Here is a 66742-nt window from a genome sequence, read left to right on the forward strand (position 1 = left end):
GGGGGCATTATGCCCAAAACTTTATTTTGTAAAAGTTACATAATTGACAGCAATCTTGAAAATCTGAGAAAACGAGCTGAAAATATGATGACCAAAATTATATTCTCTCATGGGTTTCAGATCAGTAAACTTGAAAGAAAAGTCCAGTGTCGGCGCGCCTGGGTGGCCCAAGCGTCTGTCTTCGGCTCAGGCTGTGATCTCGGGGTCCTAGGATTGAGCCCTGCAACGGGCTCCCTGCTCCTCGAGGAGCCTGCTTCTCCCTCTCCTTTCTGCTCACACTCTCTTGCTCTCTCTTGTCTCTCCCTCTCAAATAAATAAGTAAACTCAAAAAAAGAAAGAAACGGATTTTGCCTATTTTATTTGCTTTCTTTTGGTAAGTGGTTTACTTCATTCATCTTACGAATGTCAAGCTATCACATGTTCACCTGGATCCCGGAGTCGGCGGCAGGGAGCCCCAGGAGGGGGCATCTTTGGGGTTGGGCCCCCATTGCTGGTCCAAGCCTACACTGGCACCAGGTGAGGCTGGTGGGCACCAGGGGTCTGCGATCCTCTGGGCTCCACCAGAGACCAGGGAACGCCCCCAGAGAAGGCGACTGGACCCCTCTCTGCAGGCCTCGAAGGATTGCGTGTGCCTGTCTGCCGCTCTCCCCTGAGGTCATACTGGTGGTTTCACTCCTTCCGTGTGAATCCATGTGCATGAAAATGTGTGAGTCCCATTTGAACTGTACAGATGTGATTGTGCATCCCCAAAAACGCAACAGATGCATGTTTGCTGTGCCCCAGCCGCACAGAAAGGCCTCAGCGTCTCAGGAGCGGCACAGCATTGCCAGAGCCCAAGGTTAAACGTCTCCCTTGGACTTTGGTTCTTAAGGATAAAACCCCCAGTGGGTGCAATAAGACGTGCCCACCATAAGGGGCGGCTGTGGCCAGACCCGTGGGCTGTGCGGGGGATGCCTGCTTCACTGTCCCAACTCCATAGAAATGCACCTTTCACTGGAACAGGAGACTGCACCTCCGTCTCCTAGTTACGCTGAAATACGCCTGTGCCTACACAGTAAGTCACCTGCAGGACGCACTGTTCACTCCCTCCATCGAAGACCAAAGGTAGGGGGCGCCTGGCTGGCTCAGTAGGGAGAGCCTGCAACTCCAAACCTTAGGGCCATGAGTTCAAGCCCCACGTTGGGCCTGGAGCCTACTTAAAAGAAAAAGACCATCGGTTACATTTTGTACCTTCTTATTTACATGGCAGTGAGATGCTTTCCCAGGTCCTGAGGAGAGGGACAGGTCTGTCTCAACCACGTGCAGGCTCTACAACAGGACCCTTGTCAGCTTCATTTTTATTCAGCTGGATTTCATTTTGGTGTGAAAAATACATAATTTCACTGTGACATTTATTCCTACTGTTTTTTAAATGTATTGGGGTACTATGAAAATAAATTTGCTGCTTTAAGAACTTTTTTTTTTGAAGATTTTATTTATTCATTTGAAAGAGCACAAGCAGGGGGAAGGGCAGACGGAGAAGCAGACTCCCCACTGAGCAGGGAGCCGGACACGGGGCTCGATCCCAGGACCCTGAGCGGAAGGCAGATGCTTCGCCGACTGAGCCACCCAGGCGCCCCAAGAACATTTTAGTCAGGGGGCGCCTGGGTGGCTCGCTCAGTTAAGCGTCCAACTCTCAGCTCAGGTCATGATCTCAGGGTCGTGGGATCGAGTCCTGCGTCGGGCTCCCAGCTCCATGGGAGGCCTGCTTCTCCCTCTCCCTCTGCTTCTCCCCCTGCTTGTGCTCTCTCTCTCTGTCAAATAAATAAACAAAATCTTAAAAAAAAAAGAGCATACTCTTGTTGGTGGGAAATCACAGCTTTAAGATCCTGGGGAGCACAAAACAGATACAAATTCTAGCTGAGAGTTATGGTGATCGTACTGTTTACCATTCTGTTGTTTGTGGGGCCCCAGGGCTCCGGACTGTGGTCCCAGGACCTCAGAGCTGTGAAGGGATGGGGGAGACAGAGGTCCCCTGGGTCCACACCATTAATCCTGCACGGTGCCATGGCTGTGTGCTACACGGGCACGCTGCTGACTCACTGTTCTGCCCCTCCACACCACACCACAGAGCAGCTGGAGGGGCCACTGGAGATGATTGGGCCTGCCCAGCCCTGGGAGTGTGGCTGGGGTGGACAGACGTGCTCCCTGATAGAGGCGTGGCTGGTCTCAGACCCACGCGCCTCCCTCTGGCGAGAGGGCTCCCCCTCAGGGCCCCCAGCTCGCACCAGCAAGGGTTCCAGCTCCTGGGACCTGCTTGGTGACGCCCACGGCTCGCTCAGTTCAGTAAGGCCACACCGGGCCACGCCAGAGTTGCAGGGCACGAGTTTTGTTTGGTACAGTTTCATTGTGGGACTTCGTGGGTTGACTTCCAACACCCACAACAGGGCATGTTTGTGTGTCTTCCCGGGGCGTCCGCACTTTTTTCAGAGAGTTCTCACCTGTTTCTTGTCTGGTTGATTATTCCATGTGTTTTCCGTCGGGAAGGTGGGGCCAGGCCCGTGTGCTCGCTGGTGACCAGAGGGAGCCCTGCTCTTTGTGCTGAGCTGGTTCTGAGTCTCCAGCGGGGATTTTGTGGATGTCCACACAGATGATCAAGTCACAGCAAACCACGAGCCTGTTCCCGATGCTTCTTCCGTTTACTCACTGTGGTCCTTTGTGGTTCGCATTCCCACCGAAGATAAGCACGTTGTAGTCTGAGACTGTGGCGGGGATTTTTTTTTTTTTTTTTTTGAGAGAGAGAGAGCACGAGCACACGCTTGAGTGGAGGCGGGCAGAGGGAGAGGGAATCTCCAGCAGACTCCCCGCTGAGCGCGGAGCCCCACGACCCTGAGACCATGACCTGAGCCGAAATCAAGAGTCGGATGCTCAACCGACTGAGCCACCTGGGCGCCCTGATGGGGATAGTCTTAATCTCTGCTTTTAAGCATGATGGTTGTGGGGTTTCGATACATATCTTTTACTAAGTGGAGAAATTGCCTTCCATGACAGCTTACTTAATATTTTAATCAGGAATATGTTATTTTATTTTTTAAGTTAAAAATTTTTAATTTACCTTTTTCCTTTGGTTTTGGAGTTCTTACACATATATGGATTCGTGCAAGCACTACAGTCAGGACACAGAATGGCTGATCAGCCAGAAAGACTCCTTAGCGCCAACCCTTTATTGCTACGCACCCTCCCCACCCATGGCTCCCGGCAACCACTGACCTTCAGCACCACACCTGCCTTCTCAGGAGCACAGTGAGCACAGACCTCTGAGCCCCCACCACCGCGTGTGTCCGTCTTCCCCCTTCCCTACGGTGTGAGCAAGCCACGGTTAGTTTGCCAGTTCATGCAAAGCTTCTGTGCCTTCAGTTTTTGACGATGGTGAAGAGAGCGACTGTGAACCTATACAGGTTTGCATGCAGAACATAAGGTTTTCTTTCTCTAGAAGTAGAATTGCTGGGTCATATGCTGAGTGTACATTTAACTTTATGAGAAGCTGCCCTCGTTTGCATTTTGGACAGCAAGGTATCATACAGCCTTGAATTGTCAGTGTCCTCCCTGATTTTAGCCACTTTATAGGCATGCAGGAGGGTCTCACTGTGGTTTGAGTTTGCATTTCCCTGGTGGCTATTGATGTTGAACATCTCATTTGCTTGTCTGCCATTATATCATCTATGATGCATCTTTTGCCCACTTTTTAATTGAGGGTTCTTTTTTCTCATTGTTGTTGAGTTTTGACAGTTCTTTATATATCGTGGATACAAGTCCTAAGTTGGATATGTGGTTTGTAAAAATTTCCTCCAGTCTTTAACTTGTGTTTTCATTCTCTTGACACTGTCTTTGGCAGGGCAAATGTTTTTAATTTTGATGAGGTCCAATTTGTCAATATTTTTATTTTATGGATTATTTCATGGATTATGCTTTTGGTGTCATTTCTAAAACTCTGCTTGATGCCAGGTCATGAATATATTTTTCTGTTTTCTTGCAAACATTTTATACTTTTATTCTTATTTATATGTGATCCAATTTCAGTTAGTTGGAAGGCATAACAGGTGTACGTCACAGTTCAATTTTTTTGCATATGATGAGTAATCATCCCATTACCATTTGTTGAAAAAACCGTCCTTTCTCCACTGGATTGCTTTTGCAACTTTTCAAAGATCAATTGACCATATGTATTTGGGTCTATTCCTGGACTCTATTCTGATCATTCACCTGTGTGTCTTGTCCCCTTGCCAACACCACACTGTCTTGATTGTTGTTGCTTTAGGGAAAGCATTAAAATTCGGTAGTCTGATTTATCCACCTTTGTTCTTCTTTATAAAAAATTTCTTGAGCTAGCCTAGCTCTGTTACCCTTTCATATAAATTTTAGAATCATTTTATCCATATCTATGAAAATGTCCTACCGGGATTTTTGGAATTATGTTAATTCTATAGATCATTTTGGGGGAGATTGATATGCCATGTTGAGTCTTCCCATTCATGTGTATGTTATATCACTCTATTTATGTAGGTCCTTTTAAAATTTTTATCAGCATTTTATAGTTTTCAGCGTATGGATCCTATACATGTTTGGTTAGATTTAGACCTAAGTCTTTTGGGCTGCCTTTCTATCTATCACTCTCCCTTATTTCCTTCCTCCCTCCCTCCCTTTCTTTCTTTCTTTCCTAACATTTTTAAAATTTTAATTCAAATAATTATGTATAATGTATTATTGGTTTCAGAGGTAGAGGTCAGTGATTCATTAGTCTTATATAACACCCAGTGCTCATCACATCACATGCCCTCCTTAATGCCCGTCACCCAGTTACCCCATCCCCCCAACCCCCTCCCCTCCAGCGACCCTCAGTTTGTTTCCTATAGTTAAGAGTCTCTTACGGTTTGTCTCCCTCTCTGGTTTCATCTCGTTTCATCTTTCCTCTCCTCCCCTATAATCCTCTGTTTTGTTTCTTAAATTCTACATGTCAGTGAGATCATATGATAATTGTCTTGCTATGATTTTTCGTTTAGCATAATACCTCTAGTTCCATCCACGTCATTGCAAATGGCAAGATTTCATTTTTATGGATGCATAATATTCTGTTTTACACACACACACACACACACGCCACATCTTCTTTATCCATTCACCTGTTGATGGACATCTGGGCTTGTTCCACAGTTTGGCTATTGTGGACATTGCTGCTATAAACATCGGGGTGCAGGTGCCCCTTCGGATCACTGCATTTGTATCTTTGGCGTAAATACCAGTAGTGCAGTTGCTGGGTTTAAGGTAGCTCTATTTTCAACTTTTTGGAGAACCTCCATACTGTTTTCCAGAGTGGCTGCACCAGCTTGCATTCCCACCAACAGTGTAGGAGGGTTCCCCTTTCTCTGCATCCTCGCCAACATCTGTCGTTTCCTGACTTGTTAATTTTAGCCATCTGACTGGTGTGAGGTGGTATCTCATTGTGGTTTTGATTTAGATTTCCCTGATGCTGAGTGATGTTGAGCACTTTTTCATGTGTCTGTTGGCCATTTGGATGTCTTCTTTGGAGAAATGTCTGTTCATGTCTTCTGCCCATTTCTTGATGGGATAATTTGTTCTTTGGGTGTTGAGTTTGATAAGTTCCTTAAAGATTTTGGATACTGGCCCTCTGTGTGATAAAAAATTTGCAAATATATTCTCCCATTCTCTCTGTTGTCTTTTGGTTTTGTCCACTGTTTCTTTTGCTGTGCAAAAGTTTTTCCACTTGATGAAGTTCCAATAGTTCATTTTTGCCTTGGTTTCCCTTGCCTTTGGAGATGTGTCTAGCAAGAGGTTGCTGCCTGTATTCTCCTCTAGGATTTTGATGGATTCCTGTCTCACATTGAGATCTTTCATCCATTTTGAGTTTATCTTTGTGTATGGTGTAAGGAAATGGTCCAGTTTCATTCTTCTGCATGTGGCTGTCCAATTTTCCCAACACCATTTGTTGAAGAGACTGTCTTTTTTCCATTAGACATTCTTTCCTGCTTTGTCAAAGATTAGTTAACCATAGAGTTGAGGGTCCATGTCTGGGTTCTCGATTCTGTTCCATTGATCTATGTGCCTTTTTTGTGCCAGTGCCATACTGTCTTGATGATCACAGCTTTGTAATAGAGCTGGAAGTCCAGAATTGTGATGCCACCAGCTTTGGTTTTCTTTCTCAACATTCCTTTGGCTATTCGGGGTCTTTCCTGGTTCCATACAAATTTTAGGATTATTTGTTCCAGCTCTGTGAAGAATGTCAATGGTATTCTGGTAGGGATTACATTGCATGTGTAGATTGCTCTAGGTAGCATAGACATTTTAACAATATTTTTTCTTCCAATCCATGAGCATGGAACGTTTTTCCATTTCTTTGTGTCTTCCTCAATTTCTTTCATGAGTGTTCCATAGTTTTCTGAGTACAGATCCTTTGCCTCTTTGGTTAGGTTTATTCCTAGGTATCTTATGGTTTTGGGTGCAGTTGTAAGCGGGATCAACTCCTTAATTTCTCTTTGCTCTGTGTCATTGTTAATGTATAGAAATGCAACGATTTCTGTGCATGGATTTTATATCCTGCCACTTTCCTAAGTTCCTGTATGAGTTCTAGCAGTTTTGGGGTAGAGACTTTTGGGTTTTGCACATAGAGTATCATGTTATCTGTGAAGAGTGAGGGTATGACTTCCACTTTACCAATTTGGATGCTTTTTCTTTCTTTTTGTTGTCTGACTGCTGAGGCTAGGACTTCCAATACTATTTTGAACAACAGTGGTAATAGTGGACATCCCTGCCGTGTTCCTGACCTTAGGGGAAAGGCTCTCAGTTTTTCCCCATTGAGAATGATATTCGCTCTGGGGTTTTTATATATGGCTTTTGTGATATTGAGGTATGTTCCCTCTATCCCTACACTGTGGAGAGTTTTAATCAAGAAAGGATGCTGTACTTGGTCAAATGCTTTTTCTGCATCTATTAAGAGGATCATATGATTCTTGTCCTTTCTTTTATTTATGTAACATATCACACTGATTGATTTGTGGGTGTTGAACCCCCCTTGGTGGGAATAAATGGGAATAGTGGGAATAAATCCCACTTGGTTGTGGTGAATAATCCTTTTAATGTACTGTTGGATCCTATTGGCTAGTATTTTGGTGAGAATTTTTGCATCCATGTTCATCAGGGATATTGGTCTGTAATTCTCTTTTGTGGTGGGGTCTTTGGTTTGGGGACCAAGGTAATGCTGGCCTCAGAGAAAGAGTTTGGATGTTTTCCTTCTAATTTTTGAAACAGCTTCAGAAAAATAGAAATAGAAAAATTCGTCTTTAAATGTTTGGTAGAATTCCCCTGGGAAGCCTTCTGGCCCTGGGCTCTTGTTTGTTGGGAGATTTTTGATGACTGCTTCAATTTCCTTAGTGGTTATAGGTCTGTTCAGGTTTTCTATTTCTTCCTGTTTCAGCTTTGGTAGTTTATATGTCTCTAGGAATGCATCCATTTCTTCCAGAATGCCTAATTTGTTGGCATATGGTTGCTCATAATATGTTCTTATAATTGTTTATATTTCTTTGGTGTTGGTTGTGATCTCTCCTCTTTCATTCATGATTTTATTTATTTGGGTCCTTTCTCTTTTCTTTTTGATAAGTCTGGCCAGGGGTTTAACAATATTATTAATTCTTTCAAAGAACCTGCTCCTAGTTTTGTTGATCTGTTCTACTGCTATTTTGGTTTCTATTTCATTGATTTCTGCTCTGATCTTTATTATCTCTCTTCTCCTGCTGGGTTTAGGCTTTATTTGCTATTCTTATCCAGCTCTTTTAGGTGTGGGGTTAGGTTGTGTATTTGAGACCTTTCTTGTTTCTTAAGAAAGGCTTGTATTGCTATACACTTCCCTCCTAGGACCGCCATTGCTGCGTCGCAAAGGTTTTGAATAGTTGTGTTTTCATTTTCATTTGTTTCCATGAATTTTTTAAATTCTTCTTTAATTTCCTGGTTGACCCTTTCATTCTTTAGCAGGATGTTCTTTAGCCTCCATGTATTTGAGTCTTTCCAACTTTCCTCTTGTGACTGAGTTCCAGTTTCAAAGCTTTCCTTCTTTCTTTCTTTCTTGGAGGCTATTGTGTTCAATTTCTGTTTCCAACTTTGTACTGCTTTTTATTGCTTGTATATAGTAATAAGACTGATTTTTGTGTGTTATCCTGTGACCTAGGTCACATTTAACATGGGATAAAATGTGTTGTCATTGTTTTAGAATAGTCTGGGATTTTCTACATAGATAATCATGTAGTCCGCATGCCTCCTTTTCCAATCCATATTATTTTTATTTCTTTTTCTTGCCCTTTGCACTGGCTAAGACTTCCAACATTGAATAGGTGTGGTGAGAGAGGACATTTTTACCTTGTTTCTAATCTTAGGGGGAAAGCATTCAGCATTTCACCATTAAGTATTACACAATTACATAATTCTATACACTAAAACTCATACAACTGTACGCTAAAAAAAAGTCTTGGTGTATAATAATTTTTTTACAAAAAAATTTTAAAATGCAACAGGTACCAGCAATGAACAATTGGAATTTGAAATAAAAGACACAATACTATGTACATTAGTACCAAAAAGAAATGAAATACATAGGTATAAATCTAACAATATATGTGGAAACAATAAAACTGAAGAAAGAATCAAAGAAGCTCTAAACAAATGGAGAGATATCCCATGTTCATGAACAGGAAGACTCGGGCGCCTGGGTCGCTCAGTCGGTTGAGCATCTGCCTTTGGCTCAGGTCATCACCCCTGGGTCCTGGGATTGAGCCCTGCTTCAGGCTCCCTGCTCAGTGGGGAGCCTGCTTCTCCCTCTTCCTCTCCCTCTGCTGCTCCCCCTGCTTGTTCTCTCTCTCTCTTTCTCTGTCAAATAAATAAATAAAATCTTTTTTAAAAATGAATAGAAAGACTCAATATTGTCAGGATGTCAGTTCTTCCCAACTCGATCTATAGATTCCATGCAATCCCAATTAAAATCCCAGCAAGTTCTCTTGTGGATATTGACAAACTGATTCTGAGGTTTATATGGAGAGGCAAAAGACCCAGAATAGCCAACACAATATTGAAGAAGAACAAAGTTGGAGGACCAATACTATCCAACTTTAAGACTCACTATAAAGTTACAGTAATCAACACAGTGCAGTATTGGTGAAAGAACAGACAGATGCATCAATGGAACAGAACAGAGAGCCCAGATATAGACCCACACAATTTAGTCGATGATCTTTGACAAAGTAACAAAGACAATACAATGGAGAAAAGATAGTCTCTGTAACAAATGATGCTAGAACAATGGAAATCCACATGCAAAAAAAATGAACCTAGGCACAGACCTTACACCCTTCACAGAAATTAACCTCAAATGGATCATAGGCCTAAATGTAAAATGCAAAACTATAAACTTCCTAACAGATAACACAGAAGAAGATCTAGATGACCTTGAATTTCACAGTGACTTCTTAGATAACAGTACCAAAAACATGAAAAAAGAATTGGTAAGCTCGACCTCGTTAAAATTTAAAACTTCTGCTCTGTGAAAGACACTGTTAAGAGAATAACACAAGCCTCAGGACGGGGTAAAATACTTGCAAAAGACACATCTAGTAAAGGATTATTATCCAAAACTTACAAACACTTAAAAGTCAACAATAAGAGGGGCTCCTGGGTGGATCAGGTAGTGAAGCGTCTGCCTTCAGCTCAGGTCATGATCTCAGGGTCCTGGGATTGAGCCCTGCATTGGGCTCCCTGCTCACTGGGGAGGCTGCTTGTCTCCCTCTCCCTGTACCCTTCCCTGGTTGTGATCTCTCTCTCTCTGTCAAATAAATAAATAAAATCTTAAAAAAAAAGGCAATAATAAGAAAACAAACAACTTAATTAAAAGGGCAAAAGACCTGAACAAACACTTCACCAAAGAAGATATACAGATAGCAAATAGCATATGAAAAATGCTAAAAATCATGTCATTAGAGGATCGAAAATTAAAATAATCATGAAACAGCCATTTGAATGACCAAAACCTGGAATACTGACAACTTCAAGAGCTAGCATAGCCACAAGACACTCACCACTGCTGTGGACCAGCGTGGGTGTGGAGCCACAGGACACTCACCACTGCTGTGGACCAGCGTGGACGTGGAGCCACAGGACACTCACCACTGCTGTGGACCAGCGTGGACGTGGAGCCACAGGACACTCACCACTGCTGTGGACCAGCGTGGACGTGGAGCCACAGGACACTCACCACTGCTGTGGACCAGCGTGGACGTGGAGCCACAGGACACTCACCACTGCTGTGGACCAGCGTGGACGTGGAGCCACAGGACACTCACCACTGCTTTTGGAAAGGAAACTGGTGTAACCCTCTTGGAAAATGGTTCAGTGGTTTTTTACGGAACTAAACACACTCTTACCACATGATCCAGCAGTCGCACTCCTTGGTATTTACCCAAATGAGTTGAAAACTTACATCCAGGGGCGCCTGGCTGGCTCAGTCAGTGGAGCGAGCGACTCTTGATCTCAGGGTCGTGAGTTCAAGTCCCATGTTGGGCGTAGAGCTTACTTGAAAAATAAAAAGGAATAAAATATACATCCACACAAAGTTTTCACAAATATTGATAACAGCTTTATTTGTAATTACCAAAACCTGAAAACAACGAAGATGTTTTTCAGTAGGTGAATGGATAATAAACTTTGGTCCATCCAGGCAATGGAATACTATTCAGCACTAAAAACAAATGAGCTGTCAAGCCAGGTAAAGATATCTAGGAAATGTAGATGCACATTACCAAATGAAAGAAACCAGCTGAAAAGGCTACATATATTCCAGTTATATGAAGTTCTAAAAAAGGCAAAACTATGGATACAGTAAAAAAATCCATGCTTGGAGGCATTTGGAAGGAGGAAGACTCTGTGGATCACAGGCAGTAAAATATTCTCTATGATACCTTTATGTATTCTGTGGATCCATGTCACTGTACATTTGTCAAAACCTACAGAATGTACAACACAAAACATTAAACCTAAACTATATAGACTTTAGTTAACAACAATACATCAATATTGGTTCACAATTGTAACAAATGTATCACATTAAGGCAAGATGTTAACAGTGAGGGAAACGAGGGGTATCTATGAGAATTCTCTGTACTTTCCACTCAGTTTTTCTGTAAACCTACACCTGCTCAGGAGAATAAAGTCTATTAACAAAAAAAAAAAAAAGACAACTTTTGGGCGCCGGGTGGCTCAGTCAGTTAAGTGTCTGCCTTTGGCTCAAGTCATGATCCTGGAGTCCCGGTATCGAGTCCCGAGTCGGGGTCCCCGCTCAGTGAGGAGTCTGCTTCTCCTTCTGACCCTCCCCGCTCTCGTGCTCTTTCTCTCTCTCAGATAAATACACAAAAATCTTTAAGAAGGAAATTCTAAAAAAAGACAATGGACTCCTCAAAGGAAGATATACAGTGACCAACAAGCACATGAAAAAGTACTCACCATTCATCATCAGGGAACGCAAATTAAAGTCAAGATGAGACACCAAACCCATGAGAATGACTAAAACTTTAAAGATTGTTACAGACTGAATGTTTGTGTCCCCCCAAAGTTCATATGTTGAGATCCTAACCCCAAAGTGATGATATTAGGAGGTGGGACTTGGGGTGACTGGATCATGAGTGGGATTATAAACGGGGAACCCCGAGAGCCCCCCCACCCCCTCCGCCACTGAGGACACAGAAGATGTCACCTGTGAACCAGGAAGAGGCTTTCGCCAGACACTGAATCGGCCGGCACCCTGATCTCAGACGTCCAGCCTCCAGAGCTGCGAGAAATACTGCTGTTTAAGCTGCAGCCTGTGGTGTTTTCATTAAAGCAGCCCAAATGGACTGAGACAGCGACTAACAGCAAACGTTGATGAGAATACGCTGCTCATTCTACATATATTACGGGCACAACCGCTTTAGAAAACAGTCCTGCAGTTTCTTCTAAAGTTAGGCATATGCCAGCCATGACCCAGCAACGTCACCCATAGGTATCCACCTAAGGGAAATGTCCATAGACTTTATAGTAGCTTATTTTCGAAACAGGATACGACCCAATGTTCATCAGCAGAACAATCAAGGGGGTACATGGGTGCGGTGCGACGCTTGCTCAGCCATACAAGCCTACACACCACCTTGGCTGTGTGGGCCTCGGGGCTGGGTGCTCTGCCAGGTGACAGGTGTGGGAACCGGGTGCCACAATCTCCCCACTCAGCAGGGGCAGCCGGTGATCCTTTCCAATCCCATCCTGGACACGTGCTTCCTCGGAAGCCACCCCAAAGACAGGTGCTGGTGTCCAAGTCTGTCACTTGGAGGTGCAGGGACCACGAGATGGGAAGTGGGGACAGGGTTCAGGGATGGAAGGCAGACAGTGAAAAAGAGAAATGCAGCTGTGACTTCCCAGGGCTGACCCAGCACTCCCAGGAAGACCCCAGTGTCCCGCCTGAACAGACACAGTTTTGCAGGACAATACAGCCGGGCAAAGCCACCCTGCGGATAAAGACAAACACAAGCACACTTTGCAATCATGCTGAACACAGACAACAAACATTGTCTGAGCCACGGAAATGACCCAGCGTCCCCTCTCCTGGCTGGCTGCAGTGGTGGCCGTGCTTGGCCGTCAGCGTCCACCTGGCTCCAGGCCTCCCCCTCCTAGATGAGGTGGGTCCAGATGCCCAGTTACGGAAAACGTCCTAATTCCTGACCGGCACCTGACCCCAGGCGAAGGCCTTTTCCTCAAGCCTGCCCCACAAACTGTCCAATGTAGCCCAAATCCTAGAAGTCCGTTCTCACTGAGATGCCCGTGGTTCCCGTCATGTGTGTCCCCTTTCGCAACTTGTTCAGCTACAGGGTGTTTCTAGTGGATTTTGGCAAGAGGATATTGACACAAAAGAGGTGGTTTCTTGAACCAGCTGCATGAGGTTCATTGCAGTGGACACAGGGTAAACACACATCTTGGAATTGTTCCTCCTTTTTGTTCCAGGATGAAAACAGCCGGGTGGCTCCCCGCTCTGGTCCATCCTGGCGGTGGCTGCTCCCTGGGACTTCGGGCTGTGCCACCGGCAGAGCCGCCTTGGGGGAAAAGGAGTCGGGTGGACACCAGCAGCTGGGGGCTGAGAGCAAACACTCTGGGTCCTAACTTGGCGTCTGCTCCGATTGCTTAGATAACTGGATTTCTTGGGACTTAGTATTGCCACCTTTTTTGTACCTTCTATTTGCTTCCTTTCCCCCCTCCATTTCTATCCCTGGTAGATTAACCACGTTTCTCCACTTCTTTAAACTTCTACCAGTTTGTGAATCATATATGCTTATTTATATTTTATTCCTTCAGTGGTCACCCACAAGTCTTTTAACCAATTTATAATGACATACTGAAAACACAACAGTACATTTCAATGTGTTCTCTGTCCTACAGATAATTTACAAGTTTAATTTCCAAACATATGGGGGTTTCTAATTATCATTGTTGTTGATCTCTAGACTGATTGCCCTGAGGCCAGACTGCATGTTCTGTCTTATGCCAGTCCCGTGATTTACGCTGGGACGAGCTTTCTGGCCTAATCAGAAATATTTAATTTTTGTAAATATTTACGTGAACTTTAAAAGAATATGCATTTTTTTCAGTTGAGTGCAGAGTTCTATATATGTTCAATTGGCCAAGTTAGCTAATGGCATTAAATCCTCTGTGTCTTTTCCTGATTTTCAGCTCCTTCCTTACCCAAGAAATGTGTTAAGTGCTTTATCCTTGAATCAGATCTTCTTGGGTTACATGTTCTTTTCCTCAGAACTTTGAATTTTATTGAATTCATGTTCTTACTATGTTGTTTCTTGAGTTTTCTGCTAGGTTGGGCTCTTGGTCCATGTTTGCACTCAATATTTACTTGTTTGCTTGTTTCTCTATAGTGTGTCTATTTGGTTGCCTTGCTGGTTCTTTCCATTTTGCTTGTGCCAGGACGGTCCCATCCAGAATACATTTCCACCTTAGATATAGCACGGAGAGGTTTTACACTCTTCCCACCATTTCTGAGAATGACTTACTTTTTCTTCCGCATTGGACTGCCATGGGGCTTCGGATGACCCTGCATGCCTCTGTGACCTGAGAGTTTGGTCGGGGCTGGGCAGAGTTCAGGTGGGCCAGGTCATTCAGTCCTACCTGTGTTTGGCTGAGATGATGTCAGGCAACCTGGTCAGGTTCACCCCACCCGGCAGGGCTGGGGCAGCAAGGCAGGCAATTCGCATCATCCCCAGGAGGACAGAGCTCTGGACCCCTCCTTCTCATTAGGAATCTGCCGGCTCTTCCCTGTTTCCCTGTAACCTGCCTCCATGCAGCAGCTCCCGCCTTGCCTGTGGGGAAGCAGTGAGAATATTCGGGAGGAAGCTCAGGACTGACGTCTCCCATGTGGCTTTTCTGCTCTGCAGGCAGGTGAGCTGGTTAGGGGTTGAACCTGCACTTCCTTCTCTTCTGTGTCTTTCATTGGCTGCTAGTTTTGATGACGTTCGAATTGGATTCTGCCTTTTCCAGATTAATTTTTTAAGTAAACTTATAATTTTAGAACAGTTTTAAATTTTAAAAAAAGTTATGAAGATAGTGCAGAGGGTTCCCATATTCCTGCACTCAATTTTGCCTATTATTAACATCTTTTATGAGTATGGCACATTTGCCACAATGTGTGAACCAACACTGATACATTTTTGTTAACTAAAGTTCATTCTTTATTCAGATTTCCTTAGGTTTTACTTGGTGTCCTTCATCTGTTCCAGGATCTCATTGAGGATATCATATTTTTTAGGTGTCATGTTTCCTTAGGCTCCTCTTGGCTGTGATATTTTCTCAGACATTCCTTGTGTTTTATGGCCTTGACACTTAAGGAGTGCTGGTGTCAGTTAATTTGTAGAACATCCTTCAACTGGGGTTAGTCTGACATTTTTCTCATGGTTGGACTGGGGTAATGGTTTTGGGAGAGGAAGACCACAGAGCTGAAGTGCCCTTCTCATGACATCTTATCAAGGGCACACACTATCAACATGGTAGATCACTGTGCTGTTGATCTTCATCTGGAGGTGGTGGTTTCGTCTGCCTTCTCCACTATCAGCTACTGTTTTTACCCCTTTTTCATACTGTGTTCTTTGGAGGGAAGTCACTGTGTGCAGTCCACACTCAGAGTAAGGGTTTTTTTCCATCTCCTTGAAGGCAGTGTCTACCTAAAGTATTTGGAATCCCACATGGCAGATTTATCTCTTCTCTCCACTGTGTTTATTCATTCACTTATGTCTGTGTGGACTAATGGATCTTTATTCCGCACTTGAGTTATAACCCAACACCCTTACTTTGCTGTTCAAAGCGTTCCACCTTTGGTCACTGGGAGATTGGTCAGTTGCCGCTGTGTCCCTTTGACATGCCCCACTGTTGTGGGTTTGTCTGCTAATTAGCATTTCCTTGCTTCCAGGCTTATTTTGGATATTTCCTGCCCCAGTCATAGGTGAATTTCTCCTAGCTGGTGAATTCTGATTATCTACTGAACTCTATTTCTGCTCCATGTATGAAGAATTAACTGCAGGAGAGAGAACCCATACTGAGTGTCAGTTGTCCATCTCGGCCTGGAAGTTGCAGCCAGGCCCAGTCCTGGGTGGGTGACGGGGGGAGGGGGGAGCCAGGAGGTGTAATGGGCTGTGCCCCGCTCCCTGAGACCCATGGTCAGGGCCTAGTGGACATGTGTGCACAGAAGTTCTGACTGATGCACTCCTTTGAGAGAACCAGGGTTTTTGGCCAACTGGACACAGCACAAGGCCCTCCTCTCTTTACTGCTGCACTAAAGGGTTGTTCTTAAAGCAAATCAAAGGTCAGTGCTTGGGTTGGCCTCGAAGGTTGGCTAGTACATGTTAACGTTTGCCTTTCCAAGAACTGTCTTTGCACAGGGAACTTCAGAGAAAGCTGGACTAGAAGCAGGAGATGTGACCCTGGGATTGGCCTCTCGGCCTACGAGCTCCCCAACTGCTGGGTCTCCTGCTGCAAGAGGGTAGTAGCCTGAGCTTTGGCTACACCCTCACCCAGTCCCTTCCCACCCTCCAGGCCTTTCCCTAGCCAGACACCACCACTTCTCTCTCTCCTGGCAAAGCCCTTTTTTACCCCTGTGCAACATAAATCCCAATGCACTCACTCAACTGAGGGTGCAAGAAATAGTGTTTTGTTTCATAAAAATCAACTAAACCTCAACTCTCATGTGTTGTCCTAAGGCTCAGAGAAATCACCCTGGGCACTGCTGGGAACTGATGCGCAGCCCTGGGCAGGGCCCTGAGTTGGGGATGTGGGGCCCCGTCAGCAGGGAGGCGCTACCAACTTCATCCTCCGGGAAAAGCACAGTGTGAACAGTGCAGGACTCTGGGTGCCGGCTGAGCCCACCCTCCTGGCTTAGGATCTTCTCCGAGCCTCAGGCTGCAGAGTGAAGTCGGCCAGCCAGCACTGGCCATCGGAGTCTGCGCCCCTTACTCCCAGGCTCTGCCCTCAGGCCGGTATGGGCCTCTGCTTGGCCAGCTAGGGCCACCTGGGCCGCACCCCCACGGGCTGTAGCCTTGGCCACTGGTGTGCGGACGGAGCAGGGGCAGCAGGAAGGACGACGCCACCCCGGCTGGCTTCGGCTCCCTGGCCGTGGGGCAAAGACTTTGCTGTCGCAGCCGAGGATAAGCCGCACGTGGCAGCCCGGACGTGTCCCCTGTCCGGTGCCCGGCCTCCTGGCTGCTGCTCTGCGCCCAGCTCAGAACCAGGTGCCGCCTCCCCGCAGGCGACTCACAGGACCCAGGCCGTCCGCTCCTTGCCCCAACTCAGCCTGCGGAGGGCACCGCGAAGCTTCCGGAAGAACTCGGGGAAGGAACGCGGAGGACTCAGGACCGCGGCGGGAACGGAGCCCGAGGTCTGACCCAGGACTCGCCGCGTGCCGCGCATTGGCGTCTCCCCGGTTCTGATGGGCCCGGCTTCTGCCACGTGACCCTCTCGGAGCCAACTGCGGCGGCCCAACCTGGCACACGCTTATTGGCTCAGGCCGGCCAGGTGGGCGGGGCAGAGCCCCACGGGGCCGCGGACCCCGCTCCGCGGGCGGGGCTTTGGCTCCCGGACCCCGCGTCTTAGCGCTCACCTCGAGTGGCACTGGGCCGGGGTCCTACCCTGAGGCCCTTCCATGAGTAAGTCCACGCAGACGTGTGGCCGACACTGGCCTGGCATTGAGACAGCCCGGGCGCCCCCCACCAGCCCGACTACCAGTCCACCCCCAAGCTCGGCCGCAATCCCGCCCCCAGCCCCGCCCCACCCCCCGCCCCAGTCCCCGGTCCCTCCCTGTGACCCGCCGAAGCCGGGCTCCCGGCTACCCACCACTCCTCCGCGACAGGACCCCTCCTTTCCCTAGACCTGAGGGGGTCTGCTGAGACGGGAGTGGAAACGGTTCCGAATTGTGTGGACAGGTGGCCCGGACTCAGTGTTCACTGAGCCCCGCCGGCTGCGACTGTAGACAGCAGGACTTGTCTAGCTGCGGATTAGCAGAACTGGACAAAACGGTCCTTAATTGCCAGACCTTTAAAATTGTGACCTGACAGCCTTGACAGTTAAGTGGCCTGTGAGTCAAGCAGCTCACACAGCGCAGGTCCCTGAGAGGAGAGGAAGCAGGAAATCGCTGGCGGCTGGCAGGGGGCAGGGAGCAGGAGGGAGAGGCGGTCATCAGAGCCAGGAGCTGGCCAGACCTGCCTGCCTGCAGAGTGGGACGATGTGTCTGCAAGGTGCAACCTATCCAAGTGTGCTCTGCTTTGTCAAGACTTAAACACCCAGAAAGGAAAGAGACTCTGCTAAGAGTCAGTGTGGATCTAGAACAAGCATCTGGAGCAAGACCGTAGGCAGCGGGAGTCCCGGTCACTGCTCTGGAGGGCCCCGGGCATGGCTGGTCCTCTGTCTGCAGTGCTCTCCCATGGGAGTCCCACGGGGCTCCCCCTTCTCCTTGGGGCCTCTCTTCCCTGCCTCAGAGGTGAGATATTGGTCCTCACCACCCTCTCTGCCCCCTTAATCCACTCAATTTCCTCCACAGAAGAAACCACCACTTGATTTATGTTTTTATCATCTGTCTCTTGCCACTGGAAAAATCAGTTCCAGGAGGAAGCGACCTCAGTTATCCCTGGTGCATAAAACTGAGCTTGGCACATCAGAGGGATTCAGTAAACACCAGCAAGCATCTTTACCTGGAGTCCTCAGACACCATCACCTGAGGTCGCTGAGGAAGGGCTAGCCAGAGGGAAGGTGTGCCAGGTCACCTAGCATATCCAGGTTGTTGCTCAGGACTAAGCCCAGTCCCTGCTAGGCTGGGTGGTGGGGGGAGTGGAGACGGAACGGTGGATGCCATTTTCAGTGCCCTTCTAAAAGGGGCCATCCTGGGGGTGGGGGTGGGGAGGCATGCAAAACCCAAAGGCACGGAGTTGGCTGCAAAGACTCTGGCAGTGTTTTGGATCCGGGGAGGGAGGATGGACCGCTGCTCTCTCCTCAGGGGGCAAAGGCACACTGGGTGGTACTCGGGGCTGGGGTCCAAACTCTCCCCGGAGGCAGGTCCTCCCATACCCCCCCTTCCTGACACCACCCAGCCCCTGAGGCAGAGGCAAAGGAGTGATTGCTCTGGAGCAGGCTTCAGGGCACAGCTCTGTGGGGAGGCGTGCAGGGGGCAGGGGTGGGGGATGAGTGTAGCCTTTCTACTTGCCAAGACTCGGCAGGTTTTGCTGAAAGCATTTCTGGCCAGCAGTGTGAGGAAAATCACAGGTGACCCAGACTTGCTCCCTGGAGAGAGGCCCCCAGAAGTGGAGGCCACACACGTCCTTTCTGGGGATACAAGTAACCGTGGCACCTTGGGGTAGGTTTTGGGTATGGGACTGACATGGGTGGGGGCCCAGAAGGGAGAGAGCAAGGCTGTTCTCTGGGCCGGGTCAGGGTGCCCGGGGTTCCACGGGCTCCTCCTCCAGCGTCAGCCCAGATGGGCAGGGCTTCCCTGGTGGGGCGTGGGACCCAGAGCTCCCTCAGGGCACAGAGGCCTCCCTAAGGCCACGGGGAGGAGATGGCCACCACAGGACAGACTAGAGACAGGATCCTCAGGGCTGCGAAGGAGTTTAAGTTGGTGGGGGGTTGGCCGAAAGTGTGGCCAACACAGTGGGACCTGGGCCCTCCAGGGCCTGGCCTATCTGTGGGGAAGGCAAGGCCTGTCAAGGGGTCTGTGCAGGTGGGAGACTCATGGAAGGAGGGGGGAGGGGAGAGGAAGAAAGGGAGCCCCAAAGGGGCTGGTCTGCCTTTTAGATGATTACCCTGGGTCTGCCTTAGAGAGAACTGGGTGAATCTGGGTCAGGGCGGTGGGGAGACCCTGCAGTTGTCCCAGGACAGGGGAAGGTGCCTCCTATCTGGCAGGACGTGGAAGTGAGTGAGACCTGTCCAACGGGGTCAGGCCCCTCCTGCCAGGACCCCAGTCTGCCCTCTGGCTGCCAAGGCGGAGAGAATGGCCACACGGTGTGAAATCACTGTGGTGTTTTATTGGCTGTGATTCCATCCAGAGACTACACACGCGACGGCCCCCGACATGCAGGAGGAGGCCCAGGCGCAAAGACAGAAGGACGGACGACATCCACAGTTTACGCTAAGCTCGGCTGCTCCGGGCGCCCCATGCGCTGGGAACGGGATGCGGGGTTTCTACGAGACAGCGCCCTGTCTGCTCAGAGCTGGCTTTTCAAAGTGTGAAAACAGGCATTTAAAAAAGACGTGGGACCAGGAGGAGTCAGAGAGGGCGCGGGACGCACGGGGCGCACCGAGGCGGCGCGGGGGCGCCCGGACACGCTCTCACGTCTTGGAGCAGGGGGCGTGCGCGGTTCGTATTGCGGTCTATTGATATGGCTTCTCTAAAGAGCGACGGAGGGCCACGCCCCTGGCCCGCAACACGTGGACACAATGAATTTGTGATATGGACAGAAAGAGGCCCCGAGCACCGAGGCAACGGGCTTTCTGTCACGACAAAACTCCCCAAACACGTAAGACCTCATTTACCTGAGATTCAACATGTCGTGATGCAAAGGAAAACAAGGGTGAAGAGACGGAAGGGTTCGGGAGGCCCGCGGCGGTTCCCGTCAAACCCCGCCTCCGCTGAGCGCCAGGCCACCTGGCAGTCCCCACCTCGAGGGGCGGGCTCCCTGCGGGGGAAGGCAGGGCCGGCCTTTCTGTCTCCAGACGCACCGCACTCATCTGCGGGCTCTGCGTCTCCTCCCAGATCTCCTTGAGGGTGTGCGGGTGCACAGGGTGAGGGCAGGGGATCCCCCCATCCAGAGCAGCCTCCGATGGTGAGACGGGAGGTGCCAACCAGGGAGGGGAGTGGGCTGGGCCCACGGACTTGGAGGGGCACGAGTTAGAGGGATGTGTGAGAGTCTGTGTGTATTCCACACTGGGGGGGGGGGGGTGTCTGGGAAGTTTCCCCCTATAGGCCTATTGCTTTGTTTCCCTTAGTTTAGAAGAGAACCAGGTCCCCGGTATTTCTAAGAAGCTAAGCCTTCCAGAGGAGTGGGCCGAGAAGGGAGAGTGAAGGACATGGAGAGACAGATGGGCAATGGATGGGAGGGGTGCAGGTGGAGGTGGGCAACCTTCAGACAGGAAGATTCAGAGATCCTGCTACCCAGGTGTCATTGTGGGGATGGGGGAGGCTGCTCGCCCCTCCCTGTTCCCCTCCCAGCCTGCATACCCGCCTTCCCCCCACTATGGCTGTGCTCCTGAGTTTGGGACCGGACTGTCAGTGCCCACCAACGCAGGAATGGCGCACCGAGGAGTGGTCAAGATGCTGGCCCTTTCGGTGGCCCTGGCCTTGGGCACTGCTGGGTGGGTGTGAAGGGCGGGAGCAGTAAGGGACATCCCAGGCTCTGGGGGAGGGTCCAACCCAGAGGAGCACGTGGGCTGGTCCCCGGGGCCTGCAGCACAGACCACAGGGGCCCTGGGGAGGGGCGGGCGCCCCTCCCCCGGTGGCGGTGGCGATGGCAGTGCAGGGAGAGGGGTGGGGGTGAGAGGGGCGTGCAGGCTCCCGAGGTATGAGGGGGGCATGGGGCTGATAAATCTAGGACTATGGCTTATATCGGCGTTGGGGGCTGCACTCTGCTCCCGACATCCCTTCAAGGGGCCTCCGCGGAGGGCATGTCCAGGGGGGAGGTAGGCGAGGGCGGCGAGGGGGGTAGGGGCTCCGGGCTCTGGCGGGGGCTGCCGTCCGGCGCAGGGTCGTTACTTCTTGAACATGTCCTGCAGCGGCCCGGGCAGGTACTTGATGACCGTGTCCAGGATGCTCTCATCTTCCTCCTCCGGCTCGTCCCCACAGCCCGGCGGGATGGCCTTCTTGGGCCTCGTCAGGCTGCCCTCCGAATTGGCCTCCATGGCGGCCTGGGCCTCGGCCTCGCGCTCCTCCTTCTTCTTGATACCGTACTGGGGGGAGGGGAGTGGGTCAGACTGCGAGCGGGTTTCCCAGCCCAGGCCTGGCTCTGGGCGCCACACCTGGACCCTTCCTGCGCCTGCAGGATGGGCCAAGAGGCTTCAAGAGGCGGTGCCCGCGGCTGTGAGGGTGTGCGGGAGCCCCTGGGCCCACCGACTGCCGCCAAGACCCCAGAAGACAAATTCCCCACACAGGAGGGTGCCTGGAACGGTGTGGGGGACCCCATGGGGTGTGCAGGGGCGACAGTGGAAGCCGGGGCTTGGGGGGCTGTGTTGAGTGGGGAGTAGAGGGAAGGGGGAAGGTCAATCCCCACCAGCGCCAAAGCTGCGCCCCCGCCCTGCCCCCGGCCCCTCCCCCCCCCATCCTGCCTCACCCTCCCAGGGAGCTGGCGCTGTGCTCAGCGGGCCTGAGCTATGGGCTAGGAGGGGCAGGCAGGATGTCTGCCGGCCGTGGTGAAGAACCCACTGGTCCGTGGCTGGTGGGCCCACGCCACCCAGATCCCTGGTCGGGTGAGGTGTGGTCACACCTCAGGCCTGGACAACTCTCCCTAGATGCCGCCAGGACCCCCGCCCCTACCTGGACAGCGAGGGGAGGGTGCCCAGTGGCAGTTCTAGGTGGATGTTCTGGAGCCCCGCCTAGGCGTGCCCTCAGCCAACACTCCCGGGCACCCCTGAGCCCCCCATTTCCAGTTTCCCCTCTGTAGTGGGTAGAATGGTGTCCCCCCAAAATTCTTGTCACCTGGAACCTTAGAATGAAGCCTTATTTGGAAATAGGGTCTTTGCAGATGTTATTAAGGTAAGGAGATCAGCCTGGTCCCTGAATCCAGTGATAGTTTCCTTGTAGAGGAAAGACAAGGGCAGACAAAGCCACAGGAGAGTGGAGAAAGGCTGGCTACAAGCCAGGGGCACCGAGGACTGACAGGGGCCACAGAGGAGACCAGGACGGGTTCTCCCCTGCAGGTTTCAGAACGAGGGCAGGCCGCCCACATCCTGATTGTGGACTTCTGGCCTCCAAAACTGAGAGAATAAGTTTCTAAGAGGTGGACACATGCCCCCTCCCCCCAGGCCTACCACTGGCCCTGCAGGAACCAGCCCTGCAGGACGGAGGAGGAGGAGCCTGTGGTCACCAGGAGGCCTCCTGCTTCAGGGCTGGTGGGAACTGGGCGGGGTCACACTGGACTCATGGGTTTCGGGGGCTGGTGGTCTCTGATGGGCCAAGCTTGGGACCCATGGAGGCTGGAAAGAGGGGCACCCCTTGGCCAGGTCTGAGGTTCTGGATCACACATAGGGAATGCACAGGGGCAGAAGCATTAATAAGGGTAAACAGGGACAACGGGGGAGAGCGTGTCGGTGTCAACGATTATCCACAGACTCCAGATTTCTACTGGGGACAAGCACAGGATCACTGGCCTCAGGGAGCAGGTGTTCCTGCCCAGGGGGAGGACTGACCCCATTGCTCACTCATCTCTCCTTGCCAACCCCTCCCAGCAAAAGTGGATTCTGCTTCTGGTGCTTGTCGGGGCGGGGGTGGGGGAATGCCCCACTCTCCAAGAAGGACCTTCCCTCTGCTTCCAGATTTTGGGGGGGCTGGCTGTGTCCCACCCCTAGCCTGCTGACGATGCTGACAGAAACCTCTGCACCTCTCCGCTCCCTGAGGCTGCAGGTGGCTTCGGGCACGGGGAAGTCAATGGCCACCTTCAGCAGAGGTCAGAGAGGAAGAAGCCATGCTCTCTGCCCACCTGTGACCAGAGCACAGCCTGGGGCTTCCTTGGGCACTTGCCAGACACTGAGAGAGGAATGAGGGGTTCATCCGTGCTTCTTCAGCAGGAGCCTGAGCAGCCCACGGTCCCCTGTGCTGGGAAGGTCTCAGTGAGGGGCTGATGGGGGCACCCAGGGAACATCCTGGGCAGCAGGCACATGGGCCAGAGGGCCCGTCGTACTGAGCACTGGTGTCAGGTCAGCCAAGGCACAGAGTGTGACAAGCTGGCCAGACACTGGGCACTCCCTTGCACAAGCAGCACAGGTCCTGTTCCTGGGTCACTACTCAGGGACAAACTCACGGCAGAGGGAGTGGCGCTTAGGCTTGGAAGGGGAAGGAAGGACATATGGCTTGGAGCCCTGTGGGGTGGAACGTGGGCAGGGGAGAGAGACACTGCCAGAAACTAGGTCAGACCAGAGAGAGCTTCCCTCCAGCCCAGGGCACAGACTCCAGCAGACTCCTCCAGCCACAGACGTCTGTGCACGCGGCAGGAACATTCAAGCGCCAGGGTGCCGGTCTGTGGGCTGGACCCAGGAGGCTGTGCTGCCTAAAGCCTGCACTCACACTCACCACGAAAGTGCCTGTGCTCGGGGGACACGCGTGTTACGGCGACAGCACGTTGTGTACAGTTGAGCACAGTGATCTCCCTGACCAGAGAGGCAAGCTCTGAGCAGCCACTGTCTGCAGTGTTGGGGCTGTCCCCTCTGGCGTCCAGAAAGGAGAGCCCAGCCCCCAGCCCCGTCACTCCAGTGAGACTCAAAGTCATGCCAAGGCCGTGGCCACTGGGCTCCACCTGAAGGTCACAATTACTCTGTTAGGGGAGGGACTCCAGAGCTGGGGTCCACCCCAGAGCTTGGCTCCAGTGTGATCTGCCTAAGAGCTGATCTGAGGCTCCTGAGCTCCGGGGACAAATGTCCAACCACAGCTGGTCCAGGCACTCACTGGAGGTGCCCAGCCTCCACACTGACCACGAAGATGGCAGGGTCCCGCCCCACACCCTGCGGCTGGGAGGAACCTGGTGCTAATTAACAGTGAGGATCTGTAATATTCCAAAACAACAAATAATCGGCAATCCCATGCACACTTATACTATCAGCACAAACCTCAGACTGAACCTTGAGTGATCAAGGGGATGTGGGGGACTGGGTGGGCTGGGAGGGGGTGGTTGTGGCTCAAAGCCGAGGATCACCAAACCTGGTGGTGGGCATGCAAACCAGAAGGTGAGTATGCAAATCAGGAAATGCATATGCAAACCAGGCAGCGCATCGGCAAATAAGCACAGGTGGGTCAATCTCACAGGTGCACCATGATGGGGTGGGGAGAGGGAGGCTCTGCCCACCGACCCCTAAGGTGAGACATCCTACAAGCCTGCTTCGGCTTTCTTTGGATGAGGTCGCCAGGGACCTGGGTGCCCCAGAGGACACGTGACCCTGGCCCCTATGCCCTCCATCTCTGGACCTCCCTCCCTCCCATCTGATGGAGCCCTGGACTGGGCAGCTCAGCACCCCCTTTTCTGACCAGCCCCCATGAGGCCTAGGGGTATGTGGCACCAGGGCAGGACTGGAGGAAGCTGGGTCTGGTGCTGGGGGCCAGCGAGGATAATCTGGGGGAGCCACACCTGAAGAGCAGGGTTCCCACCTGTGGGGAACAGGAGGAAAGTGGGAAGGGTTACGTGGGCAGGTGGAAGAGGGCTCTGCAGAGAAACCAGTGGACGTGAATGTCAGGCAGACCTCTTAGGGGCAGGACCTGGGAGCTTGGTCACTCAATGGTGCTCCGGGTGCAGCAGGGACCAGATGCTGCCCCCACCCAAGCAGATGCCCTGCCCTCACCACTCGGGATGGCTGCTGGCAAGGGGGTCAGCTCCAGCCCTGCACCCCACCCCATCAGTGCACAGCCTCCACTCCTGGTCTGAGCTGCCTCCATTTCCAGGAGGCCCTGGGGCTCAGAGGAGGGAGTGGGCCACATTCTGGAGGTTGGAGTGGTGGCACTGGGAAGACCTGGGCTCCAGCATCCAAAACATGCCAGACCCCCTCCTGAGCTGCCTCTGACCCATGAATGGAGGGACTCACCATTGTCCCCGTCTGCCCAGCACCGGCACCACCCCCTACCCAATGCCTGGCCAGGTGACCACTGTCTCATTTAGCTCTGCAGCCACACAGGAAAGGCCCCTGCCTGGCAGACTGTTTTGTGGTGTCTAGGTGGACCCCAGCAGGTGTCCCTAACACACCCACACCTTCCTTGCAGCTGGACCCTCAGGGGACAGGTCCTGGGCCACTCGTCCTACCTAATCCCACGATAGCTTGGAAAATGATCAGGCTGAGCAGGTAAGGGAACCACGGCCCAGCCCGAGGTGCTCTGACCCCTGCCCGTGTGACTGGGTTCAGTAGATGCCCCTGTGCCCACTGGGCCCACGAGAACAGAACCCAGATGTGTGCAGGAAGGGGCGAGGCCCAGCCTCCGGGGCTGGCAGAGAAGGTGAAGGCCCCCAGCACATCCAAGGGGATTCCAGGTAGGGGTGCTCACGTGGGGAGAGAGGGGGCCCTGAGGCTCTGCCAAGGGGTGCAGCCCTCCACAGAGCCACCCCAGCGCTGGGGGTCTTGAGGACAGATCCATCACTCGGGGGAGCTTGGTGAGGGTCCTCATCCATGAAGCTTTAGGAGCAGTGTACCCAGGGAGGGGGCACCTCCCACTTCCACCAGGCCTCATGCCGGGACTGTTCCCCAGGTCCCCATCACTCTGTTGTGGAGCTCAAGCTCATTCGAGCACCCACTCCCTCACTCATTCACTGGCTCAGCACCCACAGGGCCAGGCTCCGTTTCAGTCAACAGGAACAGAGCCAGGCACAAAACAGCCAAAGCCCCCACCCTCCACCTGGGGGTGGACAATGAACAGCAAACAAGTAAAAAACAGGAGTGTGTTGGATAAAAGAAGGTTTGGGGAGCCAAATAAAGCAGGAGACGGGGAAGATTGTGTGAAGGGTGGGGAGGGGAGGGAGGAGCCTCAGGGAGAGATCCAGAGAGAAGCAACCACGCAACGGCCCAGGGGCACTGGGAACGTGGACCCCAAGGAGGCCCAGTGCCCTGTGGGCATAAGTCCCCACAGGCCTGGGCTGGGGCTCCGGATGAAATGGGAGCCAGCGGACGGTTTGAAGAGAGGAGGGACATAAAGGGCTTCCATATTAAAGGTGAAATGAGTGGAGTCTGTTGAGCCCATGAACTCACACGAATGCACATGAGTCTCCGAGGGCCAGGTCCAGGCTCAAGGGAGGGGGCTCACTTGGCACCTGCCTCCTGATGGGGGAGACTGGGGAGGCCACCCCCACTCCACACCCCCAGGGGCTCCGAGGCCTGTCCAAACACTGTGACCTGTTTGTGAGGCTCAAGGCCAGGCCCTCCCAGGATCCGACACTGGGGTGCACACCTGGGGCAAAGCCATGGGCAGCTGGGTAGCTGGACACAGAGAGACAGACAGACTTCAGAACACAGCTGCTCCAGCCTCTCTCTCACCGCCTACCGCCCCCCGCCCCAATCCCTCTGTCTCTGTCCCTCCCTCAGCTCCCTCCAGCCACGGCCACCATCTCCCGGTTCCTCCCCTCTTAGAAGACATTCTGCCTGGGCATCTGTCTGTCTCTGTCTCTTGGTTCTCCCCCTTCTACCTCATCCCCCATTTCCTGATCCATACAGTCATGCCCCCCCGACAGCCTAAGCTGCCTGACCCAGAAGGGGCCAGTGCTGGGGCAGAAAGGGGCAGGTGGTGCTCGTGAGTGGCTCTCACAGCAAAATCAGGAGCTTTTTGCAGGTCCCCAGAAAAGGTGTCCAGTGACCAGTGGTGGGATGTTGAGGTTTGCGGTCCCCACACCCCTATCAATTTGGGGGCCCCACGTGGGCTCAGAGATGTGCAGGCACCCCAGCTGGGCCGTCCCACCTTGGGAGGCCTGGCCCTCAGGCTGGGTGGAGCTGGCCCCTCCCTGGGTACACTGAGGCAGAACTCAGCAGGTGGGAAGATCCTGCTGTCTAGGCTCTGCCACCCTGCAGCCTGGGCATCTCAGAGTCCAGGGCCGGGGACCACGGAGATCTCCTGAGGGGACCCAGCTCCCTACCAGCAGGTTTTATCCGCAGGGCCTGGGAACACCTCTCTCAGAACCCAGAGCCAGGGTCATCGGGGTTAGGGGCAGGAAGGAACTAAGCAAGGCAACACTCCCCCCTTCCCGAGTCTCCTACCCAGGCACCTGAACCCAGTGACCGCCAGGCCACAGGCACCTTTGGTGGAGGAAGCCCAGCCTGGCTTGGGGCCAGGGTAGCCTTGAAGACCTTGGGAGGCCATATGGTTTGGGGGAGGCTGAGGGCTCACGTAACTCCCAGGTCCCCAGGGGAAGGCCCATCGCCTCACCTGGCACCCAGCCTGGCCCACCCTGGATGGGGCTGGAGCAGCTCCTCCAACACCTGCCCTCTCTCCCACCCTTCAAACCTGGCTGCTGGATGGTCCACGGAAGATGGGCCGTGGACACCCCCCCGGGGGCTCGGACCCCCTGCGGTTCTGGCACCGTGCTTTGTGAGCCTTGCAGCCAGCTCAGCCTCCCTTGACCCTCCCACTCTGGGCCTCGGTTTCCCCATCTGTGACCGGCACAATGCTTTCACCATCCCACTCACTGGGGAAGGGAGCCCAGATGATTCCCAGGAAGGCTGTGGCTGCCAACTCGAAGCCTACCCGCACCCCCCGGCCTTAGCCAGACCTGTCTGCAGGCCTTTTCCCCCCATCACCCTGTTGTGAACCTCAGAAGCTATGAGGACCCTCCAGGGCTGCTCGGGTGCATTCCCCTGCCCATGATGACTCACCCCACTCAGGGCCTGCCTGAGAGCCGGCTGCCCCTGGGCAGCCTGGCGGGACAGCTCCGGGAGGGGCAGGGTGGGAGGCCTTCTCCTGCAGAAACCACCATCTGGTCCAGAGAGCCTGGGAGACCCAGTCATGAAGGTGGGACCCCGGCCCACTGTGGAGGGCAGGAAAAGCTTGGTGTCCCACAGGGTGAGCCCTAATGCTGGCGAGCCTGCGCAGCAGATGTGGATTCCCGGGGGAGTGCGGACCTCTCCTGTGCTGCTCCCCTCCCGTCAGACCACCTCCCGGAGCTTCGGAATGTACCATCCAAGGGTCTGCTCCGTGCAGCCAGGCGGAGGAGGGCAGGAAGAGCCCCAGTCCAGGCTGGGTGAGGTGGGGGTGCCCTGGCCGGAGCCCAGCTGTCCCCACGCCCCGTGCCTACCTTGTCTCGGATGCCCTGGCGCATGGCCTCACGCTCGGCCTCCATCTTGGCGTACTTGGCCTTGCGCTCTTCCTCTTCTTGTCGCAGGGCCTCCTGGCGCTCCTCTTCCTTCTTGGCTGCGTCGGGGTCCTTCTCCTCGTCACCACCGAGCATCTTCCCCATGTCCTTTGTGGCCCCTGGGGACAGAAGAGTGGTGAGTCAGGCCAGTTCCCCCCTTTTGGCCGCTGCTGCCCAGCGAGGGTCCTGGCCCAGGGCTCGGGTCTCCCTGCATCTCTGCTCCTGCCCTCCCGGCCCTACCCCCAGCCAGTTCTGGAAGTTTCTATCCGTGGAGGGAAGCCTGGCCTGGTGCGTGTCAGGGGAGGGAGGGGGTCCGTGCAGCAGGGACGTGTGATCACATGTGCGTGCATCTGCCCATCTGTGTGTGCGGCTGCGTGCACGTGTCCGTGTGAGTCCGGGAGGGGCTGGGCATGTCTTCTGTGGGGCTCGCGTCCGACAGAAGGTGGCAGAAGGAACGGTTTGAATGCATGAACAGGCGGGCTGAGGGGCAGCCCCGGGCGAGGTGTCTGCTGAGGCTCTGGCGTGCAGGGGCTGGGGGGTAACCCCGGCCCAGAGCTGCTGGAGGGCTGCGTGTTGGAGCACCAAGGCCCTAATTTCTCTGCTGCACCAGCCGCCACTTTTCTCATGAGCTCCTGATTCACAGGCAACAACAAACACCTCCCTGGACGCCCTCTGTGACTCGACCCACAGGACAGAGACATGTAATTACAGCTCAAGCTCGGCTGGCACTGCGGTGAGCCCCGGCCCTTCCGTGGCTCCTGGGCGCAGAGCGGCCCCACGTCACAGGCATGGGGGGGCAATCTCAGCCTGGGGCGCTCAGCCCCTTGGGGCGGCCCTGCCTGGCCAGCGTCCCCATCACCCCTGTATGCTTCCTCCGCAGTGGGGCCCCCAGCCCAGGGCTCCCCTGCGCCTGCCATCCTGAGCAAGGACCAGTGACCCGCCATCCCAGTCCCGTTGACACCCTTCCGTCTGCCTCTGTCCTCTGACCCCGTGATGAGCCACATGAGCACTGTCCAAGGCTAGCTGAGTCCATGCCTCGGGCATAAACTGTGAGGTGGAAATGCACAAAACACCCTCTGTTAAGTCTGTGTGGGTGGGCACGAACATCACTGCCCCTCTCCAGGAGTGCCCCCATCCCCAGGTCCGTACTGCCCCCTTCTCTCTAAATCCAGTGACTCCGTGTTCTAATTCTCCGTTTCCCTCTCCTTGGCCCTCCTGGACTGTCACACTCAGTCTGCTCCTCACAGGTCCGTGCAGCCCTGAGCCTGGAGACACTCCTCCTCCGGCAGGTGTCTGTGCTGTATGCTGCTCCTGCCGTTACTCAGGACGGACCCCCAAACCGTGTGAGCAGAGGACGTAGTTTGCAAGACCACTTGCTGTTGGTGGCAAGAGAACAACTCTTAGGGGCGCCTGGGTGGCTCAGTCAGTGAAGAGTCTGCCTTCGGCTCAGGTCATGATCTCAGGGTCCTGGGATCGAGTCCCACGTCGGGCTCCCTGCTCAGCGGGGAGTCTGCTGCTCCCTCTCCCTCCACTGCTCCCCCTGCTCATGCTCACTAGTTCCCTCTCTCTCTTTCTCTGTCAAATAAATAAATAAATAACCTTAAAAAGAGAGAGAGAGAGAGAGAAGAACTCTTTGGTGGAGTGCTCTGGGCTGAAAACTAGACGTGCGTCAGGCTGGGCCATGCCTCTCCCCGTGGGGCTTCCTAGCTGCTGGAAACTACCACAGGGTCTTGGAGTATGGGACGCCAAGGCCACCATGTCACTGCGAGGACAGGGAGGCCTCCTGCACCGGGTACTTGGTACAGATCCAGAGTAACGGAAAACTAAAACCTCAGGATCCATGTTCAGGCACACCTGCAAAATTTTATAAAGCCGATTTGAAGCCAGTGATTCAAGGGAAACCATGTCATAGAGTCACTTGCACACTCTTCTAACAGTTGTCCAGATAATAAGCAGAATCTCTCTGCCCCCCATGCCGCTCTCAGTCTGGCAGGCGTGGGGGAGGCGGCAACAACCCACAATCCAGGGAGTAGCTGTAATTTTCCCGACTTCTCTGGCCTGCTGGCCACCCACAGCCACAGCATCGAGGTTCCGCTTTTCTGTAAACCTCCCCCCTCGAACAGCTAATTCACACTACAGTGAGAGTGACCAACAGCTCTTCCTCCCTCCTGAGAAGGACTGGTGTGTTAAAGCCGAACTGGGGCAGGGGTGGGGGAGGAGGCGCATGGGTGGCTCAGTCAGTCGAGCCTCTTGGTTTTGGCTCAGGTCATGATCTCAGGGTTCTGAGGTCGAGCCCTGCATCATCGGCCTCTGCACTCAGCAGAGTCTGCTTGAGATTCCTCCCCCCGCCCCCTGCAGTCCTCCCCCACTCACACTCTCTCTCTTTTAAAACAAACAAATAAAATCTTAAAAACAAACAAACAAACAAAAAAGCCGAGCTGGTGAATGGTCTCGCCCCCTCTCTCTCCTGGGAGGGAAAGTGTAGGACAGCTGGGGAAGGGCGGGAGAGGCACCCTTACTTGGTGGCCCCCACACCTCCTTCTCCAACACAGCACACGGCCTGTAGCCCTCTCCACTGAGCACCAGCTGTGTGCTGAGCTCCGGTACCCCAGAGCGGGCCTGGGGGGGGCTTGCCCAGGACCCTTCTGGCTCTGAGTTTCACGGGCCCCCAGGATTCCTGGCATTCTCGTCCAGCCCTCAGTTGAGCTCTGGGCTGGTCCCCCTGGCCTGAGGCTTAGGGAAAGCCAAGGGGGGGCCTGGCCCATCAGACGGAGGGGTGGCTCTGGGAGGCTGCATGGCCTCTCCTAGGCCAGGGGTGAGAGCACCAGAGGTCACCCCACAGCGGTGTGGGTTAGTGCCACACCAGCTGGCTGCAAAGCCACTCACTGTCTGAACGGGACCCGCCCTCAGGGCAAGCGCCACTGGACCCTGGTGTCCCCTTTGTGGCCTCCACTGCTTTGCTGAAGAACAGGCTTCCGGAAGCCCCACCTGGCTGGGAATTAGCAGAAACTGCAGGAAGCTTGGTCCTGGCATGGAAACCCCACAGGCCATTTGCCATCCTGGCATGGAAGCTGGGGAGCCTGGGCTGGCCCAGTGGGGGTGGGGCTGGCGGCAGGTGCCTGGGGGCCCAGCCCCATAGCTGCCAACCGCATTTCCAGGTGAGGAAACAGACACCGAGTGGTCCCACCCCAACCCCAAGGTCCAAGTCTCTTACGCAGAAGGTGGGTGGACTCTGGCTCGCGGTCCCACAGCCAGGGTCCCACGCTGGCTCCATGGGGGCAGAAGCGTGGGGAAGGAGGCCGGAGTCTACCCCCCCTTTTCCCTCACTCTTCTCTGAGCCTCAGTTTCCAGGTGAGAGGTGGAGAAAACAGTGCATGGGGTTGGGGGGGCGCAGACCCAGCTGGTGCTTCTCAGCCTGGGCCCTACACAGAAATTTTCTCCAAAGGCCTGGGGAGGCTGGGTGGAACAACAGGCTCTGATGTCCCCACCTCAGGAACTCTGCACTTGCTGCTGTTTTTCCAGAACTTTGTCCACTGCTCCCAACCCAGACAGGCTTTCCTGGGGCTCCTCGTGCATACTAGTCACCCCTGTAACAGTGGTCACTGCCATGGCGCATTCATTTATGGTACATTATACGTAATTGAAATGATGCATGTTTAAATAATATGTTATTGTTGATTTTTAAAACTTTATTTGGAAATAGTTTTAGATTCACAGAAGTCACCAGGTACAAAGGATTCCTGCACACACCTGACCAGCTTCTTCCATGGTTGGCTACGACACACTCATCAAAGCTAGTATGATCATCACAGGTGCAACACTGTGAAGCAAACACAGACCTTACCTGAATGTCACCACTTTCCCCACTAATGACCCTTTCCTATTCCAGGATCCAACCCTACATACCATGTTACATTTAGATTAAAGTCAGTTTTTAAAAAAGAGAAAAGTATTTTTTACCTTGAAATAAGTCTATGAGAAAATTACAAAATTTAATGGAAAACTAAACTATTTCTAAATAAATAAAGACATTGTCATGTTCATGGCTGGGGAGATTCCATAATGAAGCTGTCAGTTCTCCCCAAAGTGAGTCTCAATCACACCCCCAAGAGTTAAAAAGGAAATTCTGTGAAATATGACAAGCTAAGAGTTTTGCATACAGAAAAGCTAAAAGTCCCCTAGAGAACCAGGAAGTAGATGGCCGAGCAGACAGCTCATGTGCACTGTAGTGTGATGCAGTCTGGCTGTGGAGGGAGCCAGAAATCGGGATCAGAGGGGACAGGCAGCCCCACAAACACACAGGACTTGGGCACGTGACCAGTGACGGAGGCGGGGCCTCAGAAGCCTGGAGAAAGAACCAGATTTCTCTAAATGGGGCTGGGATAAATTTCTGGTGGGGAAGCGTGACCCAGGACTCCTCGGTGACACCACAAATTCTTGTGGATTACAGATCTGAAAATGAACCCAAAATAAAAACGAGGGAAGAGAAAACAGCCCTCATCAGCCAGCTTTATGTTCCCACAGGTCCCGTTACCTGAAATGATACTGTAAGTTTATTTGCTTGCTTTTTCTTGTCGGTCTCTGCCAACAGAAAGTGAGCTCCACGAGAGCAGGAACCGACCAGCTCATGGCTGTGTCCCCAACACCTAGAATAGCGTCTGGCATGTCTGGGTGCTCAACAAATATTTGGCAAATAACAAACTAAAATTTTATTTATCTTTTATAAAGATTTTATTTATTTATTTGACAGAGAGAGACACAGTGAGAGAGGGAACACAAGCAGGGGGAGTGGGAGAGGGAGAAGCAGGCTTCCTGCCGAGCAGGGAGCCCGATGGGGGGCTCGATCCCAGGACCCTGGGATCACGACCTGAGCTGAAGGCAGATGCCCAATGACTGAGCCACCCAGGCGCCCCAACAAATGGATTTTTATATACTAACAGCAAACAATTAGAAAATGAAATTTTAAAACAATCCCATTAAAAATACTGACAAAAACATAAAATACCTATGTCTCTGTTCTTAATAGATGTGCCAGTCTGCTTCACCTAAAACCACAGAACTGCTGGGAGGAATTAAGGAAGACCAGAACGAATGGAGGAATGTACCATGTTCCAGGACACAATACTGCTGTGACGTCAGTCTTCCAGGGGCTGGTCTCTTTGTTCAGTGCAACCCCAAGGAAATGCAAGCAGGTTTTTTTGAACAAATTTAACAGCTGATTCTAAATTCATGCAGACATGGAAGAAAACCTAGAATAGATAAAACATCTTTGCAAAAGGAGAGTAACTCTAGAGGACTTACATACTTGACTTCAAGACTTCCTATAATCAAGACAGTGCGGTGTGGACATATGGGTCAACGGAACAGAACAGAGCCCAGAAATGGACCCACCCATATATGTTCAGCTGGGGTTTTTTTGACAAAGCTGCAAAGATAACTCAATGAGGAAAGGACAGTCTTTTCACAGGCAACACTGCAACAACCAGATATTCCCATGCAAATAAATACATAAGTAAATTTCTTCCCTTACCTCACTCCTTACACAAAGCTCAATCATAGACCTAACTGTAAAAGTTAAAATTACAAAACTTCTAGAAGAAAACATAAGAGAATAATCTCTGTGAGCTTGACTTATGCAAAGATCTCTTACAGAGGTGACAAAAAGCATGAACTTAAAAGAAAATATTAATCCGCTGGGCTTCATCAACATTAAAACCACACGCCCTGCGGTCTTGCCACCCCCACCCCTGTGGGACAGGCAAAGCAGGGGTCTCAGCCGCCACGGGGCCCCCCTGCCCTGCCTCCAGCTGCAAGGGTGGAGGGACACGGGCAGCTTCCCACCATCCATAGGAGAGTGTCTTGGAGTTCTACTGAATGTCATAAGAAAATAAAATGAGTATTATAAAGATACCAGGTTCCCACCCCCACCCCCCGCCCCCCTCTTTTGCTGGTGACGTGGTCACATACCTAAAGAACTCATGACACCCAGGGAAAACCTACCACGACTCATCACGGAATATGGCTGGCTAGACGTGACATTTATAGATATAAATTCATTGTTTTGCACCATCCAATCAATAACAGGCTGAGACACAAATGGGACAATGTTCTAGCCACAATAATTATAAAGAGAGCAAATACTTAGGAATAAGTTTAACAAGGAAATCCACAGAACCTGTAGGTAGAAAACGTCTCCTAAATGTAAGGCTTTGCAGACATTGTGGATTCCTGAAGGGCAGGCTTAACACAATGAAGATGCCAGTTACCCCAAACCTAACCCTAACCGTGTGCAGTCTGGGGGGTACTTCCAGCCGAAACACCAACAAGTCTTTCTTCTTTCTTTCTTTGGGGTTTGGACCAAATTAAGATTCATCTGGCAGTTTAACTGTCAGAGACAACCTGACCTGAGTGCCACGGGGAAATGCCCCCTCCCCGCGAATCCCAGAAATGTCCAGAGAGTTGGGGACAGCACCAAGGTCATCAGATTGGAGCCGTTTTAATCTTTTTTTTTTTAAGATTTTATTTATTTACTTATTTGAGAGAGCGAGAATGAGCGAGAGAGAGCACGAGAGGGAAGAGTGTCAGAGGGAGAAGCAGACTCCCCGCTGAGCAGGGAGCCCGATGCGGGACTCGATCCCGGGACTCCAGGATCATGACCTGAGCCAAAGGCAGTCGCTTAACCAACTGAGCCACCCAGGCGCCCTGGAGCCGTTTTAAAATGTGGCCATGTGCGATGCCTGGGTGGCTCAGTCGTTAAGCGTCTGCCTTCGGCTCAGGTCATGATCCCGGGGTCCTGGGATCGAGCCCCACATCGGGCTCCCTGCTCAGTGGGGAGCCTGCTTCTCCCTCTGCCACTCCGTCTGCTGTGTTCCCTCTCCCGCTGTCTCTCTGTCAGATAAATAAATAAAATCTTAAAAAAAAAAAAAAAACGTGGCCATGTGTGCTGTGGGGAGTGCTGGGGAGGTGCGCCCTCTCTCCGTCTGGGGAAGGGCCAGGGGTCACAGCAGTTTGGGCAAGCAATGTGACAGTTTTCAGCACATTTAGAGCCCGCCCAGACTTCGACCCCGCTGCCCCACCCCTCCACACAGTCCCGTGAAAACAAACACTCCTCCCTATAGAACGCATGCCCAGACACAATGCAGCCTGTTTGTTTCAGCTGTGGCCCCGGCAAACGGCTGGAGACAAGGTGACATCTCAGCCACATGGCCACATGGGCACTGGCCACGATGCACCCAGGTCAGGGAGTCCAGGTGGCCATGAGGGTAAGGGGCCATCAGGAGCTCTGAGAGCTGGGTACAGACAACTGAATATCACAGATGCCTCATCTGGAAAGCCAGCAGAGAAAGCCCTATGTGCGAACACACCCGTGTTTCATGATTATTTAAAGACAGAAAAAGGGTAGGCAGGTTACAAACCAGGTTCACACCAAACCCAAACCCTGAACAAAATAGCATGAGTCCTTTTCAAACTCAGGGAGTGTTTACAAAAAGCAACCAAATATTGTTCTACACCACAAAGAGACACCCCTTTACACCCATGACTACTGAAGAACAATAATAATAGTTTAAAAGAATCGGAAGGGCACCTGGGTGGCTCAGTGAGTTGAGTGTCCGACTCTTGGTTTTGGCTCTGGTCGTGATCTCAGGGTGGCAGGATAGAGCCCCGTGTTGGGCTCTGATCTCCGCGGGGGCTCTGCTTCTCTCCTTCTTCCCCTGCCCCTCCCCCTGCCTGCGCTTTCTCTTGCTGAAATAAATAAATAAATCTTAAAAAAAAAAAAAAGGTAGAAAACAAGCCTTGGCGAGGATGTGGGGAAATGAACCCCGTGCACCATGGGGGCGATGGGGTGTAAAATGTTGCAGCCACCATCGAAAACAGTGTGGAGGGTCCTCAAAAAATTACATTTAGAATCACCATGTGACCCAGGAAGTGTTCTCCTGGGTCCATGCCCAAAAGAACTGAAGAGAGCATGACTCACAATAACTGACAGGTGGAGACAACCCAGCTATCCACTGATGGATGCATGAACAAACGTGGTCCAGGCACTCGGGAACATTATTCAGCCTTTAACAGGAAGGAGATTCTGACATGGGTGAACCCTGAAAATATCATGTCGAGTGCAATTTGCCAGACATGAAAGAACAAACACAGTAGGAGTCCCCTGCTAGGAGATTCCCCAAGTAGACAAAAATCATAGAGACAGAAAGTGGGTGGTGGGTGTCGGGGTGGGGAGTCAGTGTTTAATGAGGACAGTTTGGGAAGATGAACAAGTTCTGGAGGTGGAGGGTCGGGAACAACAGTGTGAACGTGCTTCCTGCCACTGACTGCGCACTTAAAAATGGTCAAAATTGCACATTTTATTCTATGAATATTTTATGACAATGAAGAGAAGCATAAATTTAAAACGACGTACATTCTTATGTCTGAAAAAAACCTGTCGGGCTGCAGAGATAACCTCAATGCGTGAGGACTGGGGCCACATCTCTGACAGCCCCCAGGAGAGGGCCTGATGAAAAGTGAAACCAGGAACAACGCCCGCCCCGGGCCCTTGTGAATGTAAAACTTCTCTAATGATGAATGAGTTAGGGAATAGCAGTGGAACCGGGATTGCTGCCTGTCTGGGAAGCAGAGTGAGGAGGCCTTGATCCTGCAAAACCTGGGGGCGGGGGCGGCCAGTGCTGCAAATTCCCCCAACACTCCCGTTCCTGAGGCAGCAGGAACACCCCAGTCACACCTTGGCTTCGAGCCTCCCAAGAGAAAACCTAGGCGAGCAGGAGGCAGGGGTGAGCACTGAGGACGGGGAAGTCAGTGTGCTGAGGAAGACAACAGGGCGGGCTGGATTCAGGATGTGGGCAGGGCCGCCTGCTCGGGGCAAGAAGATGGAAAGAAAGCGTAAAGACATCCAGAATTAGGAAAAATGCGCGGGAAATCGCTGCGGATTGTAAGGGTATTAATATGACCAAATAATACATTATATTCCAATACGTTTGAAAATGTGAACAAAGCAGCTTTTCTAAAAAATGTTGTCAAAAACGGAGAACTATGTCTAAGAATTCACAGATGGATTCTTTCAAACATTTAAGAAAGATAATTCCAATGATATTTTAAATGTTCTTGGAAAGGAGAAAAAAGAAGGAAATTCCCCAGGTTATTTTTGTGAATTCCGCATAAGAATGATGCCAAAAACTGGCAGAAGGGAGCAGTGGCCCAGCTTCTCCTCCAACAGTGGGAAATGCTATACCAGAGCCCGGTTTAGGGAAGGGAAACTGGCCTTGCAGAATTCTACAGGAAAACAGAATTTGTTCTCAGTGGGGTGGGTCCATTTTAGGGAAGTAAAGTTGGTTCTATATTAGAAAAATATGATGCTCCTAATGCGGTCCACACCACCCGCTAGAACAGTGCTGCTCTGAGGCTCCGCGGGTGGCCTAGCGCCTGACTTTGCCTTCCTCTCTCCCGGACGGATGGACTGACACTGCGCAGCTGGCCCTGTCCCTCCACCCTTGCGGCCAGGGGCAGGCAGGGAGCACTGACGCTCTCCACCAGGAGGAGGCCCGGGGGCTCCTGAGACCCCCTGCCTGCCTGTCCACCGCCTCCTCCCCCAGCCCCGTCCTACCTCCAACAGGGGCGGGGCTGTGGGGGGACCTCGGTGCGGCCCGTGTATCACCACCGCAGATGGGGGCCCTCACTAGCACAACCTATTTTTAAAAACAGCTTTATGGAGGCATAATTGTAATCCCGCCCCCCAAGCCCCCCTTGGAAACTGCTGACCTACTTTCTGTCCTTCCCAGATTCATGTGTGTTCCCTAGAAAGCTGTATAAATGGAATCATAGAGCAGGTAGTAACTGGGGAATTGGGGTCTGTGTCCACCACTGAGCACAGTACTTTGGAGATCCATCCATGCCGTCATGTGCACCAACAGTTCGTCCCTTCTTACCGTTGAGTAGGGCCTGTCACACAGATGGACATGATCGGCTTATCCTTTCCCCTGTTGATGGACATCTGGGCTGTTTCCAGTTTGGGTCTTTGGTGACCGAACTGCTCTGCACATGTGTGGACGTGTTCTTCCCGTTCTCTTGGGCAGAGGCCTGGCAGGGAATTGCTGAGTTGCATGGTATCTTATGGTTCACTTTCTAAGAAACTGCCACAGTTTGGGCGCCTGGGTGGCTCAGTTGGTTAAGCGACTGCCTTCGGCTCAGGTCATGATCCTGGAGTCCCGGGATCGAGTCCCACATCGGGCTCCCTGCTCGGCAGGGAGTCTGCTTCTCCATTCTGACCTTCCCCCATCTCATGCTCTCTCTCTCTCTCAAATAAATAAATAAAATCTTAAAAAAAAAAAAAAGAAAGAAAGAAACTGCCACAGTTTTCCAAAGTGGTCACACCACATTGAAGCCCCAGCAGCACTGAGCAAGGACTTGCACTTCTCTGTATCCGTCGCCACACTTCCTCTTGTCTGTTTTCAGATTCCAAACGTCCAGGTGGCTGTGAAGTGTCTTTGTATGCGCTTAGTAGCTATTTTTACCTCTTACTTGGTGGAATACCTATTCAAAGCTTTTGCACACTTTCAAAAACTAACTTTTTTATTCTGGATCTACAGAAAATTTTTGAAGAAAGATAGTACAGAGAGTTCCCCCATACCCAGCACCCGGCGGCCCTGTTGTTAACACGTTACAGTGATATGGTATATGTGTCACAATTAAGGAGCCACGCTGGTAATGGTATTACTAACCGAAGTCCGTGCCGCACTCCGACTTCCTTCGTTTTTCCCTGATGTCCCTTCTGCTCCAGCGTCCAGGACACACATGACATTCCGCAGTCACGTCCCCTTAGGTCCTCTTGGCTGGCAGTTTCCCAGGCTGTCCTTGTGTTTGATGACCTTGACAGCTCTGAGACTTTCCAGGAATTTTCTGTCTCACAATTAGGATTTGTCTGATGTTTTTCTCAAGACTGGACTGAGGTTCTGGGTTTGGGGAGGTGGACCCCAGTGCTGCAGTGCCCCTCTCCACACATCATGTCCAGGGCACCTGGGACCAGCGTGGCTCCTCACCACGATGCTGACCTTGACTTCCCAGCCTGGCCCACTTGCAAAGCAAAGCATTGGTGTCCATGGCCTTGAGCTTCTGCCCATTTCTTAATCGCGTTGCTGGTCTTCTTATCATTGAATGGCAAGAGTTCTTTATAGATTTTGGATACAAGTCCAATTTTATCTTAAAGATGTAAATTTTGGTTTTCTTTTTCCCCCATTTCATTCATTTCTGCTCTGAACTTTATTATCGTCTTTCTTCTGCTCGCTCCAGGTTTCCATTTGCTTTACTTTTCCTGGTTTCTGATGTTAGAAAGGTTAACCATTTGAGGTTAATCACTTGAGACCTTTCTTTTTTTTTGAATAGGGGTGTTTAGTGTGCTTCTCCCCCCTGAGCAGAGGCCCCCACCTGGGGCTTGATCCTAGGACCCTGGGATCATGACCTGAGCCGAAGGCAGACGCTCCACAACTGAGCCACCCAGGCGCCCCTCGGTTTATAATACTTTCTAATTTCCCTTTAGATTGCTTCTCAGACCTATGAGTTATTTAGAAGTGTGCTGTTTCGTTTCCAAGTATTTGGGGGGATTTTCCAGATTTCTTGTTCCATCCCACTGTGGTCCGAGAATATACTTGGCGTGCCTGAAATCTTTCACGTTCACTATGACTTGTTTTATGGCCTAGGACACGTTCCAGCTTCGTACCTCTTCTGTGTGTCTGAGAAGAATGTACACTCCACCCTGACTGGGAGAAGTCTCTGAAGTCAATCAGCTCAGGTCCGCGGACAGTGTTGTTAAGTCTTGAATGTGCTTTACCGCTTTACTGTCTGTTCTACCAACTACTGAGTGTCTCCATCTGAACTTGGGGATTTGTCTGTCTGTCCTTTCAGCTCTGCCTGCCTGTCTTCACGTACGTACCTTGAAGCTCATCTCTGGCGTAGAAAAGGTTGAGACTGTTACATCCCCCTAATCTATCAGCATCTCTGTCACCAGGAAGGGACCTTCTTCGTCCCTGGTGACCGCTTCTGCTCAGAAATCAACCTTGTTCGATAGTAACATATATCCACTCCAGCTTGCTTTTGATCGATATTAGCATGGCTTATCTTTCCCATCTTTTTACGTTTACCCTATTTATGCCTTTATATTTAAAGTGAGTTTCTTTTAGGTAGCATAAAGTTGGGTCTTGATTTTCTACCCAATTTGACAGTCTCTGCCTCTTAACCAGAGTGCTCCAATAGCCAGAGCAGAAAAGGCCCTGGACCCTGGCGCACCTATCTGTCAGAGCGGGAAGAAGGGCTGCCCTGGGTTGTGGGGGAAAGTACCCACAGACAAAGCACAGCTCTGGTCCTGCCTAACGGAGCCCCAGAATAAGACAGGAAAGAATCCAAGTGTCTAAGCAACCTGACCACATTGGGAACAAAGCTCACGAATATATTTAGGAAAACAAAAATATCCAGCACCCAACAGGGTGAAACTCAGAATGTCCGGCACTCAGTGAAAAATTACCAGACATGCCAGGAAGTGGGCAGTCCAGCCCATGACGAGGAAGCCCCCCCAAACCCTGATGAGCCGACGGTATCAGGAACATACAGTGGAAACACCGGGGACGTTGCAGAGTTCAATGGCAAGTGGCAAGCACAGAAAGCTTTAGTAAATAACAGAAAATTCACCTGAAATGTGCAAATCATAAATACGGCAACTACAGGATATCCAAAAATTGCACTGAGTAAACGAAAGATGTTGAATGAAAATTAAGAGAGCGTTTTATCTATTCAACCAGCACCAGCCGACGACATCCTGTGTGGGGAGCATTCTGGAACACCGTCAGGGACACAGATCTGTGTGATCTTCGTAGAGGGCAGGCGGGGAATGTGTGTCCGAAGAATTTCAGGTATGCACACCCTCCCACCGTCTTGTAGTCCCGTCAGCCAGGAGGTAACGGTCTTCAGAGAGGCCACTCCTCCTGCAGCCACAGCACCCACACGTCCATCCGTCTGACAAGCTGCCCCGAAGACCGGTCTCCCGCGAAGAGTTACCTCCTGTCCGGCGCCTGTCACGGCCAGGCGCGGCGCCTGACCTCGTGTTTGCTGATGCGGTCCCCACACTCGAGTATAGGCTGCATCAAGACAGATCCTGTCTGTGCGTCTGGCTCGTGGGGGGAAGGCGGTAAATCCTGACGGAGGGTCTGTCACAAGCGCCGGACCTGTGATGATGCGCTGGAAGTCGACAGCTGTGAACACACGCAAGCTCACACCCGGCGTCCCAACACCAGGCTAATTCTGCTCACCCTCGTGCCACGTGTCCTGACGCACGCATGTGCCCGTGCAGGTGACAGTGTACCAAGATGTGGTTAAACGTGATGGATGGAACGCCCTCTCTACAACCCCCTAAAATGGGAGTAAAGACATTTACAAGTGTAATCACACAAGGTCAGACAGGAGAGGAGACGAGGGAACGAGGTCTGGGGAGGAAGGAAGGCTGACGCGCGGCAGAACCTGAGCAGAGAGCTGCTGAGACACGGATCCACCAGCAGAGCTGGGAGCGCCAGGCCCTGTGGGGTCTGGGCTGGGGTCCACACGAGGGGCCCTGTGCTCCCTGCACGAGGGTCCACCACCACCCAAGCAGCAAGGGGGAATCAAGAAGTTGTCTCCCTGGGGAAGCCGAACCGGAGGCCCCACAGACTCAGGCACTGGGAGCAGAGGTGACAGTCCAGCCCAGAAGCGGCTTAAGTGGACAACTGTTTCCTGAAAGAGAGGACCCACCCAGGCCCCTGTCCACTGCCTTGCTGGCAGACCCTGTCATCCAGCCACACAGGGTCCATTTCTGGAGAAGTGACCCACACGTCCACACAAGACCTAGAGATCCTGATGCCTGGGGATCCCAAACACAGAAAGCACTTTACCACGCGTGTCCCACAGGGAAGCCCAGGAAGTCCCCCACAGCACAGGAGATGCATAGACCGGCGTCGCAGCTCACTGGGAAGGAGAAACGCACAGCCGAGGAAAGCCTCCGCCATGAAGACAGCTCCCAAATCAGGGGTGGGAGGGACCCAGAGGAGAGACGGGGCCGAGGACAGGGGAACTCTGTACAAGGGGGTCGTTTAGACATAAAAGAGCTCTTGGAAGTTAAAAATACAAATGTGGAGATGAAAAATTCGGTTGAAGAGCTAGGAAATAAAATTAAGGAGCCATCCCAGAGAGCAGAACAAGAGACACAGAGATGAAAGACAGGAGAGAGCAGAGAACCCGCGCAGGAGAGTCACGGGGCAGGGAGGCCGGGCCCTCAGAGGGGCGGCCGCGGGGGCGACGGAGATCGGGGCCCAGGGGAGGTGAGGGACCCACGGCGGGCCCGAGACTCCCGAAACGTCAGAACGCCAGTGCTGGAGAGAAAAACCGTACAAGCCTCTCGAGAGAGAGCAGATAAAAGCAGGTCACGTAAAGAGCACTGAGGATAAGAATAGCATCTGATGATTCAACAGCAACTTGAAAATCTGGAAGACAACAGGAAAACAACTTCACAATTTGAGGGGCAGAATTCTTTTGAATCTAAAATGCTGTTCCCAGCCAACCATGCGTGTAGGCACAAGACAGAGCCTTCCTGTCTCTGCACACGGTCACAGAAAGCTCCCAAGGACCCAGCCAGTGTCGAGTGACAGCCTGGACAGCAACCAGGGACAAGAGCGAGCAGGAGGTGCCAGGGTCCTGGGGCAGCTGCTCCAGAGGAAACACAGCCAACAGTCCATGTGGGACCAATAACCGCACCCAAGTGTCGTGGGGAGGGCTGCTTTGCTGGTGTGAAAAGCCTGAGAGACAGTCCACAGAAAACTGGGCGAACGGAAAATGAGCCCTGTGTTCGCCTCAGGGCAGACTGGAGGCAAATACACACGTATTTGCACTGCCCTGCTTGGCTCACCAGTGGCACTATGTACATGGCCATGATGGTACCAGCCCCAGCAGCTGGTATGGCCACGTGAGGAGCACAGAGCAGGAGGTCCGGCAAGAGCTCAGCGCCCCCCAGTCCAACAACGTCTGAGCCAATCCCAACGACGTGACTGAGGAACAGACAGGAAGGCATAAGACAAGGGCACCTCCTGTGGGCCGACAAGAAAAAGTGTATTTACGTTCCATATTATCCTGTTCAGTCTGGATGAGATTACACCCTCACCCCACGCCTCTGTCAGGAGGATGGGGGAGGCTGGAAATTTCGGCAGACGGCTCCGTGAACTCCGTGAACTACGCAGATCCCGCCAGCAAAGGGGCAGGTTTCACCCCTCCCAGGGTCAAGGGAGTGACGCTGTTCCAGGGTTTACTGCTGAACCCTGCTTGAAACCAGCCACCCTGCCAGGTTAGTACCCTGTTGGCGTTAACCTGCTGACCCCCTTGAACTAGTTCTAATAACTGACAGCATAAAGGTCTTTGCAGAGTCTTTCAAAATTAGCAACAGAGGGGCGCCTGGGTGGCTCAGTCATTGGGCGTCTGCCTTCGGCTCAGGTCATGGTCCCAGGGTCCTGGGATCGAGCCCCGCATCGGGCTCCCTGCTCGGCGGGAAGCCTGCTTCTCCCTCTCCCACTCCCCCTGCTTGTGTTCCCTCTCTCGCTGTGTCTCTCTCTGTCAAATAAATAAATAAAATCTTAAAAATAAAATAAAATAAAATAAAATTAGAAATAGATCTGAAGGCATCCCTCCTTGAAAAGGAATTTTTAAATAATGAGCGATTCTCACAGGTGCATTTGAACGCAACACCATCTCAAATTCCACATCACTTCTTTATATTTTTCTGTATTATTTCAATTCCCTACGATAAGCATCCACTTTCATGTTAAAAAAATAAATATGTATAAATATCTCTTACAAAGTTGAATGCAAAGATCAAAATATTCTTTTAAGAAAAAAGATTTTTATTTATTTATTTGACAGAGACACAGTGAGAGAGGGAACACAAGCAGGGGGAGTGGCAGAGGGAGAAGCAGGCTTCCCGCGGAGCAGGGGGCGCGACGCGGGGCTCGATCCCAGGACCCCGGGACCATGACCTGAGCCGAAGGCAGACGCTTAACGACTGAGCCACCAGGCGCCCCAAATATTCTTTATGTATAAAGAGGACACACAGCAACCGTAGTCCCCTGGATCCACATCCCAAAGACAAAAGGTGGGCGTGGACGTAGGGAGAGCACAGGAGAGCACAGAATTCCCAGCCCACAGTGTCCTTCTGGACCGTGACAATTAGAGCTTAAATAATGTTTTAAAAGGGCATGTAGGCTCCAAAACCTGCAGAAGGTTTTTAAAAAGAAAATTAAGTCCATGTATTAGGATAAAATAAGTAAAATAGCACGAAAGCATTTTACAAAGGTGCGAGTGGAAACGGCAGAGGTCAGATCAGTTACGTTAACTGCAACGATGCAGGACGCTGGCCGTTCCTGGCGGCAGCAAGGCCCCCTCACTGGACGCCCACCCCCACCGCCCCTGAGAGGGGTCCGACTCTCCTCGCCGTCCTGGTCAAGGAACAAACGAGCTTCCAGGGAAAAATAAAGCCTGTCGCTGGCCGCAGGGTCACTTCAGCTCCTACCCTCAGCGCACTGGTCAAGGTCCCAATAACAAGCAAAGATGACCGTGGCCTCTTCCGCACTGTCCTCACCAGCACAGAGCCGGGCCTCTCCTAGTGCTGCGTGCCTGGGTCCCCCGCCCTCCAAGCCCTTAGGAAGGGAGGCACCAGACACTGGGGGCCCTGCCTCACCCTGCTGCCATGGGGCTCAGGGCCCTGGGCCTGATGTCTGGATGGTGACCTGCAGGTGTCTCCTGCTCGCCTCCAAGCAGGCCACGGGAGCGGACACCCTGAATGCACATCCCTAATTTCCTGCAAGGCCCCTCAAGCTTTTATGCACGCTCAGGGGGGCCAAAACCACCTCCTCTCTGCCTGTCCACTCCTTCTGTGGTTTCGCAAACCTTTATCAGTTGTCTGGGGATTTTCCTCCTGCCGTGAACAAAGTCCCCCTCCGCTCGCCTCAGTGACCACCAGACGCTCCTGCCTGCTGGGGAGGGGGCCCGGGGCCCGGGGCTTGTGGAGCCTGAGAGTCTCTGGTCTTGGCTTTCAGCAGAGGACAAATGGAGACAAGAGCGAGTGAAAGTGCCTATTAGTGAGCCCACACAGAGCCAAGCCTGGGGACAGACGGCGCGGCCGCCCGGCTCCAGGAGGGTTACAATCGTCATGGATCCGTCCTTCCATTCAGCCGCTCTGCCACTCAAGTGGCTGCCCACTCGCCAGTGTTGCCCATGAGGCAAGATGCTGCAGCCATGGGCCCTGGGGTCGCTGGTCCGCGGCGCCTCATCTGCTGAGAGGGACAAAGGCCAGGGACGGCCCCCCACACCTCCTGGCCCCGAGTCTCAGGGACCTCCCACAATGTCTCCACCTTGAGAGTGACCCCAAGGGCAGGGTGGGCTCTGCTGGGCAGGGCATCTACTTGGACAGACAGAAGGAGAGTGGAGACAGAGGCCAACACGGGTCTCTCTCACCCCCGTGGACCAGGCACAAAGCCTGGGGTGGTAGTCCACATTTCCAGAACCTTCTTTCTGAAGGAATGCTAAGTGCAGGATGGTCCTGGTGGGCCTGAGGAGCCTCGAGAGCCCGAGGCCAGAAGCTTGCTGAGGGCTCCCCAGGACTTCGACCTGATGTCTCCTCCTGCCACAGGCACATAGCATCTGTTCTTCTTGTCTCTCCCAGGAGGCCCCAGGCCTTGCTGGTCAGCTCTTAAACCACTGGGAGCCAGAGGGTGAAGGCAGAGGCCTGGGGCCAAGATGGCCTGGGGTGCATGCAGTGGACAGCACCCTGCCCTGATGAAGCCCACCGTCCCAGCACAGGAAACAAAGCTCAGCACGGGGCTCTGTCATTTCTGCCACAACAAAGCTGCCACGTCCCACGGTAGTGTTATAGGGACACCATCAGTGTCAAAAGGCACAGATGTGGACACCAACCTGCCTGTAGGCTCTGTCAGAGCTGCTCTAAGCCAACTGCCTGACCTGGGTCCCAACCTCCTGAGTCCCAGTCTGCACTGGCACCCAACACCCAGCATGCAGCACCTAATACATAGTACCCCCAACACCCAGCATCTAGCACTCAGCACCAGGCACCCAGCATGTAGCACTCTCAACACCCAGACCCAGCACTCAGAACCCAACACCCAGCATCCTCAGCACCCATCACTCAGAACCACACTCAGCACCCAGAACCCAGTACTCAGTACCCTCAGTACCTAGCATACAGAACCCAGCACCATCAGAACTCAGCACATAGCATTTAGCACCTGGTACTCAATACATGGCATCCAGCACTGTCAGCAACGAGCACGCAGCACTCAGAACCCAGCACCCCAGACCCTCTGCTGGGCTCTGAGCAGCTTGGATGCCACAGTTCACAGTCAAGCCCGTGGGACCAAAGGGGACCTACCGGGTGGAACAGGGACTCTCCCCCAGCCCTGCCAGGCTGCCCCTAAGAAAAGGAAGCCAGAGCTCCTGACCGATTCCTGCAAGGGAAGAGAAACCATGTTCTCCCCTGCCTGGGAGATGAGCAAAGTGAGAGCAACCCTAGAAAAGAGAGATTTGGGGGCGCCTGGGTGGCTCAGTTCGTTAAGCATTCGACTCTTGGTTTTGGTTCAGGTCATGATCTCATGGGTTGTGGGATCGAGTCCCGCATCAGGTTCTGCACTCAGCGGGGAGTCTGCTTCTCCCTCTCCCTCTGCTCCTCCCCCAGCTCTCTCTCAAATAAATAAAATCTTAAAAAAGAATAAAATCTTCTTTAAAAAAAAAAAAAGAAAAAGAAAAGAAAGGACGCCTGGGTGGCTCAGTCCGTTAAGCGTCTGCCTTCGGCTCAGGTCATGATCCTGGGGTCTTAGGATCGAGTCCCGCATCGGGCTCCTTGCTCAGTGGGAAGCCTGCTTCTCCCTCTGACCCTCCCCGCTCTCGTGCTCTCTCTCTCTTTCTCAAATAAATAAAATATTTTAAAAAATAAAATTAAAAAAAGAAGAATAAATCTAAAAACGAGAGATTCATACAAAGCCCAAGACCAGACAGGTCAGGAGGAAGGACCACGCAGCACCCAGCCAAAGCCTCCACCTCCCCCTAGACAGAACCAGGGTGCTCTGGGCAGCCCCCGACCAACAGCAGGAGTCTCAATGCTCCCCCCTTGCCCAGCCGGGGTGCGCCCCCTGCCTGATCCATTACGACCTGGGCTTGGGTTTACCACGCCAGAGTCTCTGAAATTTGTTGGCATTAGGGTCTGCCTGGACTTGATGCTCATTCTGCTAGTTTCACGCCCCAGCAGTAAATGTGCAGTGTTCCCGAGCCAACCGAGCAGCCCCTGATGTTAGTGCAAGATCACTGTGAGCCCCGCCACAGAGGAGCTATTAAAATGAATGCTTTAATCCCAACCAGAATTTCTTGCCAAACAACAAGGAAAAATATAAATGACTTTATCAGTTGAAGTGCAATATAGCCATCTTATCCCCACACTGGGGCTAAGGCTTTATAACTGATCTGCAGCTTAATCAACTAGGAGTATCGTCTCTTGAGGGAAGACCTGTCCTTCATTGTTTTAGGGAGAAAAGGCAGTTTCTCTGATGTGTCTTTCCAGCCTCCAAGAGATGTTGGATACGTGGTGTCTCTCCTGAGCCCAGGGAAGTGAGCTGGTGCCATTCTGAACGAATGTTGGTGCTTTATCACTGACTTTTTGCTGGCTGCCTATGGAGAAGTCCAGCTCTCAGGGGTAAGCAGGGGAAGGAGGGGGTACCTGGCCCTTGGAGGGCTCATGGTCTGGGGGTCTTGCATCTGAAAATCAGGATTTCCCAAGTTGATGTGAGCCCCGTACTATGAGCTGCCCAATACCGCCCACCTTGTTCGGAGGGTGATGTGCCCACCTTGGCCTCACCTTCCATGCCAGAGAAAGGGAAATCTTCAGTGGGATCCCATAAACACACGTGCTAACCAGAACAGGGGGCTGTCCCTTGGGCCCTCCCCTTTCTGCCTGCCCTGTCCATGTGATGCTGGAGCAGCGCCAGCCACTCTGCCACTGTAAGAAGCAGGCTAAGCATAAAAGCCTCGGGAAGCTCATGGGGTGACGGGGCGCAATGAGAGCTCAATGAGAGCTAAAGCTGGGTCCCAGATGGCACCACGGAGCAGCTGAGCCACCTCCTGACACCTCTTCATGTAAGGGAAACAAACCTTGGTTCGAGCCCCTCTCTGTCTCTCTGATTTGAGTCAAAAGCATCTTCCCCAGTGCAGAATTCTGGTGCTTCCCCTCCCAATCTGCCCCTTCTGCAGCCCAGCTCAGCCCGTGGCTCCACCATCCCCCAGAGAACCTGGCTTCACCTGGTAGTGTCCCAGCTGGGCAGCCCCAGGTCCATGGGAGGCCCCCGATAAACAGAGCTAACTCCAAAACAGACAGATAGGGTAGGGGGGGCCAGTGAGACCTGCCCCACCTTCGGGACTTGGGTTTGGGACAGGTTGGGGATGCCTGGCCTTACCCTCAGTGTACAGTCCCATGAGTGGACACTGGGGGGTCCAGACAGGACCACCTGGTATCTCAGGCTGTCTCTACAGCTCTGACCTGAGGTCCTAGAGGGCAAGGCAAGGAGAGTCTGTGTAAGAGCCACCTCTGATCTGCAAAGACCTCAGGATCCCTGATGCTACGTCCCCAAAGCAGCTACAGGTACTCGCAGGACTCAGCTGGGAGTCAGAGACCCAGCAGCGGGAGAAGGGGGCTCGGGATGCTTTACAGAAGCAGGTGCCGGACAGGGAAGGAGGCCCCCCTCAACATGCCCAGGGAGGTGGAGGAAGGCACCAGCACTGAGGGAGGCGCTTCTCTGCCCAGGACGCCCGGCTCCCAGAGGGAGACTCACCTCCAAGCCCAGCCCCACCCCATCTCGTGTGAGTGACGAGGGGGGTACTGCCCTCCCTTCTCCAGGATCTGACACTGGCAGCCTTGACACATCTGGGGACTGACCCCCAAGAGCCCCCAGCAGAGAGCACACAGCCTACCACCCAGAGGGTGCAGAGGTCCCCCGACCACAGCAGCCCCCGGAGGCTCTCCCTGGGGTACAAGTCCGTGAAATGCTTTTCTTCTGTCCGCGGAGGTCTGGGTGACAGTGGTCCATCTTCCTCCCATACATGTGCAGTCTGGCTCGGCAGGGCTTCTGTCTCCCCTCGGACATGCTCGCCTCAGGACGGGGGCTGTTCATTCCTGCATCCTCCCCGTGCACCGGGCACAGGCCCTGATGCCTGACTCCCCAAGACAGGACAGCCTCCCCCCAGGACGGCCCCAGGCCAACTCGCCACAGGACACAGGACACAGGGACCACGCGTCAGGGAGCCACTGGAGTGTGCTCGGTGAGAAGAGCCCCGTGGGCTTGGTCGTGGTGTCCTGTAATGTCCTTCCCGTCTCCTGCTGCCTTCCACACCCGGCCCCGCCCTGCAGCCCTTGGGCCTTTGCACGTGCTGTGTCCCAGGGTCATCTGCCCACCCTTGAATCCCACCTCAGATGCCCCCTCCTCCGTGAAGCCCTCCTCTGCCCCCACACCATCCCCGAGAACCTGAACATGCCTTGGACATGCAGTATGTCACACCAAGGCAGATCAACAGGACAGCCAGCCATGAACCCGTAACAACTGGTTCAAAATAGCGGCTGCACCTGATTTAGCCTGATGAGAGTCTACACCAACCACCCAACCACATTAACCTGACAGCTGCCTATGCTCTCGTCCACGGTGTCTCGTCCACAGCGTGAATATAGCTCAGGGCCGCTTGCCACTTCCTGGCCTTGAGGGAAAACTGTTTTTTTTTCTTCAAACTGCACCCTTGAAGACTCTGAGCCCCAGATCTGTGTACAGTGGCCCAAGCACGTGGCCCCCATACAAGGCCACCTTGTTGCAGTCTCCAGGCCACCACTTGAGCTGCTCCCAAAGACTTTGCAAGTGTTCTCTTCTTCGAGGGACTGAGCATTAAATCTGGGGTCAATCTTGGGATGGCCCAAGAACATAAAGGCCTCCAGGATATTCTCTCAGTGAGAACAAATTTGTCAACAGCTGGACGCTTTTCTCAACACTTTGGCCCCAGGAGAATTCTCCTCAGCCAGCCCTGTGTGCCCATGGCACCCACAGCTCCCTGGCCTTGGTGCAGACCCCAGCAGAACAGTGTCCAGGGGGATCACGTTTGGCTTTGAAGGAACCAAAGGTGCCCCTAGTCATCCCAGAAAGAATTCAGGCCCTAAGAGCAGACACCCCCATGGGCTCCACCCGGTCCCTCCCAGGCTGCATCTCAAAAGAGAGACTGCCACCATGCAAAGCCCTGCCATGCCCAGAGGCCCAGGGACTGGAGCGTCTGGGCAGATCCTGTCATCGCAAGGAAAGGAGCCCCAGGAGCCATCTGTCCCCTCCTTTGTGGTCCATGGCTGCCTACGTGCTCTCTGAGGCTCTGGGCGTCTGTGAGGCCACCAGTCAGTGCTGGTGGCCGTGCAGGTGGCCGTGCAGGTGGCCGTGCAGGTGGCCTTGCCGGGGCGTGAGTCCCACGGCTCACCCACAGCGGCGCTGCCAGTCCCACTCCCACCTGCCAGGCCCCCTCCTGGCCTGCTGGGCCCTGTCCTCCCTCACCGCCCAGGGCAGCCCCTTGTCACCAGAGCAACGCCAACCACCCCCCTTGTCCTTCCCTTTCTTCCAGGAGCAGGTGCTCCCAGGTGGTCTCGTGGTCCCCAGAGCTGGTGGAGGAGACCGCCTTCAGCAAGGGTCACACTGCGCTGTAGGGGCAGAACCAGAAGCCCACTGGCCAGGCTCGGGTTCCACGGGGGTTGGGCCGCAGGGACTGGGCAGCATCAGCCATCGACAGAGGCTTATAGGAAAGGCCTGGGGTCGCCAAGCTGCATCTGAGCTCCTTCTGGACTGGCACCCTCTGAATTTTAGGCTGCCACTCAGTTCATCATACCCTGAGCCCCAGAGTGGGCCAGCCATGCGCTTTGGGGCGGTGGGGGGGGGGGTGGCTGTGGACGCCCTGTTGGTCTACCTGACATGGGACTCTCCAGGCTGTCACCTTGAAGCCTCTGTCCCCAGCAAAGGCCTCCCATGAGACGCATGATCAGGACAACACAGCAGCCCATGAGCTGGCCGCAATTTAACTGGGCTACCTCGAGGCCTGCCCCCAGTAGGGCCGAGCGAGGCCTGCCCCCGTGGGGCTCCCTCCAGGCCCTGTCTCTTCCCTTCCTCCTGCTGCACAGGTGCACGGTCTCTGTGTCTTTAGCCCTGACTCTACCTCTCAGTTTGTGTCTGATGCATCTGTCTCTCCGCCTCAGCGTCTCTCTGCACCATGCAGCCTGCACTTCTGTCTCTTGTCCCGTTTCCTTGGGTGCCTCAGTCTTGGCCTCAGGGCCCTGTCCTTTCCCCCCGCGGTTCTGTTCTGACCCTCCCCCCCACAGATTCCCAGACAGCCGGCGCCCCAGTGCCCCTCTCCCTCTGGCCTGCCCCTCCCCACGTCTGTCTTGTGTGTCCAGGGCACCCTCTCTCCAACCCCACACCTGCTCTCTGTTTCTCGGGTCCATCCCTCTGGGTCTGGGTCTGGGTCTGGATCTGGGTCTGTCTCTGGACCTCTGTCTGTACGCACTCATCCTAAGAGGCCAAAATGATGCCCATCCAGGGGGAGAGAAAGCACAGGAAAAAAACACAAGGTCTCGCCCTGGAGGTCAGATGCAGCCCCCAACCTCAGCAGTGGACGACAAGTGGTGGGGGGCAGCGCCTGGCGGGCACACCCCGGGGCTGGCTGCTGAGAGGGTGCGCCAAGGCACCTCTGCTGGCTGCCCTCACCCCCCCACTTGCCGCCTGCCCCGTTGCCGCAGCAGGAGAAACTTGGGGCTGACATGGAACAAAGGGGATCCAGGCTGGCAATTACCCAGCTAATTCCAGCCATGTAGACAGCCAAATCAGATACTTCAGGTTTCTTACAAACCCACCTCAGGGCCTCAATTAGCCACCTAATTAATTATCTGTACCAGCCTGGGACCGGCTGGGTGGGAACATGGATGGCTCCCGGTGCCAGGATGCTTGTCCCTGAATCATGTCCTGGTGACGTAATCATTATAATTAGACCCAACCTGCAGCCTACCCTTGACCACAGAATCCCAGGAACAGGGGCCCCGGGCCAGGTCCAAATGTCTTTTCATTTGTGGCAGCAGAAATGCAGCCATTCTGCAAAAGCCAAGCCCACCCACAGGGCCCCTGTCCAGGTTTGGTGGCACGGCCCCGCCATCCTGCGCTCCGTTGCCAGCACAGCAGCCCCCAGCCGCTCCCCAGCTCTAGCAACGAGGTCCCGATTCCTCCCACCCCTGCAGCGGCACCACAAGGACGGCCTTGCCACACATCACCTGACTCACGCCAGGCTGTGCACGGTACCAGGTCAGGGTGTGGCCCACGGAGGCCACCAGAGGGAAACATCCCAAATGGCAGAGTCGGGAGCTGTGGCCACAGGCTCCCAGCCCAGGGAGCTCCGGGGAGCTGGTGTTCCAACCAGGGGCGCTGGGGCCCACAGGATGGGCCCCTTGGGCCTCGGCTGACCAGACGGCTCTACCAAGACACACCTATCCCAGGGCAGACTTCAGCCCATTGCCCTGCCCACCTCCTAGGCCAGCGTCTCTGGCCTCAGTGACGACTCTGGACGAAATAGGCACCGGATTCCCTTCAGATAAGAGTCAGCAGGGTTAGAAGGGCGGCCCCCTCCCCACACAGCTGCCCTGCCTCTGTGGCAGGGGGCCAGGGACACACCAGCCATCTTGGCCTCTCCCTTGTCCCTGTGCTCAGCCAGCCCTAGCTCCCTGTGCGCGCTGCTGCCCCCACCCTGGGTGAAACCCACGGGGTCCTTGCTGGACACCACAGATCCAGCTCCGGTCCCCCACCCCCACTCCGCCTGCTGCAGCTTCCCATGGCTCTGCTCACCAACAGCAGAACCCCCATGGGGCCCACCAGACGCTGCCAGTGAGGATTGGCCCTTGGTGCCCCTGAAACTCACCCCCCGCTAGCCTCCCAAAAGCGAGGGTGCTGTTGCTTCACCCTTGACCCCAGCCTCAGCACTGTCTGGTGGGCTCTGCCCTGAGCACGGTACACCAGTGTACACCCTCCCCCACTCCCCGTGCTGGCCAAAGCAACTTGGAGGTGCTGGCTTTGGTTCCTACCCCTCTTCTCCCTGGCTCTGTCCTGAGGGAGGGAGCGGGCAGGTGTGTTTCCGGGGACGTGCAATGAAGGCATCTGTGAAGTCTGAGGGTGATCACGTGGTACCCCCGTGTGTCTGCATGCCATTGTGGGTATGAGGCCAGCCGGGTGCCTTGTGCCCCCACGCCCCCGACTTCCTACCTCCCAGGGCCTGTTTCATCACGAACTCCATGACGATGGCTTTGATTCCTCAGCAGCTCCTCCAAGGGTCCGAACTCACATCCAAGTGTGGTGGGGAGTTCTCTGCCTGGGGGAGAGGAAGTGGTCACAGGTCACCCTGGCGAGGCCTGGGGGAGGGCTTTTTGCTCATCCCTACTCGAATACCCTTGAGCATGGGTCTGTGGTCTGGAGAGAGCATCCTTTGTCGATTCCCCCACCTCTATGGCTGGACCCCGACACTGACAGGGACACCTGAGAGGGTCTGGAAGGGTCTCAGTGGAAGAGGGTTTCCACCCCACACCCTGACCAGGGCAGGTAGATTCCAAGACCCCAGCTGGACCTGCAAAGTGGCCTCACGTGGCCCCTGGTTTTCTGAATCCATCTTATGGTGGCTACTGCAGCGATGGGGGCGGGAGAGTGCAGCTCAGAAGGAGCCGGGCTGTGTGAAGCCGGGGCAGACTCAAGGGGTGTGTGAAGATGACTGGCCCTTCTGCCTCCTTGGTGGACCCTGGGCCACAAGGGGGTGGGGGAATCCATCTAAGAGACAGGAAGGGCTATGGTGGGGTGGCGCCAGAGTGGATGCCCCTTCAGAGAGGTCTCTTTGGCTTCTGACAGAGGAGTCTCAGGGGCAGGTAGACCAGGCTCCACCCAGGGGAAATTCGAGGGCCCACTGCCACCAACCCGCAGCAGAGATTCAGGAGAGACTGCAGGAACCCAGCCTTCAGGGAAATGGAAATTGGGGGTCAGACCGCCCCCCTCCACCTGCGTCTGCACGGGTGGGGCGCTCCAGGGTTCAGGTCAGCTGAACTCTGGTGGGGAGGGGCTGCCTGTAGGATAAAGCAGCTCCAAGTCCCTTCCCTCCCCACTTGTGGGGTCTCTCCTGGCAGGGAAGCCCAGGGCTCTGGAGATCCAGTGTTTTACGGTGTTTTCCTCTGCAGACGAAGGAGACCCGCGTTTGTGCGGCCTGGGGAGGGCTGGCTGGGTGGGAGTGCCCCCGCCTCCCCGCAAAGCGCTGGCGCGCAGGGGCGCCCTTGCCGCAAAGCAGATTCTCTTCCAAACTTCTCCCCTGGCTCCTGAGGCGGTGGGGAACTCAGGCCCCAGCCACAGAGAGGCTCGGGGTGCTGCTGGAGCTCCCCCAGGCTTCCCATTGCCTCCCCGCGCGGGCCGGGGCTCCCGCTGCCGCCGCACCCCTTGGCTTTGCGGGCGGGCGAGTTGCCCGGCTCTGCTGAGCGGCCCTCAGGCGGGAGCGCGCCAGGAGAAAGAGACACAGGACATGGGAGGGGAAGGGGAGACGCGCAAGGCAGGAGCAAGAAAGAGGGAGGACGCGGGCCGGGACCACGGGGCCCGCTTCAGCACCGCGCGGGCGGACAGCGCCCACCCCGGCCGAGTGCGCGCGGGAAGGGGCAGGCTGGGCAGGGGGCGGCCTGGAGTGGGGTGCGCGCGGGAGCGTGGGTTACCTTCCCGGGGCCGGGGTGCGGGCGGGCAGGCGCCTGGGCAGTCAGTGGCGGAGCGCGCTCGGGCTGGCCGGGTCCATGTGGCGCCCCGGGAACTGCGGCGGCGGCTGAAGGGCACGGCGAGGAGGGCGCGTCACATGGAGGCGCACCCCGCCCCCCGCCCGCGTCCGAGCGTGACGACGAGGGCGGGGCCGCAGCGGCGAGGCGGGCGCCCGCGGGGGGCGGGGGCGGGAGCGACGGAGCCGCGCCCCCCTCTCCACTCCCAAACCCTGCCCCCTCGCCGGATTCGGTGGAATCCAGGAGCCGGCGCCGGTGACCCTCGCCCGCCCAGCAGCTTAGAATCTCAGATACTGCCCCCACCCCACCACCACCATGCGACCTCCTCGGTGTGGACCCGGGCGGGGGTCACCCTCCTCGCAGACAGGGTCCCACAACCCCACGCCCGCCCCCGTGCGGGGCACCTCGTGAGCGCAGGTGGGACCCATACGTGCGCAACCCTCAGTGGCAAAATCTCTCTCTTTTCCGGCCGGAGGGGAGAGGCCTGGGGGCTGGGGGCCGCGGCTCCCCTCCCCATTCCACTTCACCAGGGCGCGCAGGGGAAGGGGTTCCGGTCGCCTCAGCAACAGTGAACCGGACCCGGACCAGTGCCCCTGCGCGCTGCCCGCGACCCACACCCCGCCGCTCTCGGGGCCCTCGGGATCCCAGGGCGGGAGAAGGGAGCCCCCAGACTCTGAAAACCCACCCACCCCTGGCGGAGAGAGAACCGCAGCCCGGCCCGGATCTACTTTTCAGTGTGATAGCGTCTGAGAGAGGGAGAAAGCCACCCCGAGTTTCATTTCAGTGGGACGAAGGCGGGAGACCCCCGCCCCCTCGGACGGCCACCGCAGCTGCGGCGGGAGAGGAGACGCGCGCCGAGTGCGACTGGCGCCGGCGGCGCAGGGCGGGGGGCCCCTCGCGGGGCAGGGACGCGTGAAGGTCACTGCAGACAAGGGCCGCTCCGCCCAGACTGGCCCCGCGGCCCCGCCCTCCCCCGGGCCTCCAGGATTTCCCCGGCGGCAGAAACCGCACTGCGGAGAGAGCCGGGTCGCCGCAAGGTCGGAGGCTAAGCCTCCAGTCCCGCCGCCCCCCCCGGGGGTCGGGAGACCCCACCCAGCAGCCGGGGCACGCGAGTATTGTGAGCGGTACTATGGGGAGGGGCTGCGGCTCGGCGGCGGTCCGGGTCTCAAAGAGCAGCGGGGTTGAAATGTTGCTCGGGCTTCTGACCTCCTGGTTGGTGGGCAGACAACCCGGGTGGCCACTGCATTAACTTGTCACCGACCCCTCCCGACTGAGTCAGGACTTGCAGGACCTGGGGTGGAAGAGGCAACCCCGGAGCTGCTTCTGCCCCGCCCCCCACCCCGGGGAGACCACGCCCCCTGCTCCTCTCCGCCCCTCCCCTCAGCTGCCCCCAGAAGCTCAGACTCGGCTCTGGAAGACTTGCAGGCCCAGCCTGTTTGTTGGGCGCTTCGGCTCCCAGCTCCCACCCCTACTGTGCCTGGCAGTGGCCCGGCAGGGGCCCAAGGGGAGGGTACGGAGGAAGCCAGCCCTGCTCCCTGGGAGTGCGGGTCAGTCTCCACTCAGCGGCCGGTCTGGTTAGCGAGGTTCCTAGGGACCCTGCAGGAGGCCCGCGTCCCAAGACCTACAGCTCAGGACATGCAATGATGCAGCCTCTCCGGATCCCAGGGCCCCGGGGTCTGGCCTCAACATTCTCACTTTGTCCTGCTGACAGGTCCTGTCACTGAGATCTGGGCCAGGAGGTGAAAGGGGAAGGGGTGCTGCTCGAAGGGGACAGAACATAAGACTCAAGCCAGGGCTGCAGGGAGCCCCTGGAGCTGGCCTGCCCAGACTGCCCCCCCCCCCCAGGAATATGAGGAGCACACATCTCATCTCTCCCCCAGCCCTTCCGTAGAGGTGGCTTATAGCTCTGGGCCTTAAACAGGTCTGGAGATGGGCATTCTGTGGTCAGCTGTTCCCAGATGTGTGAGGGTCTTGAGGGTCTACCTTGAGCCCCAGCTCAGGATCTGCCCAGGCTGGGCCTTTCCAGGGTCCTCAGAACCTGAGTGTGGATGCTGGAGGGAGAGGTCTTGCCCAGGAAAGAGCTCACTTCCCACTGGACCTCTTCCCTCAACCCCTGCCACCAGATGGACCTGGAGGATGAGCCACAGCTGATCTCCTGTGTCAACCCACGGAGGACCCCAGAGGTGACCTCAGCGGAGTCCACAGCAGGCCCCACAACCCATGACCCCAGGTACCCTCATGAGCCACCTGAGGGAGATGCCCCGTTGACCGTAGGGCAGCCAGGTTGGGCAGGGTCCTGCCGTGTCGTGTCAGGGCAGTGCAGGCTCATAGAACAGAGGAGTACAGAGGTCCTGACGTCAGACCCCAGATGCTGTCTGGCCCTCCCAGTGCCTCCCTGTCCCTCTCTCTGTCATTCCCCTCCTACACTCACCGCACCCACACGGTGACCCTCCTCAGTTCTCACAGGTGCCCAGGCCCTGAGCTGGGGGTGCGTGGCCCAACCAGGACTCAGGCTCTCCCAGGGGAAAGAGACAGTCCGGGGTCAGAGCGACTGGTGCCCCACTCCGGGAGAGGGAGGCTGGGCAGCTGTGGAGCCCGAGAAGGGCCAGCTCTGGGCAAGTGGTGAGGACGTGAGGTGAACCAGCTGCGAACTGCCCTCCTGCCTGGTCTGCTCCCTTGGTGGGGGAGGCAGGGCTGCACGTGGTAGTATTGGTGGCCCTGTGAGTGCCCAGAAGAGGACCTGGGTACTGGTGAACCGTTCCCAGACCTGCAACCAGCCACAGAGAGGTGGGAGCTTAGCAGGAAACTTCCAAATAGCTGAGGAAGATCCAGGAGTGAGTTCAGAAGGCACCTGGATGTGGGCGCAGTCCAGGGTGGTGTCAGGGCACAGAGGTGGTGGTCCTGGGCTGTGGGTGGATTCCAGGGAGCCAGCATGATGGGAAGGGTATCCCACCAAGAGGTTAGCATTTGGGACATGCGTGTTTGGACACAGCCAAGGCCTGGCGGTGGGACCCTGGCCAGCCGGCAGCACGGGTATACAGCTCCCAGCCCAGCCTTCTGCAAGCTCTCGATATGCATGACCCTCCAGACTGGCCCCTCGAGGCCAGAACCCCTGATCCAAAGCAAGGTTTGCCGAAGACCATAGGATGCTGAGTTTGGACCCCCTGCCATCCAGAGTCCCCTTTGTAGCCTCCACAGAGTCACTCCAACTGGCAGAAGAGAAGAGCTGGCCACCCTGCCCCAGCCCTCCCTGGAAGCCCCTCCCGGGGGCCCCTTTGCTCTCTCCAGGGAGGCCTGGCACTACCAGCCCCATCTGTCCCATGGAGGGTTGGCCATGGCTCCCACACCCCAGGGCACCATCCTGCTCCAGCCCGGAGAGGGCCCTGGAAGCACCTTCAGGGGTTGTTGGTGTTGCTCTTCAGTTTTGGGGTGGGGTCTGGCAGGGGGCTGCAGGCTCCTCAGGAGGGGCTGGGAGGGACTTTTGGCACTCATGGGCTTGCCCAGAAACTTCAAATGCAAACTTAATAATTTAACACACTGAATGATTCAGTCCCCAACGGTGGCGCCATCCGCACTGCTGGTTTCCTGCTGGATTTTATTACTGCTTGGGAGGTAATAACACGGGAAACGCAGGGCAAAGTGAGACCACGGTTGTCTTTCCTCAGAGCTGGGGCTAGAACCATGACTCTGAGTGCAGGGGACCTTGTGTGCCTGCCTGATGCCATGACCCCTTCGCTTGCCACCGTGGGCAAGAAACGCCTAGCCTCTGGGGTCCCATCCTGGGTGCTGGGGCACACTAGGCCTGGTCAGGGTCTTGTGACGAAATGCACTTTCTTCCTAACCATCTGGTTCCACAGAGGCCCTGTCCCCATCCCCAACAGACAAGCGGTCCCCTAGCTCCCCACCAGGAACCCCACGGACCCACTTTCCTGAGGAGCTGGGCTCAGAGCACTGCCCTATTGGCCTCAGACCCCAGCTCCCAGACTCCGGGCGCTGTCTGCCTTCCCTCACAGGGCCTTTCCCTGAGCCCAAGGTCATCTCACTCCCCAGCTCCATGCTCATCTCGTGTTGACCAGCGCCTTCCTCTTCGCAGGCTCCGGTCACTGCCAACACAGCCCTGGGGCGGCGGGGGGGGGGGGGCGGCGGGCGCGGGCCGAGCTGGTGGGGTCTCTGAGCCACCTGCAGGGTATCAGAATGTGGAGGCATGCCTTTCAGAGATGCTCAGGGAAAGGGGCAGTGCAGGGGCCGAGGGAAAGCACAGAGGGGTCAGCAGGGGCTGTGAGGCAATCCCCGCGTCCCACCACGGGCAGCTTCCCTAGAGCAGCCCCTCTGTGCTCCAACATAAAAACACCCTGCATGGGCTTGGACATAGAATTCAGCCTCTCGCTGGCTGCCGTGGGGCAGGGCCTGCATAGAGGCTCCAGGACAACCCCAAGTGGACATAGGCAGCCTGGGTGAGGGACGGGAGGCGTGGAGGATGCCGGGGCAGGGATGAGTTTGCTCCTGGAGCTGAAGGTCTCTACCCTCTGGGAGCCCAGGCCTCCAGTGGGGCCTCCGTGCCCCTCACTGCAGCTCCAGAGCCCAGGGGGCTGGCCCTGGGCATAGACGTGCCTGTCCCACCAGGGTCTCCTCCACAGTCACCAGGACAGTGGGCCCTGACACAAATGTCCAGGCTGGATGAATGCCCTGGGGCATCTCTAAGCCTTGGGGGACATCTGGTCACGTCCACTGGTTTGGTGGTGACATCAAGCCGGGGGCTCTGGGCCCCTGACTCTCTCTCTGACCAATGGTCCCTCCCTGGAACCTGGGGGACCAGAGAACCCACCGGAGGACCTCCCTGAGCTGCAGACCAGACGTTCTTGCTCCGCAAATGGCCCCCCAAGTTCTCCTGCCCACCCCCTAAGTTCACTCTGCACCACCCCAGAGGCCTCCTCCACCCTCCAAGGAGCCACCGGACCTGCCCTGAGGACCAAGCCCAGTGGGTCCCTGTAACAGAACCTCCTTCCACACTGTACTTCCCAGCCCTGACCTGAGCCAGGCTCAGCCCCAGACACTGGACGCCTGCCTGCACAAGCACAGGCATGAGCCACAAATGTGGGCTGGCAGGGGCGCTGAAAGGGCCTCTGGCGTCCTGCGGGGGGTGGGCGGTGCACAGAGTCGCTTGGAGGCTTGGCGGGGCAGAGTCAGCCAGTGACCCTGATCCAGCCCGGACTCGGCCAGCCAACAACAGAGCTGGCCCTTGCAGGGGCGCTCCAGGCTAGAGAAACCCCTCTTAGGAACGCAAGCGCCAGACAGAGGCACGGCCCGGCTGGCTGAGGCTGCCCGGTGGTTGCCAGACCCAGACCCCTGTCCAGTGACACCCGGAGCACAGGGAGGCCCCCCTGGGTCCTGCTGGGATGCCCACTGGCTCACTTGGGAAGGAGGTGCAGGGCTTGGCTGGATCCTCCTGCCTCCTGGGTCTTGACCTTCTGGCTGTGCTTGGGTCCAGGGGCTGGGGAGGTCAGGTGGCTAACTCAGTGCCTGCAGGACTGCCCGTGTAGGCCTCGCCGTGGGGCAGTTCCTTCTCAGCGGGAGCTCGAGGTCCCTGCAGTCTGGTGTGTGCCCAGCACGGGTGCCGAGCTGGAGAGAGGGGTCAGGTTCAGTGACTTCCCTCGGTGGCTTGCAATCGGCTTCCGTGGGAACACTCACACCCCTGAAAGCCCCACACCAGGGTTTCTTCCCTTTTTCCCTCTACCCGGTCCCCCCCCCCCACTGCTTCAAGGGCTCCTGCGTGGTCTGGGGGTGGACAGGGAGCCCCTTGCTGGGCCTGCACCCACTCAGGAAAGTGGAGCCCTCTGGGGTCCCAGGCCTGCAGGACCCTTACCTGTTCCTCCGTCCACCCCCGGGGCCAGCCTGAGACAGGGGACCCTCCCACTCTGCCCACCCCCACCCCCATGCACTAACTGCTGTCCTTCCCAGGTGCTGCTCCGGGGCGGTTGCTGTGAGAAAGGCAAAGGCCGCTGCTGGCCCAATTTCTCCAGGAGCCGAAGGCTGAGACATGGCAGAGGTTCACCACACATCCAAGGGACGGACACCGGGGGAGGGGGGCAGGGACCAGAGACGGGGGGGGGATGGAGCCTGGGGGGGGGAAAGGAGACCCTGGGGGGGGAACGGAGACCGGGGGGGGGGGAATGGAGACTGGGGGGCTTCATTAGCTGATGTCTAAGCCAGGCCTCAGCAGACATTTGGGCTTCAGGCTGAATGACCCAGTGTCACTTAGACCTGGGGAGGCCGCATTCCAAGCAGAATGGAAATGAGTCCTGATCCAGGGCGGGGGGGGGTGGTACACCGCCTGTCCGGGGCCAGGGGCGCATCTGGAAGGTGTGACCCCATACTGTGCTACAGAGAGGGAGACTGCCCACCCAACCTCACCGCGCTGGCCGTAAAGCAAGGGCTTCTGTGGGAACCCGAGAGGGCCCGGCGCCCCTCCTGAGGACTTCAGACCTGGGGAGGGAGGCACTCCCAGGACTGCGTGCAGAAGACAGGACGATAAACACGGAAGGCGTCCCACACCACAGGACCAACCAGCCCCCTTGGCCGCCCAAGGGCTGGTGCTCCAGGCCAGCAGGGCAGGGGCACGCGGTGTACCGCTGGGACCCCATGGGAAGAGGCAACCAGGCCACACTGTGGACAGTGCCTTGTCCTGGCCAACAGGACGCCGGGAAGCCTTGGGGGCAGCCCTACCCCTGGCGGGGGGGCATCAGACCCGCCGCCCGGGACCGGGTGTCCTGGCCTGCAGCCTGCTCAGGACCTGGCTGAGCGTCTGGAACCACCTCCCACCCCTCCTATACCTGTCCTGGGGGCTGTGTCCAGGAAGATGATCCCATGCGGGCTCTGCCCCACGTGGCCAGTGGAGGCAATCCTAGGTCAGGGTCTGGGCTGGGGCAGGGGAGCTCCACAAGTAGAACTGTCCTCCAGTGGCCCCTTGGCTGCCCTGGCAGTGCCCTGTCCTGTCCAAGCTCTGCACCACCCCCCAGCCCACCCCACCCTCGCCCACTCGCAACACGGCCGCTGGTGCATCATGCTCCGTCAGCTGGGGCAGGTCTACCAGTGGACACACCTGTGTCCTCCCCCTCGCGCCAGAGTCTCCCCAAACAGCTCCTTCCACACAGCTTTGCCCCCTTCTCTCCAGCTCCTGGGAAGGGGCGAGTGGTGCCTGAAAGGGCGGAGGCCGGGTGGCGGCCATGCCATCCACCTGTTCTGACAGAGGCCTGGACAGAGCCGGCCAGGAGCTGGGTGTGGTGGAGACGCAGGTGCCAGGCTCCATGGCTCCTTCTGTGACCTCTGGGGACGAGAGTGTCCTCAGCTTGCTGTGATAGGGGCTCACCCCCACCCCGTTCCCCTGGGGCAGCCGAGTGGCTGCTGGTCTGGGGACCATCTGTCAGTCCGATTTTGCTGCTTCAAAGGGCGGCTGGTAAAGACCTACACAGACAACGGCTTGGATTTCCTGCCTGACACTGAGGTGGCCGAACACGTGAGCTGCGGCAGGGGCGCTGGGCTGCACCCCCTGGCTCAGCCTCTAGTTGTGACAACTCACAGCAGAGCCCCTGTCCTTGAGGACAGGTGCCCCCTTTGCACTGACCCGTCAGCCCCCAGTCAGCACCGCCTCATGCCCCCCCGCAGCTTTGGCTCTTGGCAGGTGAGCCTGGAGCTGGGATGTGCGGCTCGCAAGGGGTGCAAAGTGGGGGACAAGGGCTGAATGGAGGGCTAGACTCTGACACTGACCTCAGCCCTGTGGGCAGCTGATGGGCAGTCATCCACTTGGCCGGGCCCCCACCCCGACACTGCCCTCAACATCCCAGAGGCCTCTCACCAGCCCACACTGATTCCCCAGGGGCTGTGGCTGGAGGAGTGTCCACTAGGGTCAGACCCACCTGGATATGGGTGTGAATGCTGGCTGTGGGGTCAGGCAGAACCAGGGTTGAGGGTGCAGCTCGGGATTGGGGGACAATGGAGCCAAGGGACCCTGCTTGCAGAGCCCCCTATGAGCAAGGGGACAGGTGCCCCAGGTAGGCAGGCCAGCTGAGGGTGAAGGTGTGGAGAGGCCACCCTGGGGGAAAGAGACCAAGAGCGGGTGGTGGGGCAGCAGGGGGGCTGGGCTGGCCACAGTTGGATGCCCCCCCCAACATCTCTCCCCCACCAGACTGGGGCCCAGGACAGCCCCCCAGCTCCGGGGCACAGCTTGCTGAGAGCTGAGTCGGGGGGGCTTCCTGGTAGAAGTCCTTGGGACCACGGCAGCAGGGGTGGACACTCCCCCTGTTTCTGAGACGGTGTCTGGGCTGCACCTGAGCTGGAGAAGAGCCGGGGCGTGGCCCACGCTCTGCTCTGACGGTGCCCCGAAGGCCTGTGTGTGTGAAGGGTGCAGCAGAGCCTGGGGGCTCAGCACCGGAGCCCTCCTGCCGTCCAAGGGTCACTGGCACCAGCGACGCAGGACCTCCCTGTCCTTCCTTCCCAGACCTTTTCCGACAGTGAATGCTCACCAGCCAGGCTCTGCCAGGGAGGCTACCTCTCTGGAAGGGCTCACACCACCCAGGCCAGCTCCAACCCTGCAGGACATGACCCAGGGCCCTGACAGCTTCTGGACTCAGGGGCCCCCCGAGCCCCAAGGAAGGGCCTCTGTCCTGCCCTCACGTTGGTGGTCAGCAAGGTGTGTGCCCAGTGAGCGGATGGCACGTGAGCACCCTGGCAAGAAGCCCGTGTCCAAACCAAAGGGTACAGGGGCCGTGAAGAGGCTGATGGCTCCTCAGTGGGGGACACAGAGCCAAACAGCCCGACTCCCCCGATGATGGAACAGATAAAGGTGTTTGTCCAAACTGCGGGCACCGTCTGCCCTAATGACACATGTACAACGTGGACCAGCCTCCAAGACCGCCCCCCCACTGCACTGAGGCGCCTACCCAGGGGGCCACCAGTGAGCTGCGTCTGGACAACAGTTCCTCCCGGAGACAGCCCTGCCTCTCCACCTCCGAGCAAACTGTCTGACCTGGGGACACCCTTGTTCCACCCTGACCAATCAACAACCCTGGTCGAGCCAGCTACGAGCCCGCAGACGCTCTCAGCGCTTCTGCGCAGCTGGGTTGAGCTGGGCCGTGGCCACACCTCTGGCCACCGCTGGGGGTCCCTGTGCCCCGCCCAGCCCAGCAGAATGAAGCCTCCCGCTGCTCCAGGTGGGGGGAGGGGATCTTCCTCCCCAAGGGGCCCCACCCAGCAGGATTTGTTTCGGAGAAGACCCTGTCCGGGCCTTCCTCGCTGCCCAGGAGATGCTCCCAGCCTGAGTGCGTGGGCCACAAGGCTCGGCTGGACACCAACACCAGACCGTGTGCGCATGTCTTTGCTCTGCCCTCCTGGTGGCCAAGACACTCTTCTTCCAGCCTGCCTGTCCCAGCAGCTTGTCACCAAGACCGGGAGGCCCGGCCCAGGCTGCTCCCGGCAGTACCCACGGCACCCCTGGGGTCTGCCCACATCTGCTGGGGGTCCAAGCTAGCGTTAGTGACGGGACAGAGGATCCCTCTTGGCCCAGGGTTCTCAGCCCCACAGTTCTGGGTGGGGTGCATCTCCCAGGACCCTCTGCAGACCCGGGGACATAGGCCTGAGGCCCCAGTGGTCACCCTACAGGCTGCAGGGAATGGGGTGGGGTCCCAGAAGGTCTCTGAGGGAGACCCCAGAGTGAATGGACTCGGCCCCATGGCAGCTGGGCCAGGAAGGGCAGGCTGAGCAGGGACACCCCGCCACTCTAGTGGCCTGATGGATCTACCCTGGGGGGACCCGGATGAGGGCCTTTGTCTCAGGGGCCGCAGGCAGGTGACCAGGGCAGCTGGGCTGGACCCCACCCCTCAGAAAGGCCCTCGGACCTGGCCACAAGCACTGGAGGGGGATGGGATGAGCGAGCATCTACTTCCCACAAGTGAGCATCTGCCAGAAACGAGGCGAAAACAATTCAAGTCTGTTTTCTTTTCCTTTTTTTTTTTAAAAGATTTTATTTTTTCAAAGTAATCTCTACACCCAACGTGGGGCTCGAACTCGCAACCCTGAGATCAAGAGTCGTGTGCTCTACCAGCCAGGCGCTCCTCAGGGCCGTTTTCTGCACTGGAGCCAACAACACAGGCCTCGCGGCCGGAGGCTGCGCTGCCCGAGGGTGTGGCCAGCCTTGGAAGGGGCCCCCTTGGCAGGGGGAAGACTTCCCAGACCATCCCGCACGGGAACCACAGAGACCACCCCGAAGTCGCCGCAATAAACACACAGCAGTTGCTAGAAACAACGAGGACAAAGACAAATCCACAAACACCACGGCCCGGACCCCAGGCTCAGGGAGCAGGCAGGGAGGGGGGCGCGGGCCACACACCCAGAGCGGTATCCCTCCACGGCCAGGGACGCCAGTCACTGGGGGTGGGGGCGTCCTCTGCAGACCCGGGGTGGACACAGGGTCCTAGGTTTATAGATGGGGGCGGCCTGGGGAGGCAGCTCCTGTGCTGGGTCGCTTATCTGAGTCCATCGCCCCCCTGCCCCAGGACCCGTGATGGGCTGGCAGTACTCATCACTGCGGCCCACAGTCAGGGGACAGGCCAGGGCACTGGAACAGCCCCCACACTGGGTCCGTGGCCTGGAGGCTAAAAGCTCTGTGGCCGGGCAGTTGGAAACCTCTGGAATGTCTAAGACAGTAAATTAGGGCCGGTACCAAGGGCAGAAACTAAGGGGGCGGGCGGGCTGCTGCAGCCCCCCCTCTCCCAGGGCAGCACGGGCTGGGGAGGGGCTCCTGGAGGGTCTGGCCCTGGTGCCAGATCCAGAGCAGCTCTGATGTGAAATCTCTGAAGCTGTTTAGGCTGCTCATTATCTGTTAAAAGAACTGGAAACTAAAAATAGCAGCGAACACATAAGAAACACAGGGAGCCTGCCCGCACCAGCCTGAGTCACTCAGCACACCGTGGGAACCCGTCACCTCTGCAAAGGGATGGCGCCAAGGCCCAGACCTACCTTCTCCCCCGACCCTCCGTCCAGACTCAGAGCTTGCAGGGGTGCCAGGGGGGGAGCGGAGGGGGCCAAGCCCAAGGGCCAGAGGGCAGGCGGGGTCCCAGCCTCTGGTTTGGTCCCGTGGCCACAGGACCCCAGGGCACAAGGCCAGAGCCTCTCCTTCCTGCAGGCCCCGGGCCTCACGCGCCACACACCCACAGGGCTGGCGAGT

General features: G+C 55.4%; 1 protein-coding gene across 1 annotated transcript; it reads right to left on the bottom strand.

The window, feature by feature from the left end:
• Positions 1 to 19605: 19605 nt before the first annotated feature.
• CPLX1 (complexin 1) lies at positions 19606 to 55617 on the bottom strand. Its single transcript, XM_027599135.2, has 4 exons — positions 55471 to 55617; positions 53996 to 54101; positions 28557 to 28732; positions 19606 to 21537 (listed from the first exon to the last, which is right to left on the bottom strand). The coding sequence occupies exons 2-4, from the start codon at positions 54024 to 54026 to the stop codon at positions 21340 to 21342; spliced, it is 405 nt and encodes a 134-aa protein (XP_027454936.1). The 5' UTR covers positions 54027 to 54101; positions 55471 to 55617; the 3' UTR covers positions 19606 to 21339.
• Positions 55618 to 66742: the final 11125 nt, after the last annotated feature.

The sequence above is a fragment of the Zalophus californianus genome, chromosome 2, assembly GCF_009762305.2.
Source record: "Zalophus californianus isolate mZalCal1 chromosome 2, mZalCal1.pri.v2, whole genome shotgun sequence".
Lineage (NCBI taxonomy): Eukaryota > Metazoa > Chordata > Mammalia > Carnivora > Otariidae > Zalophus > Zalophus californianus.

Excerpts from the sequence above, each read along its gene's own strand:
- CPLX1 (XM_027599135.2), bottom strand. The coding sequence starts at position 54,026 with ATGGAGTTCGTGATGAAACAGGCCCTGGGAG. Across the intron at positions 28,733-53,995 it reads GATGAAACAGGCCCTGGGAG|GGGCCACAAAGGACATGGGG; the intron begins GTAGGAAGTCGG and ends TTCTGTCCCCAG. Across the intron at positions 21,538-28,556 it reads GCCAGGGCATCCGAGACAAG|TACGGTATCAAGAAGAAGGA; the intron begins GTAGGCACGGGG and ends CCCTCCCCCCAG.